The sequence below is a fragment of the Triticum aestivum genome, chromosome 4B, assembly GCF_018294505.1.
Source record: "Triticum aestivum cultivar Chinese Spring chromosome 4B, IWGSC CS RefSeq v2.1, whole genome shotgun sequence".
In the NCBI taxonomy this organism is placed as follows: Eukaryota; Viridiplantae; Streptophyta; class Magnoliopsida; order Poales; family Poaceae; genus Triticum; species Triticum aestivum.
In genome coordinates this window covers 104,205,452-104,266,667 of record NC_057804.1, presented here as the reverse complement: position 1 = coordinate 104,266,667, position 61,216 = coordinate 104,205,452, and the positions used below count along the sequence as shown (strand labels likewise).

The window sequence follows — 61,216 nt, the reverse complement described above, 5'->3', positions numbered from 1 at the left end:
CCACAAGCATACAAGAACAATTCAAGGAAAATAGCACTAGGTAAACGTCTTCCCAAATCCACAAGGGAGATGAGGTCTTCATGATCCTATGATGGGGATCCTTCCCTAGAGGGGGCCTTGAATCCACTAGGGGATCTCTCCAAGAGGAGGCCTTGATCTCCAAGAGGAGGCCTTGATCTCCAAGAGGAGCTTCTCCAAGAGGAGTCCTAGATCTCCAAGAGGAGGAAGATGAGCAAAGCTCTCTCTTTGTCTATCTAATACTTTGCTCCCCTCACAAATGAGCTAGATGAGGAGTAATTATAGGCTAGGGACGAATTGGGAGTAAAACAAGGGTACATGGGTAATTTTCCCCGGGAAACGCGTAGGCACGGTGGAGGGTCCGGGCACCCCGGGGTCACTGGGAGGAGTCGACCGGGCGCCCGGGGGTAAGGGTCCGGGCACCCGGGGTGCGCCATGGAGAGGGGGACCGGGCACCCGGGGTATACAGGGAGGGCTGCGCCCTTGGCCGCCTTTGGTCCGGGCAACCAGGGCTTGACCACCCGGGCACTCAGGGTGGTCAGGGCCAGCGCCTGATCGGGGGCGGGCACCCGGGGCAAATCAGGCCAGGCACCTGGGGCATCCAGGCAGGGGGGTCGGCCGGCTGCCAAGGGACCGGGCACCCGAAGTGTCCAGGGGCCTCCGGTCTTCCTTGTCTGGTCCACTCCTTTCTTCTCCTTCTCCGAGAGACTTCGTGGGTGCTTGAACCTCCCTCCTTGCTTCTTCATGGTCGTCTCCTTGGTACCTAAGAGTGCATAACATCTTCATTTGAGGTAGGACCCAATCTGCATGTGAATCCGAACGAAACTCGAAGAGGAAAGAGTTAACCTCGGTTTCGATGGCACGTGTGCGTGCTCTTGTCATTGGTCCTCTTTGTGCTTGTGGTGGTGACGGGATGTCCATGGGGATCATCGAAGGATGCTCCGCATTACTGGGCCACTGTCATCTTCAAGAGTAACTTTTATACATGCTCTTAATCTATTTCAGGTTTTGTTCACCGCAAAATGCAGTATACAGCCATTGACATTTAGAGCATTGGGCGCAATATTTTCTGAGGCACTGATAGGAAAATCCTTTGTTTCCTTGTAAAATGTCCATTTGTTAGACTTAATGATGTCTTATAAGCACACATGAGGTCCATGCTACTTTCTGGTCATTGACATCCTGGTCCGTAGGCGGTGGCCGCTCCTGTTTTTCCTAGGAGGACCACTGGATCGATGGTCGTTCTATCGCCGACATTGCCTTGCTCATCCATGCCATGGTCTCCAAGCATCACTGCAAATCCTTTGGCGTCCACAACGGCCTCCACCGGCGTGCCTGGATCTCTGAGGGGCTGTTTGGATCGACGCCCTCATGCGCCAAGCCAAAAAATTGGTCGTTGACCCAGCCTGGGCACTCCTTTGGATGGATGCCAAATTATTGGCGCGCCCACGCCTACACAGCAGCCCCAGTTCAATTCTGAGCCAAAGTATTGGCAAGGCGTGGGTGGCGGATTCGAGCCAACGTTTGGCATGGCGAGCAATGGCTCAATCCAAACAGCCCCTGAAATCCAGGGCACCCTGGCCACCACCCAATACTTTATTCTTTGGCGCCGCCTTCACTTGGCTATCCTCAACGATGAGCCTAACATCTTGAGATAGCGTTGGACTGACAATAGCCGTACACCGCCAAATCATGCTACCAGGCCCTCTTCACGTGCACGGTCACCGATCACCATTGGCGTCTAAATTGGAAACTGTGGGAGGACGGCCTGCTTATCGAATTCTTCCTCTGGCTTTCCCTGCTCGGCAGACATTGGACAGAAGATCACCTCGCTCTGCATGCCCTCCCACGTGACAACATATGCCCTCTATGCGACCAGGAGCCTAAGACAATGCAACACCTTTTCGTTGGATGCTCTTTCTCTCGGCAAGTTTGACACGAAGTGCTTGCTTCTTGTCGCCTTACTGTCAATCCCCTGAGGTGCGGCGATGACTTTACGACATGGCTCACCTCTAAGAGCAACTCCAACAGACGCGCGGTAGCGCGGCGCGCTAAAAAAGTTTTGCAGCATTGAAATAGTGTTTTTGGCGCGGGAGCTACCAGACGCACAAAAACACAACGCCCAACCCCAACAGCCCCACATGCAGCAGCACGCGCACACAAGCCGGCACCCTAAATTTGCTGCCCTGCAGCCCGTGTGCGCTATTTTACAACTTCGGCTGGAGCGCTAATTTTGGTCGCACGCGCTATATAGGCGTATTTTCCTAACACGCAGCTTATGTAGCCCGTGTGTTGGAGATGCTCTAACATCTCCACCTCGACCGGCTGCTTTTGCCAGGTTATTATTGCCTCCCTCGCCATTCTCACCGTCTGGACAATCTGGACAACAGAACGGCTATGTCTTCAACAAGGCGTGACCCTCTGTCGCGCACACGGTGCACGCCATTCAAGACGACGCTGGGCACACGCCGGTGGCAAAGGTTTAGCAATCCTTGTCCCGGAGGCGTAGGCCATCGTGTATTGGGGTAGCGCAGCCCCTAGAGTCCTTGCGCACCGGCAACTCGCTCAGGCCAGCCAAGATGCTTGCAAGTTGCTTCTGTACCCTGTACCATGTATTCTACACTCCTGTCAACAAAAAGATACGCTAAGATTTTTCGTATTCGCGGATTTTTTTTTTTTTGGCAGTTTACAGTAGGTAGACAGACCCTCTTCGATCAGTACATGCATATATACAAACAATCAGTGGCGGAGTTATATGTCGCCGCTGCACACAATCACAGCACACCGCATCACATCATTTTGATCTATTTTCTACAAGTTCTTCACTAAACGCCCACAGCCTCTTGGCCAGCTCTGCATCTCTTGCGACGGACGTCGGCGTCGCCTCGTTGCAACCAGCGAAGTATTTGCCGGACACACCCTTGGTATCAGGATGCAAAGCCACATAACAGGTAGTTGCAGCTCCCTGAACAACAAATTAGTCTTGTCAGGCGAAAATCTTGTTATCATTTTAGCTTTCATAGAAAAATGTCTTCTTGGGAGACATTGATGCTGATGGCCATGTATTTTGGAATGAGAGATATGCTTGATCTTCTTGTAAGAGATTGACACTGACGGCCATGTTTCGATTACCTGGGGTATATCCTTCACAAAAGGCTTGACCAGCGAGAAAATCGAGGCCAGCACACCTGCAGAACATTCAGTTTAAGGCTTGGGGTACTGCTTAAGTGTATTGGGCAGAACAGTTTCCTTCGGAATCAATGTGTTATGTTTTCAGTGATATTACTGTTTGTCGTGATGTAGCGAACGATGTTGGTTCCGATGATTCCAGGGTGCAGCGAATTTGCAGTCAGATCACATCCTTCTTCCTGGATTTCCACCAAACAACCTTTAGTCCTTTAAGGCCTGGCACAATGTGTATTACCTTACTGTGCATCATGTTGTTTCATCAGCTCAGAACAAAATAACAACATTATTTTGCAAGTGCATCCGCTTAGAGCCTTAGACTACTCGAAATCATTGTCAGGTTTCAGCTGATGCTTTGTTCTAGGCTAAACTCATGATGAATAATAGGGACGTAACGTGTAAGAGATCTCAGACCTGGAAACGCCTGGATAGCTCATTTGCATGGAGAATATTTGCTAATTTGGAGTGTGCGTATGCACTAAATGCATTGTACCTGTACATTTTTCAATACGTTAGAAGGAACTTCAGCTAGATCTTATGTTGAATTCAGGCAAACAAAATCAGTAAAGAATAGCATATTGCTGACTTGGACTCGTTGTTCAGCTTGTTCAGATCAAAGCCTTTGCCATCACTCCTTCTATGAGCTGTTGAAGCTAGGTTTACGATCCTGCCCTGCATACCGGTCTCCTTGGCAGTTGATTTCATCTTGTCAAGTAGAAGATTTGTCAGCAAGAAATGGCCTGCTCGCAAGGTGAAAAATTCAAAAGGTGTTTGAATATGCCTGAACTACTGAACATCTCATATCAACGCAGCATCAGCAATAGCAGATATTCTGATGTTTACATGAATGACTGTTGATGGGTGACAGTGTACGATCAAAGGCATCTATCACGACGGTCTTGACACTAGTGACGAACTTGTACAACTCTTATTTATAACATAAGGGAATGTAACTGCACAATACATACCAAGATGATTCGTTGTGAATTGTAGCTCAATGCCATCTTTGGATAGCTGGAAAGGGCAGGCCATTATCCCTGCATTGTTTCTTCAGAGAAGGCCAGAATAAATAACCCAGTCAGCGTGTTTACTAGTACCAACCAAACTTTGTGCCTCTTTTGAATATTTGATGATGCCTAATTACAATGACATACATGAGGGCGTTCAGATGCTTATGGGAGGAGTTGAAGGAGCCCGCGAAGCTGCGAACAGAGTCGAGGGAGCTCAGATCCATCTCCATGACATGTAGCTTTGAGCTCGGGACCTCTTCAGCGAGGCTCTCTTTCACCTTCATCCCACTCTCGAGCGTCCTTGCTGGTATGATCACGTTTGCTCCCCTCAGTGCAAGAACTCTGGCCGTCTCCTTGCCAATGCCATTTGTTGCTCCTGCATATGACAATCAATAGTGCAGAATCATCAGTCTGCCTCATGTATTGTACTGTACTCTGAATGAGCATAAATGTGCTTGAAATTGTCTTTTAATCATGATAACTGAACAATTCCCTTATTTTTTACTCGCGTTGCAGAGATTGTACATTCATCAAAAATAATAGTACAAGTAGCTCCAATAATTACAGATTCCAAATGCAAATAATCCCATTAATGATATTTTGCGCTTTTTAATCACCAATTTGTTAATTAATCAGCACACTGTCAGCAAGCGATGAGACTCGGCATCCAGCCACTACTAGCAGTAGCACACAAGGGACAAGCAGAGTCGTAAAAAATGCTGCAGCAGAAGCACGTACCTGTGACGATGGCTGTGAGATGGCTGGCGTCGATGCCGGCGGCGATGTCCTCAGCGGTGGACGCGGATCCGAAGCCCGAGAGCCCACGCCGCCCCCACGGCCAGCCCCAGATCCCCATCGCCGTTGCTGCCGCCGCCAGCCACCACCTCCGCTAGGCGGTATGTTTCGACACTAAGCTACGTTGGCCTCTCCTCTCCAGCAGCAGATTAGAAGGATTGCGGCGGAGGATCGTCGACCGTGCTATATTTTCCTGCAATCTGAGCAGGCTAATTTCGCACGAATCTTGATGTGGTACTATACACTCTGATTATTTATATTTGTTTATTTTGCGAAAAGAACGTGGATCGGCAGTACTCTGCACCGGCGCACCGGCGGAACGTTTCGGCCGGTCCAACCAGAGCCACTCGATCTGGACATGCGTAACCGTCAGATCTGCCCCACATCTCCTATCATCATCCTCCCCCATGGGAAAAAAGAGGAGACACAAAAAGCAAACGCCACCGCCGCTCGCGGGATCCCGCACTCTTGCATGCGCTTCTCTTGCTTGGACCGCCGCTGCCCCTGCTCGTCGCCGGCGCTCGCAGCCTCGCCGCCGCCGGCGAACCAAAACACCACCCGCCTTCATCGCCGACACCGAAGTGAAAAATGCCGGTTCCAGCAAAATCAAAATACGATGGTAGCAAAATTTTAGGATGGTTCCAGCAAAAACAAAGGATGGTAGCAAAAACTCTTGATGTTTCCATGAATTCCATGAAGACTCTGGTAGTAGCAAAAACTCCGGTGGTAGCAAATGGCATCTTCGGTAGTAGCAAAAATCCGAGACGGTTGTAGCAAAAAAAAAACTATCGCTGCCGTTGAGCAACACCGCCGTGGGTGGATGTAGCAGAAAATGTCTTCAGTTCCAGCAAAATCAAAATATGGTTGTAGCAAAAAAGACTGGAAAAACAGAAGATGTATGTAGCAAAAATCGACAAACACCGGTAGTAACAAAAAATCAAAACGGTTGTAGCAAAATGGTTCATCGGTTGCAGCGAAAATCACCTGGTAGCAAAAATTTGGGCGGGGGGTGGTAGCAAAAAGCATGGGCCAGTTCCAGCAAAAACAAAACATGGTTGTAGCAGAAAAATAAGCAAGTTCCAACAAAAAATGAAGCTGGTTCCAGCACCCGACAAAGCCGGTAGTAGCATCGGAGATCGCTGGTTCCAGCACTTGCCGCAAATGGGGTTGCAGCTTGCTGTCGCGCTGGTTCCAGCATCGATGCAGCCGGTGGTAGCACCAGGACTCGCTGGTTTCAGCACCAGATGCAGACCGTTGCAGCTTGGGTCGAAGCTGCCGATCGACGCTAGAGAAGTCCGTCGCAGCTCGGCCACCAGAGGTCCAGCACCCCCCGCTGCCCGTCGCAGCACGGCGCTCGGGGTCCCGCAGCTAGCACGACTTCAGGTGGAAGGAGGGGAGAGGTGGGGAGCGCCCATGGCGAAGGAGGCGGAAGGAGAGGGAGAGGTAGGCAACGTCAATGGGGAGGGGAGGTGGAAGAAGGAGAGGGAGGCAGGAGCAGCGGCGTGGGCAGGACAGGAAGAAAAGGGATAAGAAAGCAGGGCGGTGTGCGGCCAGCAGACGCGCTGAAGAGGATAAGGGAGCAGGGCGGTGTGCGGGGCCCTCGTGGGGATGACGTGTCCCTTCCTGCGTTAGCGCTACGCGCGGTGTGAGCGAGTCGACCGGCCGAAGTTTGGGCCGGTGCGCCGGGTACAAACGTTTCCCATAACCAAATGCCTCAAAAAGAAAACAAAGAAGCTCCCTCAAAAAAGAATATTACTCTTTATAGTGATCTAAAACATCTTATCTTTTTTTTGCGGGTGAAAAAACATCTTATCTTTGTTTACAGAGTGAGTACATCAAACTTCCTAAGGATCGGCCATTTTCATCATTCCAAAGGGGTCGATGGCACGCTGCCGTACATCACTCCATTGTAGTCGACATCTTGTCGCTGTTGATCACAGACAAGAAGTCATGAAGGACACGGGACTCCCTCACTGTTGCAAGAGTTGCAGATCCAAGAGCCAAGACTCCATTGTTTCTCGCATGCATCATGTCAGCGCCAGAGGTCACACCAACATGACGGAGGCAGGGCTGCGGGATAAAAGGAAGTCGTGTGAAGACTTCCCGACTGCCATTGACAAGGTAAAGCCGGCTCCGGTAAAGGAGCGGCAACAACAGCGCGCCGGTGGCTCGTTCGGTGCTCTCGGCGGCTCGTTTGATGGTCTCAAAAACTCTGTGTAATTTTTATAATGTTTAAGATGTTTTGTACTTTCGATAAACTTTTATAATAGATATTATACTTTTCGCGAAAAAGGAAGTTGTTTCACAAGCCAAGAAACCTGCAGATCATAACCTCACCACCCAGAATGATCAGTAAGGAAATACACCGTCGAGCCATCGATTTCGCCGTCGATGGCTCCATCAAAATGGAGAGACTTGAAGGAACTTATTCGTTGGACCGGCTTCATCGTCGCCATCATCAACGCATTGTTAGAGGATACTTTACTTAGTGTCGCCGCCACCACCATCAAAAGGGTAAAAAATAACATTTATCAGAAACTTACCTAAAATTCGTAAGTTGGAAAAACTATGACTCCATGCGGTATATCAGGGCCTTCGCACATTCTCACACTGGGGGAGCCAGTGGATGAGGATGGGGCGTCTACCTACTTGAAAAGAGAAGGCGATGGTGCGGTGCACCGAGAGATCAACTTTCCTTGGGTTTGAAGAGAAACAGTTGAAATGAATACAAAGAAAAGGTACAAGATCTTGTATGGTTGTGTCTTCTGGTGTTTTTTATAATAAAGTATCTTGTGTGGCTATGTGAATATCATTAGGTACCCGGCTGTAGTTTCTTCTATGTTTTTTATTTTTATTTTACCCACAATTTTTTTTTCAAAATGAAAAACAAAAAATGAAAAGCAAAAAGAAATGGTTCTAATCGAATATAAATTTGCTTTTATTTTCAAAATGAAGAACATAAGAACCAACCTGTGGTTGGATGGTTAGAGGGACAGTGGTATCCCCAGTTCACCGGAGTTCAAATCCTAGTGCTCGCATTATTCTTGAATTTATTTCAGAATTTTTGGCGATGCGATTTAAGTGGGAGGAGACGTCCCGTCGACGAGGAGACGCCTATGATGACTTCATAAATCTCAAGATGATATGTCGGCTCAGTCTCTCGAAGGTGCTCATAGGGTGTGTGCGCGTGCGTTCACATGGATGAATGTATGCGCATATATATGAACGCTTACGTCTGTACTGTGTTAAAAAAATGAAAAACATAAAACGAAAGCAAAAAAGAAATATTTCTATTCTAATAGAAAGCACAAGAGCGTGCATAAAACGTACAAGAAACAGTTGAAAGAAATACAAAGAAAATGTACAAGATCCTGTATGGTTGTGCCTTCCGGTGTTTTTTTATAAGAAAGCATCTTGTGTTGGTCTGTGAATATCATTAGGTACCTGGCCATAGTTTTTCTATGTTTTTTATTTTTATTCTACCCATAAAACTTTTCTTTCCTTTCAAAATGAAGAACAAAAAATGTAAAACAAAAAAAATAGTTCTAATTTAATATAAATTTGCTTTCATTCTCGAAATGAAGAACATAAGAATCAACATGTGGTTGGATGGTTAGAGGGACAATGGTATCCCCAGCCACCAGGGTTCAAAACCTAGTGCTCGCATTATTTTTGGAATTATTTCAGAATTTACGGCGACGTGATTTAAGTGGGAGGGACGTTTCTTTCGAAGGTCCTCATAGGGATATGGTGTGCGCGTATGCATTCATATAGGTGAGTGTATACGCGTATGTATGAGCGCTTGCGTCTGTACTGTGTTAAAAAATGAAGAACATAAAATGAAAACAAAAAACTGTGTTAAAAAAGAAATGAAGAACATAAAATGAAAACAAAAAAGATTATTCTATTCTAGTAATCGAAAGCATAAAAAAAACGAAGCACGCCCGGTGGGACTCGAACCCACAATCGCTTGATTAGAAGTCAAACGCCTTATCCATTAGGCCACGGGCGCTGCTGTGATGTACTTTCCATTCGTACCTATTTGTTACTTGCTTATCACGCGGCTCGTCCAGGTCCATGGTTCTTGTGTGGCGAACTGGCGATGCTGGTGTCCCCCCCTCCCCCAGTGTGCTGTATGCCTGTATCTACCATCTGTTCCTTGGACCTGTCCATGTTCTTTTTCCGTTTTAACTAGTGATGATGGTTCTTTCTGCCTGCCTGTCACGTACTGCGTATTTGCTTGGTCGGCCGAGTGTGCTTGATGTAGCAACATGGTATCGGATGTTCAAAGTTCTGATAACCAAGCAGAAACTATGTGCTGACTCGAGTGCCCTTTTAGGTAAATACTACTAGAGCTGTACGCATATATGCGCATGTATTAGCTACACAAGGACTCAAGGTTTGATACCAGGCCTACAAAACCACAAGGATAAACCTTGATACCAAATTATTTTACGTGTTTCAAAAATATTGCAAGATCAGCAGTATATACTCTCATTTGCAGAAGCAAACACTGTACAAGGCAGGAACCAAAACTGCTGTGAATCCAGCAAATGAAAGCCTTTTAGATAACTTCTATTGGCCGTTGCCATTGAGAGTTTAAGCAGCTGTGGGAGGCTACACATACAGTTATCACGAATTCCTGAGAATTACAGTAGCGGCACGTTCACATAACAGGGGCTTGGCTTCTAAATGTGCTTCAAGGTTTACGACAATAGCTGGACAGCTGCGATTTTCGGGATCTTTTCTCGGAGCTTCTGAGTGAGGGCCACTCGGACAGTCATCACGCCAGCAGCTGGGCCTGTGAGCCTGACCTTCACGATAGGTTCCTCGATTGAAACAAACTCAAGCTCACCACCCCCTGTGCCAGAAAGGTATGGCCTGATCTCGTCAAGAACCTGATTGTCAGTGAAAGCAAGTCAGCAGCTGGTCACTCCAAACAATCCTGCCTATACATAAGTTTAGTGAAACAGGAAATTCAGATAAAGATACTTTATGAAGGGAGCCTATACTGTTCATAGCAAAAAGGAAAATGGCATAGGTTAGAATATTTCACTGCTTCAGCCTGCGAGGCACAACTATTTGGATCAATAGAAGTTACGTAGAAGGTTAAAAAAATAGACAAGAGATATGCTTGATATACAGAACATTTTCACAACAATTTGAAGCATTAACAACCTAATTAGCACATCATAATATTGATGAGGAACTCACATATGAATACTTCCTCCTAATTTTGTAAATCATAATAAAACACGTGCAGTCAAACATTCGATGATCAATGTGTCAAATCGTCATGGCCACCCAAATGAAAAATTTAACGCCCTTTATATAATAATCCCTCTGTCCCATAATATACGACGTTATTACATCCAATATGTGAGTATATTGGATGTAATAACTTACTTATATTATTATGGAACGGAGGGAGTAGGACTCGGTGATTGTCAAAGTAATACCATGAGACCATCCCAATGTCCAAAAGGACTAAAATTTAAAGATTGAGGGATAAAAATATACCATGCGTCAAAACTAGAGTTATTAAGGCACATTTACATGATTCAAAACTACTTTTGGAAAAAAAAACTAAGCCTGAAACTAGATAAAGTTGTCAATCAAATCAACCTAAAACATGATTTTTTTTTATCTCTGTTCTTCAAAATGCTACAAGCACCAAGTAATCAGTAAATTTACTTAAATAACATAAAATTCGGTTACCTTTTCTATGTTCTCTTCATTCAATTCAAGACCAGTCTCCTCATCAGCAATAGGTTCAACTGCAACAATCTCTGGTATTTTCTCCATCAAACGTCGCTCAATACCCATCTTCATTGTTGTTACTGAAGCTGGGCATGATCCACATGCTCCTTGCAGCTTCAATCGCACCACATTTCCATCAATCTCATGCAACACGACATTACCTCCATCGGCCATAAGGTAAGGTCGCACTTCATCCAACACCAACTCAACATTTTCAGCAGTCAATGGCAGCTCGACCGCTGGATCTGGGTTGGCAATAGCCTGAACCACTGCCAGAGAAGGATACACCATTAGTTCCACATTATGACACCATAATCCCTTGCAATTACAGTAATACAAGCAAGCCATATACAAGTATGCTTCAGTACCTAATCCAATACTACCTCTGTAGCAAAATATAAGACGTTTTCGCAGTTCAACAAAGCTAGGATCTGCTCCGGCTTGGTACCAAATCAAGAATGGTTAACCTTGTTTTAAATGAATCGCTGATCTTGCTTTAAATTGATATGAAACGTTTATAAGCTAGATCATCGCACTCTAAAGGCCATACGGTAACAAGCTATTCTGTTAGGGGTTAAATGCGAGTTGCACTATCATTCACTTCAACTGATGCATAATTACTAGAGGGTTTGAACTACCAGGACGAAACACGAGTAGTACATACAACAAATAATACGGAGGGTTTGCATCTACCAAGTCATTGACCTGTTGCACTATGTGAACACCTGCTAGAATCAAAGGGTCGGCTTGCACGAGCTAGTCCTAGCTAGAGAACACAGCAAACAATCCAAAATGGAGGAAGAATGGCCCGACTTCACAATAGAAAGATGGGATTCATAGCAGCACAAGTTGGGGCCAAATTCTTGTTTGAGAGTTGTCCAGATTTACACCATCAAAACTCCACGGTACGTCCCTCAATGATTATTCTCTTTTTATGATCGAGGCATCTCTTTACCAATCCGAAATCGTAGACAAGGGAAGACAACAGGAGCTAGGTAGAACCCGGTCATGAATGAACAAACCAACAAATCGACTCACCTTGCCGCCGCCGCCGGCGAGCGGGGGTAGCAACCAGCCTCGGGGCAGAGGAGGTCCGGACACCCGTCCGACAAGGCAACGCAATCCCCACCTGCGCGCCAAATCAAGAACCCGTCAGCTCGACAGAGCCAGGAAAACGCCTACGAGGGAAAGGGCAAAGACAAGCGCAAACCCTAGCCTTGAAGGGGGTCGCGGAGGAGGAGGTGGACGGGGAAGGGGTCGGCACCCACGGCGCCGCCGCCGCCGCCGTCGCCGTCTGCATCTCCTCTAGTAGAGCAGCAAAGGGGGATTCGTGCTCTTACGTGCGCGAGGCGGTTGTTGGCTGGACTACGGGGGGAGCCGGAACGGAGAAGCCAAAGCTGCGTTTGTGGTTCGGTGAAGACCCGTGTGCTCTGCCTGTTCTTCTCTCTCGAAAGTTTCCTTCTTACAACCCCTCAGGAAAAGAAGGTTTCCTTTACCAAAGCTTATAAATTTGATTGATTTATTTCTTCCTTTTCTACGCGCGGAGGAAGAGGGCACTCCTTCTATTTCATAATATTGTGTGTATAGATTTTTCTAAAAAGTACGTAAAATCTTGCATTTTTTGACCAAGTGTATAGAAAAAACTATTTATATCTACAATTTCGAAAATATAAAATATGAAGCTACAAATTATGATGAATCTAATGATATTCATTTGGCTTTATATATGTAAATATTTTTCTCCACAAAATTGATCAAAGTTTATAAGGTTTGACTTCTAAAAAAATCTATATGCACTACATTATGAAACTAAGGGAGTATCAGTTATAGGAAATATTGTTTTTTAGAAAAGGGGTGATAATGTAAAATTTGGTGCCTATGGTTGGATTGCCTTGGCTGGTTTGCTGCTACAAAGCCAAAGCTGCGGTGGCAGGGTCCTGGTGGTGTACGATGGAAGGCAACAGGTGGTTCATTCGATGATCTTCTGCGGCGTCAGCCATGTCTAGTTCTCCCTTGTGGTTCTTTTTTAGAGTTGGAGCTGCGTTGTCTGGCCGTAGGTGGCTGAGTTCTGGCACGGTCATGCATCTCCACACGGCCTCTACGGTGTGGGTTGGGTCGACGATCGCCTGCGGAGAAGTCGGAAATCATTTGCTCAAAGTTTAGGGATGGCGATGACGCCTTTAGAGGAGGAGTGATGATGATGACGCCTACGTGATGTCTTGACGAGGCTCCCGTTGGAGTGGTGTGCGTGGGTATCTTATGTGTTCCGCTGGTTGTGATGATTTTCGTTTGGTTCTTCATAATTAACTGGCAATCTAATTTTTGATTGGTTTTTCCTAATTAACCGGGTAATTTTTTTCTTCTCAATGAATGCAGGAATCCGACCATTTTCTTAAAAAAAAATGGTGTCCTAATGATTTTAGGTGAAGAGATAAAGATTTGTGGGTACCAGACAAATTTGTGCTCTAAAACTGGTGCCTAAAAATTTAGAATTCTTCATATAGAAACATATAGTAGCATGTTCAGTGTAGTTAATCCAAAATAAACAATATCAAACTCATGTCAAATTAATCTAAAACAAAATAAAACACGTCATTAAACATTTTTGACAGAATATATTTTATTAACTCAAAATAAAGCACCAAGTGTATATAAACATAACAAGCACACATCCGGACTTTGCATAGATAGAATGCACAAAACCAACACCAACGCACGCACACAACTAAAGCGTGGGCAAATAGCAAAGTCGTGAAAAAAAGCTATGACGTAGTGAAAGATTGAAGCGATCAAAAGAATGATTGAAAAACTACAACAATGATCATATCCGCATCAACCATCTCTTGACACCACATGGACAACGAGGTTTTTCAATAGTAACACCTTCAGAAAGGGAGCGACAGTCAAGTGTCTTTATCATCGGATACAACCACCAAAGATTACATTCTAAGTTTTCACCCTGAAGAATAAGTTTGAGTGATGCCTTCAACATGGTCACGACACGAATCCTTCGATCTTGCCTTTATTAAGACTTTCTGCCCTAAGCGCTTCGATAAATTTGTTTTTGCGCCATCAGTGGGTGCCTCTGGTGGCATCATTGTCATTTGGAATAGTGCTGTGTTCACGGGCACGTCTTGGTTTGTGGATTCTTTTGCCATTGGGATTTCTTTTGTGGCCACGCAGTCGAGTGACTCGTGGAATCTGGTCAATGTCTATGGCCCCTGCTCTGGTCAGCGTAGAGTGGATTTTACAAACTGGCTTTTTGATTTGAATATCCCTGATGATGAAAACTGGCTAATTCTTGGCGACTTCAACTTTATTCGATCCACGAATAACAGAAACAAACCTGGGGGTGACGCTGCGGACATGTTGTTATTTAACGAGCTCATCCGTGCACAATCGCTCATGGAATTACCTGTGAAAGGCCGAGCATTTACCTGGAGTAATATGCAGGATGATCCTCTGCTCGAACAGTTGGATTGGTTCTTCTCGTCGTCTTGTTGGACCACCTCATATCCAAACACAATGGTCCTGCCTCTGGGGAAACCAGTGTCCGATCACATTCCGTGCGTGGTCACAATTGAATCAAGTATCCCCGGATCCAAGCTTTTTCGGTTTGAGAATTTCTGGACTAATCATGATGGGTTCATGGAAGTTGTTGCTAGCTCATGGTCTAAAACATGTCACGCACCCAATGCCGCGGCGCGAATATGCAAAAAACTAAAAAACTTGAGATATAATCTCAAGCGATGGAGCAAGGGTGTCTCGAAACTTAAAGTTCTGATTCAAAACAGTAATGAGACTCTGGCCATCATGGACACCCTTGAGGACAAATGACCTTTATATGTCCAGGAGTCAAACTTCAGGGAGATATTGAAAATCCACTTACAGGCCCTGCTCAAATACCAGAATGAGTACTGGCGAAAGAGATGTACTATCAGGTATTTTCGCTTTGCTGACGAAAATACTAAGCTCTTTCAGTCATTGGCCACAGAGAGGTATAGGCACAATGCTATTGCCATGCTTAGAGTTGGGGAGGTCGAAATTCATGATCATGTTGGCAAGGAGGGGGTCCTGTTCAATACATACAAGGATCGTTTGGGTTCTTCTAAACCTACCAGCATGAAATTTGATCTCTCTAGGATCATCCACAGGATTGATGGGCTGGACCAACTGAGTGCGCCCTTCTCTACTGATGAAATAGATGCTGTTGTTAAGGAAATGCCGAATGACAGAGCCCCCGGCCCGGATGGTTTTAATGGTTGCTTTCTTAAGAAGTGCTGGCGAATCATCAAGTCAGATTTCTATGACCTTTGTCATGCTTTCCATGCTAGGGGACTGGACATCACTAGCATTAGTGAGGGCTATATCACCCTGATTCCAAAAATATCCTCTCCGGAAACGGCTAATGATTTCAGACCAATTACCTTACTAAACTGTTATCTGAAAATCATTACAAAGATCTTGGCGAACCGGCTGCAGAAAGTCATTTTAAAAATCATACACAAGAACCAATATGGATTTATCAAAGGTAGGACCATCCAGGATTGTCTGCGTGGTCGTACGAATATATTCATCAATGCCACTCGTCTGGGAGAGAGATTATATTGCATAAGCTTGATTTTACCAAGGCCTTTGATACGACTGAACATGCCCCCATGCTGGAAATTATGAAACACATGGGTTTTGATGATAGGTGCTTAGGCTGGATGGAAACGATCTTTGGCTCGGGAGTTTCGTCAGTTCTCTTAAATGGTGTTCCTGGCAGGAAATTCAAATGCAAGTGTGGCGTGAGACAGGGTGACCCTCTCTCACCAATGATCTTTGTCCTTGCGGCTGATCTACTCCAAGCTGCGATCAATGACGCGTACACTCAGGGTTTGCTGGAGCTTCCCATTCCTCGTGAAAATGCGGGTGACTTCCCGGTGGTGCAATACGCTGACGACACAATCCTGGTTATGCAAGCTTGTCCTACACAGGCCGCCCGCATGAAACTTATTTTGGAGGATTATGCGGCCTCGGTGGGACTCAAGATCAACTTCCATAAATCGACCCTCATACCCATTAATGTCGATCACCAGCGTGCTAGTGGGTTGGCAGGGGTGTTTGGCTGCTCTGTTGGCACCCTGCCGTTCACTTACCTTGGTCTCCCCATGGGGACGACTAGGCCAAGTGTTCTCGATCTCATGCCATTGGTACACTCGGTTGAGAGGAAAACATCCATTGCCCTATCGCTGATGTCGTCAGGGGCCAAATTGACGCTGGTCAATTCGGTGATCACCTCCATGCTGATCTATGCAATGTGCACGATCAAGCTGCACCCTAAAGTGGTTGAGCACCTTGACAAACTGCGCCGCTACTGCCTCTGGGCAAAAAATTCTGACGATGGGATCAAATCCAACTCCCTTGCTGCCTGGGAGCTTGTCTGTCGACCCAAACAGTGTGGTGGCCTCGGTGTTATTGATATCAAAATACAAAATGCCGCGCTTCTCCTAAAGTACTTGTTCAAGTTCTACAATCGTGAGGATGTGCCCTGGGTTCAGCTAGTCTGGGAGGCGTACTACCCGAACAAGGTGCCACACGCCACTGAGCCAATGGGTTCCTTCTGGTGGAAAGACGTAATGCAGCTCAGTGGAACCTTCCGTGGGGTCGCCAAGGTCAACCCCGGGGATGGATGCAGCTCTTTGTTTTGGAAAGATGTCTGGTTTAGTGACACTGGCTCCGCACTGATGGACACGCATCCGCGAGCCTTCTCTTATGCTCTGAATGAGGATGAATCCGTTGCTATGGTTCTCAGGACCACTGATCCAGCCACGATCTTCAGTCTGCCTCTTTCGGTCCAGGCTAGGGAGGAGATAAGAGAGATACACCAAGGGTCCTCGCATGTCAGTCTGGAAAATGGCTCGCCCGATGTTTGGGTCTGTGACCTTGGACGTTATTCGTCAAAGAAGTACTACAACCACTGTTTCAAGCAGGTGAAAGCTGATGAGGCCTTTGGATGGCTATGGAAAGCCAAATGCCCGATCAAGTTTAAGATGTTTGGGTGGCTGCTTATGGTCGATCGTTTGAACACCAGGAACATGCTGAAGCGGCGGCACTTTGCTGTCGCCGGGGGCAACTACACTTGCATGCTCTGCCAAAACCCGCCAGAGGAAACCGTGGAACATCTCTTCTTTGAGTGCCCTTTTGCCAAACAATGCTGGAGTAAGGTTGGTCTGACCTGGCCAGGAGGAACCAATAGGCTAGCCATCTTGCATGGTGGGAGAGAGAGCTGGCGTCGGCCGCTTTTCATGGATATCTTCCTGCTTGCTACTTGGAGCCTGTGGATGGAAAGAAACAACCAACATTTCAGGGGGATCCCGCGCTCGTTCGTGGCATGGTTAGCTAGGTTCAAACATCTGTTGGGTTTGGTGATCCATAACTGTCCTGAGAAAGTTCACCCTTTTCTCTCCGACTTCATTGTAAATTTGGACCGCTAGTTTTTGCTTCTGCAACCCTTACGGTCGGGGGGCCTAAAACCCATTGTAACACACTTGTAACTGTTATGTTGTGAGTAATACAAAGTCAGTGGGAGCCTCTCCCACTGTCACTAATTCTTCAAAAAAAAACATGGTCACGACACAAAAACACCGCCATTATTAGGTATAACCAACTCAGGTTAGACCTAGGATTTTCACCCCCGAAGCTCGAGCCTGAGTACTCAAGAAGCACCACCAAATTGAAGTCAATCATGAGTTGTCCCTACCACTTTGCCATGATCTCAACTGCTACATGCTCTGGGCTAGAAATCCTACCATCACCGCAACACCGCAATACCCTCAGCGTCAAGTCACCGTCCATGGATTGCATCGCACCGTCGGAGGAAAACTTTCAAGAGTGAAATCCATCAAAACCCACATTGTTTGGCTGCATCCCACAACCTCGCCAGTATGAGCCACCGGCCAGCGTCAACAAGATAGACATGACCTAGATGTTCGCCGATCTATTCATATGCGACCACCATCGAGGAAGGGATGGACAATCAACTTTTAGCATAAGAATCACCTTCCAACAACTTTTACATGCACTTCCATTTTTAGTTTTTTATTAAAAAATACAAAAAAAATTATCTACCGTTATCTCTTTTAATTGTCTTGTGCAACTAGTAAGATAGACACCATTGTTAGAATTGTTGGGAACACAAATGAAGTTTTGTTCGTGTTGCAGACGTTGCCACTATTACAGGGTTCACATGCCTCAAAGGATTGATACCTCGATTTCTTACCGAGGGAAAGCTTACTACATACTACAAACTCCTGCACTTGGGAGCCCAACACTACAGTTGATAACAAATCATCATCATAACACCCCTCCCCCCCCCACACACATGCAATGTGATAAGTTTTTTCTGAACACCTTTGCCATGTGTTTTTATCCTCTAACTTGCATAATCTGAATAAAAACTAATCCATACTAATGTTGTTTTCAGCAAAATTTGCAATAGTGTTATTTTCTGTGCATAAAAGGTGCCCAGAAAATATTTAAAAAATACAGAAAATTCTTTCGGGAGAAAACAACCATGGAGGTAGAAGGGGGTGCCAGGGGCACATGCGGGCCCATGCCACCACCCCCTGGATGCATGTGGATGGCGTGTGGGGGGCCCATAGGCACCACCTCCCAACACGCTTTTTGGCCTATATTTATCACCCATCCTGAAAGCCCTATGCGGAATTTATCGGATTGTTTTGCAACATGGAGCCGCCACCACCTCTGTTCATCTTCCAAGGGGCTGTCTGGAGGCTGATCTGGCCTTCGGAGATGGAATTCTTTGTTGTCGTCATCGCCAATCACTTCTCCATCATCACCCTCATGATCTTTCCACTCATGTTTAAGTAATTTCTTTGTAGGCACATGGGGTCAATGAAAATTGGATGAGGTCACTTACTTAACAGTTGTTGGATTTTGTTAGGGTTTGATGCCTAGTACCATGTATGTTCCGAGAGTGATGTTGTTGTGACTTTGATATACTAGCTTAAGAAATGGGACACTTTAGAATCATTCTACAATCTGATTACGAGCAGGTAATCACTGCTATATGTGAAGGTGGATTTTCGACAACAAGTTCTTCAATATTTCATGATTGTTCGATGAGAGCAAGTGTTTTTGATGAAGTGGTCTTTGAGCATTGCCCAAAGTAAGCTAACAAGGTTACTCATGAGGTAGCTAGATCAACGTCTTTTCTTTCTAAATCATGTACTTGTCATGGGGAACCACTAGCTTCCTCCTAAGGCCCTGTTTGGTTACATCATTGGGGAGGATCAGAGGGGATTTTGATTTGTAGGAGATTTATTCCCCCTCAATCCTTCTAATCACTTTCAAATCCTTGTCAACTGAACATGCCCTAATGCCTTCTTACGAACGATGTAACCTTGATGATTAATGAATAAAGTGTGACAAATGGCTTCCCGTAAAAAGTGAACAAGTGCTTATGCTCTCGTTCGTAATAAAAGAAAGAAAAACATCATCCATACAAAACGTAAACTCGGGCATAAATATCAGCAACATAGATATGCTAGCTAAATACAATCGAAAGGCACAAACAAACACACCAGCTGGTATTTGGGGGATGGCTAAGTGCTCTGGCGACCGCGGGGCGATGCGCCTGGCGTGGCCTCTCCTGCATCGTATCTGCCTTCCCCGCCCCTGCCCCTCGCCGCCTATGGCCTCGCCGGCATCTCCCCGACCCCCGCCCCTCGTTGGCATCTCCCCGGCCCCGCCCCTCCCCCGTACCCTTTGGCCCCTGCTCGGGTCGTCTGGGCAGACATGGCGGAGGCCGACGACCTCGCTGCGGGCCGGCCGATAGTCTGCCGCGACCGCGTGCCCCCTCCCGCTTCGAAGCGCCAGCCGCAGCCCCGTGGTGCTGGCGGCCTTACTCCCAGGGGTGGGAGTCGGTTGCCCGCGAGCGTTCTCGGCACCTTCGCCGGCTGCCGAGTTTGCCTCGGTTAGCCGCGGAGCAAGGCGACGCCTTGAGGGCTGGGGGTGCTCGTCACCGCCAACGCCCTGCTGGTTGGGGGGTCGCTGGCCAGGCCGAGCTCGGTCCCGCCCACTCGTCATGGAGGCTTCCCGGCGCCCACGCTCCGACGTGATTGTCTGCCTCGCCGCCGTCACTCCGGTGATCTCCCGCCGATCGCCCTTCTGACCCTTCATCGCGTTCTTTGGATCTTCCAGACTCTGCTGCTCCCCCGCCCCTAGCCGATCTCGGCCGTGGAGTTCCCCTCGCCGGCCGACGACCGCGCAGTCACCGCCGCCGGCTGCTGGGGTAACACTAACTGGGTGCGCGACTCCCTCCTCTGGGCTGGGGCCCCCCATCCTAGTCCGGGCCGACTACTAGGCCTACCCCCTCCGCCTTTGTTAGTTACAGGCCCTTCTAGGCTTTGTGTGATTGATGGGCCAGGACGGCCCGAGGTTGGCGACAGCCCAGTTGAGGCCCAGCGGCCTCGCCCGGCAGTGCGTGGGAGGATTTGGCTACCGCGAGGGTTTCCCCTCCAGCCGCCATCCCTCCCCGCTTCCCTGTCTGCTCGTCTCGATCTCGCTCCCCTGCTCCCTACACCTCACGTTGCTACTCCCCCTCCTCCCTTGCCCCCCCCCCGTCGTCGCCTTCCATGCCGCACGAGTGGGGCGACGGCGTCGGCCGCCCCAAATGCTCATTGGACGACCGCCAGGCCCCTGCCCGCGCCTCCCTGGAGGGCCATCGCCGGAAGGCCAACCTACATCGCCAACTGTCCTCCCAGGATGCTCGTCGCTCCCCCCTCCCCGCGACGACCGTCGCTCGCCGGCCCGCGACACTCGCTGCTCCCCTGCTTGGGAGGACCGCCGGGACCGGCCTCGCTCCCCCGGTGCGGACTCCTGGCGCTCAAACCGTCGTTGGTCCCCCTCCCCTGCTCGTCGTCGGGCCCGTTCTCTGTCCCGTCCCCGCCCCCAAGCTCCGGCGCCCGACGCCGCCCCTCCACGCCGGTACCAACCGCCTCAGAACCAGCCCAGCTTGCCGTCGGGCAATGGCGGCAACGGGGCGCGGGGGCGTCAAGGTTCCAAGAAGAAGAAGAAGAGAGGCCCCGCCCGCCCCCCAATGCCTCGGCCCCAACTCCCACGGCTTCGGCTGCGTCAGCCTCCTGTGCTCCCTGCGATCCACCTCCGTGCTTCAACTGTGGGATTGCGGGCCACTACCAAGTCAAGTGCCCCAACCCCCCGATGTGCTACCTATGCAAGGACTCGGGCCACCCTGCGGCCTTGTGCCCGGATCGGTCGGTGTCGAAGGAGCTCATGATGTACGGCCACGCCATCCAGGGTCTTGGCTTCTTCCACATCGAGGTGGAGGACATCCCCTCCCCATCGCTCCTAGCGATCGTCACCATTGTGGGGGAGGGTGTCGCGTCCCCGGAGATGATCAAGGCTGAGCTCAACCATCTATGCCGGTGCGTCTGGGACTGGCAAGTGACTCCGACCGTGGACAACTCCTTCACCATGATCTTTTCGGATGCCATCGGCATGGGCTACTTCACCCGCAGCGACAACATCACCCTAGCCCTCAACAAGCTCGTCGTCAACATCTCTGAGCCTCAAGTGGACCCAAGGTGGTGGCCGTCCTAGACACGACTTGGATCCTCATAGCGGGGCTCCCCGACATTGCCCGCTCTGAGAGGGTGATTCATAGTATGTCCAAGATCCTCGGCAAGGTGGTGGTGGTGGATGAGCTCTTCCTCCGCAAAGAGGAGGAGGTCCGGGTCAAGGTCAAATGCCTAGACTCCTCCAAGCTTTGCGCCACCACCCGGGTCTTCTTCAACGACTAGGGATTCGACCTCAAGATCTACCCCGAGCCTCCCAACCACGTCGGTTGCCCCCGATACTCTAATGATGGACACATTGGTGGGGGTGGCTCGGACAGGCGTGACGACTCCCACTACTGCCGCCCGCGTCCCTCCCGCCATGGGGACCCGGACGACGATGACGAGCGCTTGGGACACAGCCGTTCCCCCTCTCGGGAGCCTTCCGACCCTCCTTTGAGCCGTAGGGATACAGGCGCCGGACGGTCACACGCGCTGGCCTCCTCTGACGGGATGGTGCCCACCGCGTGGCCGGCTGCCTCCCCCGCCTCCTCTACCGAGATGAGCGACATATTCAGCGTCGGTCTCCTTGTCCTCCCAATATCTTCGCTGCGCTCCCCCTATTCCATCCTTGCGCCCGACGCTTCTCCATCGATCCCGGATGAACATCCCCCGATGATGGCGTCTCCCCAGATGGCCGATCCCCCCATGGCACCCCTTGCCGAGGCCACCTCGGGGCTGCTCGCCGCTGCCCTCCCCCACCCCTCCAGACCCCGCTCCTGTGGTGACGCTGGAGGGCAGCTCGCTGGCCCTGAACCGGCCCTCCCTCGCTCTATCAAGGTCCTCCACCCCGCTGGAGACTTCTGCGCCCACTTCACCGACTCTGCTGCACCTAGGGGCCACCAACGATGTGGTCACCCCCATCGCCTCCCACCTGCCTCGGATGGTGTCGTACGCCCGACGGACCGGGCCTCCTCGACACCGGTCATTTCCTCCCGCCGCAGTGCTCGTCTCGACGCGGACCGCCCGTCCGGATTTTCGGTGTCGTCCATCACTGAGCGCGCTGAGCTCCGGGCGGCGCGCTGGAACCTCGAGCCAGGTGCGACCGACATTCCCTCCAACTCTTCCAGTTGCTCGTTTTCTGCACTTGAGGCTGTTCTGCTCGACCACCTTGCCAAGGTGGCCGCCGACTCGTCCATCGTTTTTAGGGGGAGTTAGGCCCCCCTTAGAGCAGATTGAGGCGATTCGGGCCCACAAGACCCTAGACGGGAAGCTTGCGGAGACCTAGGCCCGACTCCTGCGTACGCCGGCACCCCAGCCACCTGAAGTGGTGCCGATCGAGGAAATCCGTGGCCGCACTCGCTCCCGCACTACTGCCCTTAGGGCCCGTAGCGCCTCCACCGTCTTGGGGTCAAGCAGCCCCCAATGGCGCCTTGATGCGAACCCTTTTCTGGAACATCTGCAGCTTCAGCCAAGACGGCCGATGTCGCCAGTTAGTCGAGTACATGCGAGACGAACACATTGATATTGTAGCCATCCAAGAAACCATGCGGACAGACTTCTCCCTCAAAGAGCTTGAACGTTTGAGCTCTCACTTGTTTGCCTAGCACTGGCTCCCTTCTAGTGGGAGCGCCGACCATTCGGGTGGCATCCTTTTAGGCGTAAAGGATGACACCTTTGAGGTGGGCGGAATGGACAGGGGTGAGTTCTTCGTTAGTATGGAAGTGTTTGAGCGCGCGCTCAACTTCAAGTGGGAGATTGTGATTGTCTATGGTCCTGCCTATCACTGTCGCTCGACGAACTTCCTTGACGAGCTTCGGCGAAAGGTCACGGCAGCCCAGCTGCCTATAGTGGTCAGCGGGGACTTCAATCTCTTGTGATCCCCTATGATAAGAATAACGCCCTAGTGAACCTCCCCCACATGCAGATGTTTAACGACTATATTGCGGATCTGGGGCTCCAGGAGTTGGAACCGACTGATGCCAGATTTACCTGGACCAATGGACAAGCTGACCCGACACGATCCTGTTGGGTAACGTAGCATGCAATTTCAAAAATATTCCATCGATCACGCAAGATCTATCTAGGAGATGCATAGCAACGAGAGGGGGAGAGTGTGTCCACGTACCCTCGTAGACCGAAAGCGAAAGCGTTAGGTTAACGCGGTTGATGTAGTCGAACGTCTTCACGATCCAACCGATCCAAGTACCGAACGTACGGCACCTCTGTGTTCAGCACGAGTTCAGCTCGATGACGTCCCTTGAACTCTTGATCCAGTAGAGGGTCGAGGGAGAGTTCCATCAGCACGACAGTGTTGGTGATGTGATCCGCACAGGACTTCGCCTAAGAACTATGATGCTACGACCGGAGGAGTAAACTGTGGAGGGGGCACCACACACAGCTAAGAGAACAATTGATGTGCCTTTGGGGTGCCCCCTGCCCACATATATAAAGGAGGGGGATAGAGAGGCCGGCGGCCAGGAGGGTCGTGCCATGGGGGGAGTCCTACTTGGACTCCTAGTCCAAGTATTTGCCCCCCTTTCCTTTTCTCCACCGGAGGGAATAGGAAGGAGAGGGAGAGGGAAAGGGAAGGGGGCGCCGCCCCCTCCTCCTTGTCCTATTCGGACTCCCTAGGAGGGGGCACGCGGCCACCCCCGCGGGCTTCCCTCTCTCTCCCGTAGGCCCATGTTGGCCCAAAACTTCCCCGGGGGGTTCCGGTAACCCCTCGGTACTCCGGAAAAATATCCGAATCACTCAGAACCATTCTGATGTCCGAATATAACCTTCCAATATATGAATATTTACCTCTCGACCTTGTAGAGACTTCTCGTCATGTCCGTGATCTCATCTGGGACTCTGAACAAACTTCGGTCACCAAAACACATAACTCATAATACAAATCATCATCGAACGTTAAGCATGCGGACCCTACAGGTTCGAGAACTATGTAGACATGATTGAGACACATCTCCGATGAATAACCAATAGCGGAACCTAGATGCTCATATTGGCTCCTACATATTCTACGAAGATCTTTATCGGTTATACCGCACAACAACATATGTTGTTCCCTTTGTCATTGGTATGTTACTTGCCCGAGATTCGAACGTCGGTATCAGCATACCTAGTTCAACATCATTACCGGCAAGTTTCTTTACTTGTTCCGTAATGCGTCATCCGTAACTAACTCATTAGTCACATTGCTTGCAAGGCTTATAGTGATGAGCATTATCGAGAGGGTCCAGAGATACCTCTCTGATACACGGAGTGACAAATCCTATTCTCGATCTATGCCAACCTAACAAAAACCTTCGGAGAAACCTGTAGAGCATCTTTATAATCACCCAGTTATGTTGTGACATTTGATAGCACACAAGGTGTTCCTCCGGTATTCGGGAGTTGCATAATCTCATAGTCATAGGAACATGTATAAGTCATGAAGAAAGCAATAGCAATAAAACTTAACGATCACGCTAAGCTAATGGATGGGTCTTGTCCATCACATCATTCTCTAATGATGTGATCTCGTTAATCAAATGACAACACATGTCTATGGTCAGGAAACATAACCATCTTTGATTAACGAGCTAGTAAAGTAGAGGCATACTAGGGACACTTTGTTTTGTCTATGTATTCACACATGTACTAAGTTTCTGGTTAATACAATTCTAGCATGAATAGTAAACATTTATCATGATATAAGGAAATATAAATAACAACTTTATTATTGCCTCTAGGGCATATTTCCTTCAGATCCGTCCTAGATCGCGTCCTAGTTTCTCCGGAGTGGGAGCTCCGCTGCCCCCTCGCCTCACTTAGAGCGATTACCCGCATTGGGTCGGATCACGTCCCCCTATTGCTCTCCACGTTTGAGGAACGCCCGGCCACACCCCCTAGGTTTTGATTTGAGCTATTATGGCTAAACTGTCCCGGCAGCTCATGGAGGGTTGGGGGGGCAACCTTGGCCAGGACCTTAGGGAGCGAAAATCCGCTCTGCTTACATCCATTCAAGCACTAGACGCCCGGGCAGACTCCTGCGGCCTCTCCTCCAATGAACGTATGTTGCGCTATGATCTCGAAGACCAGCTTTCGGTCATATACATTGACGAGGAGGCTTATTGGCGCCAATGTGGCACCCAACAGTGGGTGCCTCGTGGAGACGCCAACACCACCTACTTCCAGGCTATTGCCAACGGTAGGCTGATACGTCTCCAACGTATCTATAATTTTTTATTGTTCCATGCTGTTATATTATCATTCTTGGATGTTTTACAATCATTTTATAGTCATTTTATATCATTTTTTGGTACTAACCTATTGACATAGTGCCCAGTGCCAGTTGCTGTTTTCTGCATGTTTTTTACATCGCAGGAAATCAATATCAAATAGAGTCCAAACGCAACGAAACTCCTGGAGAAATTTCTTTGGGCCAGAAGAAAGCCAATGGGCCAAGGAAGCACCCGAGGGGCTGCTTGAGGGGAGCACCACCCACCAGGGTGCGCCAGGAGGCCCAGGCGTGCCCTGGTGGGCTGTGCCCACCTCGGGTGCCCCCGAACCGCCTATTTGCTCTATAGATACCACAATATCCCAGAAACCCTAGGGGAGTCGACAAAATATTGATCCAGCCATCGCAGAGTCCAGAACCACCAGATCCAATCTAGACACCGTCATGGAGGGGTTCACCACTTCCATTGGTGCCTCTCCTATGATGCATGAGTAGTTCTTTGTAGACCTACGGGTCCGTAGTTAGTAGCTAGATGGCTTCCTCTCTCTCTTGATTATCAATACAATGGTCTCTTGGAGATCCATATGATGTAAGTCTTTTGGTGGTGTGTTTGTTGGGATTCGATGAAATCTGAGTTTATGATCAAATCTATGTTTTTATCCATGAAAGTTATTTGAGTCTTCTTTGATCTCTTATATGCACGATTGCTTATAGCCTTGTATTTCTTCTCCGATATTTGGGTTTTGTTTGGCCAACTTGATCTATTTATCTTGCAACGGGAAGAGGTGCTTTGTAGTGGGTTCGATCTTACGGGGCTTGATCCCAGTGACAGAAGAGGAACCGACATGTATGTACCGTTGCTACTAAGGATAACAAGATGAGATCTATATCCGCCGCAATAGCTAAACGGATCTCGTCTACATCATGTCATTGTTCTTATTGCATTACTCCATTTTCTCATGAACTTAATACACTAGATGCATGGTGGATAGCGGTCGATGTGTGGAGTAATAGTAGTAGATGCAGACAGGAGTCGGTCTACTAATCTTGGACGTGATGCCTATATAATGATCATTGCCTGGATATCGTCATAATTATTTGAAGTTCTATCAATTGCCCAACAGTAATTGTTTTCCCACCGTTTGCTATTTTTCTCGAGAGAAGCCACTAGTGAAACCTACGACCCCTGGGTCTCTTTTCATCATATTTGCCTTTGCGATCTATTTTCTCTTACATTTATTTTCAGATCTATTAAACCAAAATTACAAAAATACTTGCTGCAATTTATTTGTTCCGTGATCTATTTATCCTATCTACCACTTTTTACCTCACGTTTTTACCTATCTTGAGGCGCCGTACCCGGAAGGGATTGACAACCCCTTTAACACGTCGGGTTGTGAGTATTTGTTATTTGTGTGCAGGTGCTGTTTACGTGGTGTGAGGAGGTTCTCCTACTGGTTCGATAACCTTGGTCTCATCACTGAGGGAAATACCTACCGTCGTTATATTGCATCATCCCTTCCTCTTTGGGGAAATACCGACGTAGTTCTAGCAGACATCGTAGGCGCCGTCGCAACTCCATCCACTACCTTTGGGATGGCGACACCATCCTTCTCCGACCCGCTGAGATCCACGCTCACGTGATGGCTTCTATAAATCCCTTTTCCCCCTCCCATAGGGGTGGCGCCTCTCTGGCCATAGATACCTGGGTGGGTGATGACCCACAAGTGTAGGGGATCTATCGTAGTCCTTTCGATAAGTAAGAGTGTCGAACCCAACGAGGAGCAGAAGAAAATGATAAGCGGTTTTCAGTAAGGTTTTCTCTGCAAGCACTGAAATTGTAGGTAATAGATAGTTTTGTGATAAGATAAATAGTAACGAGCAAAAAGTAAATAAAGTAAATAAAGTGCAGCAAGGTGGCCCAATCCTTTATGTAGCAAAGGATAAGCCTGGACAAATTCTAATAATGAAGAAGGAGCTCCCGAGGACACATTGAGAATTATCGTCAAGCTAGTTTTCATCACGTTCATAAGATTCGTGTTCGGTATTTTGATAATTTGATATGTGGGTGGACAAGTACTTGGGTACTGCCCTAACTTGGACAAGCATCCCACTTATGATTAACCCCTATTGCAAGCATCTGCAACTACAAAAAGGAGTATTAAGGTAAACCTAACCACAACATTAAACATATGCGTCCATATCAACCCCTAACGAAGCAACACATAAACTAGGTTTAAGCTTCTGTCACTCTAGCAACCCATCATCTACTTATTGCTTCCCCATGCCTTCCTCTAGGCCCAAATAATGGTGAAGTGTCATGTAGTCGACGTTCACATAACACCACTAGAGGAAAGACAACATACATCTCATCAAAATATCGAATGAATACCAAATTCACAGGACTACTAATAGCAAGACTTCACCCATGTCCTCAGGAACAAACGTAACTACTCACAAAGTATATTCATGTTCATAATCAGAGGAGTAATAATATGCATAAAGGATCTGAACATATGATCTTCCACCAAGTAAACCAATTAGCATCAACTACAAGGAGTAATCAACACTACTAGCAACCCACAGGTACCAATTTGTGGTTTTGATACAAGATTGGATACAAGAGATGAACTAGGGTTTTGAGAGGAGATGGTGCTGGTGAAGATGTTGATGGAGATTGACCCCCTCCCGATGAGAGGATCGTTGGTGATGACGTTGGTGATGACTTCCCCCAGTGTCCTCGGCAGAACAACTCCGCCAGAGCCCTAGATTGATTCTGCCAAGGTTCCGCATCATGGCGATGGAGTTTCGTCCCGTAAGCTTGCCCATGATTTTTTCCAGGGTAAAAGTGATGATATAGCAGAAGATGGACGCTGGAGGCCCACCAGGGGGCCCAGGAGATAGGGGGTCGTGCCCTATAGGGGGGGGGCGCCCCCCTGTCTCCTGGACAGGGTGTGGGCCCCCTATCCTATTTCTTTCGCTCATAAATTCTTATTAAATCCAAAAGGTTGTTTCGTGGAGTTTCAGGACTTTCTGAGTTGTGCAGAATAGGTTTCCAACATTTGCTCCTTTTCCAGCCAGAATTCCAGCTGCCGGCATCCCCCCTCTTCATGGTAAACCTTGTAAAATAAGAGAGAATAGCCATAAGTATTGAGATATAATGTGTAATAACAACCCATAATGCAATAAATATTGATATAAAAGCATGATGCAAAATGGACGTATCAACTCCCCCAAGCTTAGACCTCGCTTGTCCTCAAGCGGAAACCGAAATCGAAAAATGTGTCCACATGTTTAGAGATAGAGGTGTCGATAAAAATAAAATATGGACATGAGGGCATCATGATCATTCTAATAATAACAACATAAATAGATTTTGTCATATGATTTCCTATGCTCAAGTAACAAGCAATTCACAATGTCAAGTATGGTTCAAAAACTTCATTGGGAACTAACAAACTATAATCTAAGTCATTGAAACAATTGCAATTTATCGTAACATCAGAAAGAGTCAATAATAGAGCTTTTTAGCAAGCTCACATACTCAACTATCTCGTAGTCTCTTATAATTGATAACACTCACGCAATACTTGTGGTTATAGAGTTTCAGCCGGACACTGAGAAAGATAGGGGCTTATTGTGTTGCCTCCCAACGTATTCACCTTTAGGTGATGTCAACAATAATAGCCCATGCTAACTTACATCCAATTGGATATATGCATCATAATCTTTCAAACATGAGGAGCTTGCCAAAGGATAAAATAAAAAGGGAAAGGTGAGGATCACCTTGACTCAAGCATAAATTAAAAACATAAAGTAAAAGATAGGCCCTTCGCAGAGGGAAGCAGAGGTTGTCATGCGCGTTTAGGGTTGATGCACGAAATCTTAATGCAAAAGAACGTCAGTTTATATTGCCCCTTGTATGTGGACCTTTATTATGCAGTCCGTCCCTTTTATTACTTCCACAACAAGTTCGTACAAAGCTTATTTTCTCCGCACTAATAAGTCATACATATTTAGAGAGAAATTTTTATTGCTTGCACCGACGACAACTTACTTGAAGGATCTTACTCAATCCATAGGTAGGTATGGTGGACTCTCATGGCAAAACTGGGTTTAAGGATGTTTGGAAGCACAAGTAGTATCTCTACTTGGCGCAAGAATTTTAGCTAGCATGAGGGGGAAAGGCAAGCTCAACATGTTTGGAAGGTCAATGACAATATACTTTAACTGAAATGTCAGAAAACATAAACCATTACGTTGTCTTCCTTGTCCAACGTCAACTCTTTTAGCATGTCATACTTAATGAGTGCTCCCAATTATAAAAGGTGTCCAAGATAATGTATTTATATGTGAACCCCTCTTTCCTTATCACTTCCTATTAATTGCAACGATGACCAAGACTACTTTCATCAACTCTCAACAACTTTTTATGCCTCATACTTTCTATATGTGAAGTTATCACTATCCATAAGATCAATATGAACTCTTTTGTTCTTTCTACTTTCTCAAGATCATAGCAACAAAGCAAAGCCCTTGACTCAACACTAATCTTTATTATAGATAGCACACTGACTCGATTACATAAAGAGATCACAATGAAAAACTCAAAACTACTTGATATCAAAACTTCAAACTACTAGATCAAGATACTACTAAAAGGATCGAACTGAATAAAGCGGTAAAGATAGGAGTGTGATGGTGATACGATACCGGGGCACCTCCCCCAAGCTTGGTAGTTGCCAAGGGGAGTGCCCATACTCATGAGATTATTTCCCCTTCTTCACGGTTGGTGTTATGATCTTCTTGGCGATGATGCCCTTCAGAATACGGTTCTCCTCCTCGAGCTTATTGACTTGTTGTTTGAGGTCCATAATTTCTTTACGGAGCTTGCCCGTAACGGCCAAAGCTCCTTTAACCCAAGGATGCTGCATAGCTTCTGGAGAACACATAAAACTCTTTTTCATATTTTCATAAGAAAGAAATCTAGAGTTGGAAGTGATGACTGAAGCAGGGACAGCCAGGCTAGGTAGTTCCCCCATAGTGAATTCCGCTTGGAGACGAGAGGTAACTTCTTGATCTTCCTCCATGGCATCTATCCTCTTCAAATCAGCCTCCATCTTATCCTCCGTTGATAGTCCAAAGTGATAGGCATCGCTATTTGCTCCTGGACCTGGCGTTGGGTGAGACACCCGACTCTCCCCAACTGACTCCTGAGAAGACATCTTGCTTTATTTTGCAACAGGAACAACTCGAAACGAAAACAGAGGATATTTGCGTGATACGGTGGTCAAAACCTTCGGGGGTATATATAACGAATTTTTACCGACCAAAATACGTAACATACAAGAAAACGCAGTCCGGGAGGCACACGAGGTGCCCACAAGACAGGGGGGCGCGCCCTACAGGGGGGCGCCCTCCACTCTCGTGGGGGCCTCGTGTCCCTTTCGGACTACTTCTTTCTTCCTAAAATTCTTAAATAATCCAAAACTGATAAAAATTGCCATTAGAGTTGTTTTGGAGTCGGTTTACTTACCGTACCATGTACCTATGCCTTTTCGGAGTCTGGAACGTTCTGGAAACTGTCCCTTATGTATTCCTCGGGGGTTATGGTTTCAATAATATTAGTTTCAACATTGATAGGATTACCTGAAATATAATGTTTAATTCTTTGACCGTTTACCACCCTCGGGTTTGTGCCTTCGAAGTTGTTGATTTTTATAGCACCAGAACGATAAACCTCCTCGATAACGTAGGGACCTTCCCATTTTGAGAGAAGTTTTCCTGCAAAAAACCTTAAACGAGAGTTGAACAATAACACATAATCTCCTACGTTAAACTCACACTTTTGTATCCTCTTATCATGCCAGTGTTTGACTTTTTCTTTGAAAAGCTTGGCGTTCTCATAAGCTTGGGTTCTCCATTCATCAAGTGAGCTAATATCAAATAACCTTTTCTCACTGGCAAGTTTGAAGTCATAATTGAGCTCTTTGATAGCCCAATATGCCCTATGTTCGAGTTCAAGAGGTAAATGACAAGCTTTTCCATAAACCATCTTATATGGAGACATACCCATAGGATTTTTGTATGCAGTTCGATAGGCCCATAATGCATCATCAAGTTTTTTGGACCTATTCTTCCTAGATCTATTCACAGTCTTTTGCAAAATTAATTTGAGATCCCTATTGCTCAACTCTACTTGACCACTGGACTGTGGATGATAAGGAGATGCTATTCTATTATTGACATCATACTTAGCGAGCATCTTACGGAAAGCACCATGAATAAAATGTGAACCACCATCAATCATAAGATATCTCGGGACTCCAAACCTTGGAAAAATAACTTCTTTAAGCATTTTAATAGAAGTGTTATGATCAGCACTACTAGTTGGAATAGCTTCTACCCACTTAGTAACGCAATCAACATCAACTAAAATATGTGTATAACCATTGGAGGCAGGAAAAGGTCCCATATAATCAAAGCCCCAAACATCAAACGGTTCAATAACAAGAGAATAATTCATAGGCATTTCTTGACGTCTACTAATGTTACCTATTCTTTGACATTCATCACAATATAAGACAAACTTACGAGCATATTTGAAGAGAGTAGGCCAATAAAAACTAGATTGTAGTACCTTGTGTGCAGTTCTATCTCCAGCGTGGTGTCCTCCATAGGATTCAGAGTGACACTTGCGTAGGATCTGTTCCTGTTCATGCTCAGGCACACAACGTCTAATAACACCATCTACTCCTTCTTTATAAAGATGTGGGTCATCCCAGAAATAGTGTCTTAAATCATAAAAGAACTTTTTCTTTTGCTGGTATGTGAAACTAGGCGGTATATATTTAGCAACAATGTAATTAGCATAGTCAGCATACCAAGGAGCAGTATGAGAAGCATTGACGACCGCTAATTGTTCATCAGGAAAGCTATCATTAATAGGCAGTGGGTCATCAAGAACATTCTCTAACCTAGACAAGTTGTCTGTAATGGGGTTCTCAGCTCCCTTTCTATCAATAATATGCAAGTCAAATTCTTGGAGCAAGAGAACCCATCTAATGAGTCTAGGCTTAGCATCTTTCTTTTCTATAAGATATTTAATAGCAGCATGATCAGTGTGAATAGTAACTTTAGAATCAACAATATAAGGTCTAAACTTATCACATGCAAACACAACTGCTAAGAACTCTTTTTTCAGTAGTAGCATAATTTCTCTGGGCAGTATCAAGAGTCTTACTAGCATACCGGATAACATTCAATTTCTTATCGACTCTTTGCCCTAAAACAGCACCTACAGCATAATCACTAGCAACACACATAATTTCAAAAGGTAATTAAATTCCAATCAGGTGGCTGAACAATAGGTGCAGTGATCAAAGCTTTCTTAAGTGTTTCAAATGCTTCTACACAATCATAATCAAAGACAAAAGGAATATCTTTTTGCAATAAATTAGTCAGAGGCCTAGAGATTTTAGAAAAGTCCTTAATGAACCTCCTATAAAAGCCGACATGACCAAGGAAACTTCTTATACCTTTTATGTCCTTGGGACATGGCATCTTTTCAATAGCATCAACTTTGGCTTTATCAACTTCAATACCTCTCTCGGAGATCTTGTGCCCCAAGACAATGCCTTCATTAACCATAAAGTGACACTTTTCCCAATTCAGGATGAGACTAGTGTCTTTGCATCTCTGCAAAACTCGATCAAGGTTGCTCAAACAATCATCAAAAGAGGATCCATAGACGGAGAAATCATCCATGAATACCTCACAAATCTTTTAACAAAAATCAGAAAATATAGCCATCATGCATCTTTGAAAGGTAGCAGGTGCATTACATAAACCAAAAGGCATACGTCTATAAGCAAAAGTACCAAAAGGGCAAGTAAAAGTAGTTTTAGATTGATCCTTCGCTGACACAGGTATTTGAGAGAAGCCAGAATAACCATCTAGAAAGCAAAAATGTGTGTGTTTGGATAGCCTTTCTAGCATTTGATCAATAAAAGGTAAAGGGTAATGATCTTTCTTAGTAGCTTTATTTAACTTACGAAAATCAATTACCATCCTATAACCTGTAATAATTCTTTGCGGGATCAGTTCATCTTTATCGTTAGGAACAACGGTAATACCTACCTTTTTAGGGACACAATGGACAGGGCTTACCCATTCACTATCGGCAACGGGATAAATAATACCTGCCTCAAGGAGCTTTAGAATCTCCTTTCTTACCACTTCCTTCATTTTGGGATTTAATCGTCTTTGAGGATCTCTAACTGGCTTGGCATCTTTCTCTACTAAAATTTTGTGTTGACATAATGTGGGACTAATGCCCTTAAGATCATCCAGAGTATATCCAATAGCGGCTCGGTGCTTCTTCATAGTTTTCAATAATCTTTCTTCTTCTTTCTCTGTAAGGTTAGCACTAATAATAACAAGATATATTTCTTTTTCATCAAGATAAGCATACTTAAGATTATCAGGTAATGGTTTGAGTTCAAACACGGGATCACCCTTGGGTGGAGGGGGATCCCCAAGAATTTCAACGGGAAGATTATGTTTCAGCATAGGTTCCTGTTTAAGGAACACTTCATCTATTTCTTCCCTTTCCTTCATAAACATATCGTTTTCATGGTCTAGCAAATATTGTTCTAACGGGTCAGTTGGAGGAACAACAATGGAAGCAAGACCAATAATTTCATCCTTACTAGATGGTTCCCTTTCACGAGGTTGTCTACTAAACTTGGCAAAATTAAACTCATGAGACATACCATCTATGCCAACAGTGACAATATTCCTTTCACAATTAATCTTAGCACTAGCTGTATTCAAGAAGGGTCTACCAAAAATAATGGGACAAAATCATCTTGTGGGGAAGCAAGAACAAGAAAATCGGCAGGGTATTTAACCTTCCCACACAAAACTTCAAAATCTCTAACAATCCCAATAGGTTTGATGGTATCCCTATTAGCAAGCTTAATAGTAACATCAATGTCTTCTAATTCAACGGGCAATGTCGTGCATAATTTCTTTGTAAAGATCATAAGGTATCGCACTAGCACTAGAACCCATATCACATAAGCCATGATAACAATGATCTCCTATTTTAACAGAAATAGCAGGCATGCCTACAATAAGTCTACGTGTCTTAGTATCAGGTCTAGCAATATTAGCAGTCTCACCCAAGAAAGAAATAGCATGCCCATCTAAATCCTCATCCAAGAGATCTTTAACCATAGCAATACTAGGTTCAACATTAATTTGCTCAGGAGGTGTATAGGTCCTAGTATTACTCTTACGAATAACAGTCGAAGCTTTAGCGTGATCTTTTATCCTAACAGGAAAAGGAGGGTTTTCAACATAAGCAGTAGGAACAATAGGATCACTATATGTAATAGTATTTTCTTCGACTGTAATAGGTGCAACTACTTTCACTTCAACAAGAGGATTATATTTAAACCACTTCTCTTTAGGGAGATCAATGTGAGTAGCAAAAGATTCACAAAAAGTAGCTACTATCTCAGAGTCAAGTCCATACTTAGAGCTAAATCCACGGAAAGCATCAGTATCCATAAAAGATTTAACACAATCGAACTTAGGTGTCATACCTGACTCCTTACCATCGTCGGAACCCCAATCTTCAGAGTTGCGTTTAATTCTTTCCAATAAGTCCCATTTGAAATCAATAGTCTTCAGCATATAAGAACCAGCACAGGAAGTATCGAGCAGGTTGCGATTATCGAGAGAGAGAGCCGAGCATAAAAATTCTGAATAATCATTTCTCGAGAGAGCTCATGATTGGGGCATGAATACAACATTGACTTAAGCCTCCCCCAAGCTTGAGCGATGCTTTCTCCTTCGCGAGGCCAGAAATTATATATGTAATTACGGTCATGATGAACAAGATGCATAGGATAAAACTTCTGGTGAAATTCCAACTTCAATCGCTTATAATTCCAAGATCTCGTATCATCACATAGCCTATACCATGTCATTGCATCTCCCTTCAAAGATAAAGGGAAGACCTTCCTTTTGACAACATCATCGGGAATACCTGCAAGCTTAAATAATCCACAAACTTCATCCACAAAGAGAAGGTGTAAATCGGGATGCAATGTTCCGTCTCCTGCAAAAGGATTAGCTAAAAGTTTTTCTATCATACCCGAAGGAATCTCAAAGTGAATATTTTCATAAAGTTCAGTAGGTTGAGGAGCATCTCTTTGCTCTTTTGGTTGGGGTGAAGATACCCCAAACAAGCCCCTCAAAGGATTAGTTTCCATAGTGACAAGTAACAGAAAATTTCAGCACACTATATAAATGTTTCCTTACCAAGTTCCAGTCACCAAAAGAGCTACACTCCCCGGCAACGGCGCCAGAAAAGAGTCTTGATGACCCACAAGTGTAGGGGGTCTATCGTAGTCCTTTCTATAAGTAAGAGTGTCGAACCCAACGAGGAGCAGAAGGAAATGATAAGCGGTTTTCAGTAAGGTTTTCTCTGCAAGCATTGAAATTGTAGGTAATAGATAGTTTTGTGATAAGATAAATAGTAACGAGCAAAAAGTAAATAAAGTAAATAAAGTGCAGCAAGGTGGTCCAATCCTTTATGTAGCAAAGGATAAGCCTGGACAAATTCTAATAATGAAGAAGGAGCTCTCGAGGACACATTGGGAATTATCGTCAAGCTAGTTTTCATCACGTTCATAAGATTCGCGTTCGGTACTTTGATAATTTGATATGTGGGTGGACCGGTACTTGGGTACTGACCTAACTTGGACAAGCACCCCACTTATGATTAACCCCTATTGCAAGCATCCGCAACTACAAAAAGGAGTATTAAGGTAAACCTAACCACAGCATTAAACATATGGGTCCATATCAACCCCTAACGAAGCAACGCATAAACTAGGGTTTAAGCTTCTGTCACTCTAGCAACCCATCATCTACTTATTACTTCCCCATGCCTTCCCCTAGGCCCAAATAATGGTGAAGTGTCATGTAGTCGACGTTCACATAACACCACTAGAGGAAAGACAACATACATCTCATCAAAATATCGAACGAATACCAAATTCACAGGACTACTAATAGCAAGACTTCACCCATGTCCTCAGGAACAAACATAACTACTCACAAAGCATATTCATGTTCATAATCAGAGGAGTAATAATATGCATAAAGGATCTGAACATATGATCTTGCACCAAGTAAACCAATTAGCATCAACTACAAGGAGTAATCAACACAACTAGCAACCCACATGTACCAATTTGTGGTTTTATACAAGATTGGATACAAGAGATGAACTAGGGTTTTGAGAGGAGATGGTGCTGGTGAAGATGTTGATGGATATTGACCCCCTCCCGATGAGAGGATCGTTGGTGATGACGTTGGTGATGATTTCCCCCTCCCGGAGGGAAGTGTCCTCGGCAGAACAGCTCCGCTAGAGCCCTAGATTTATTCCGCCAAGGTTTCGCCTCATGGCGGCGGAGTTTCGTCCCGTAAGCTTGCCCACGATTTTTTCCAGGGTAAAAGTGATGATATAGCAGAAGATGGACGCCGGAGGCCCACCAGGGGGCCCAGGAGATAGGGGGCCGCACCCTATAGGGGGGGTGTCCCCTGTCTCCTGGACAGGGTGTGGACCCCTGGCCTATTTCTTTCGCTCATAAATTCTTATTAAATTCAAAAAGTTGTTTCGTGGAGTTTCAGGACTTTTTGAGTTGTGCAGAATAGGTTTCCAACGTTTGCTCCTTTTCCAGCCAGAATTCCAGCTGCCGGCATCCCCCCTCTTCATGGTAAACCTTGTAAAATAAGAGATAATAGCCATAAGTATTGAGATATAATGTGTAATAACAGCTCATAATGCAATAAATATTGATATAAAAGTATGATGCAAAATGGACGTATCAGTGGGCTGTCAGCTGGTTTCGGCTGCGTCCAATGAGGCCCTTATGCCCCCCTTCGGGGAGGAAGAGGTCCACGCCACGATTAAGGGCATGAACCCTTCCTCCGCTCCGGGTCCAGATGGCCTGTCGGTGAAATTCTTCTGATCCTTCTGGCATGCTATCAAGCCCAAGGTTGTGGCGCTCTTCAACGAGTTCTATGTGGGATCCATGGACCTAGGTCGCCTCAACTATGGGATTATCACTCTAATCCCTAGGTCCCGGGTGCCTAGGATATCCGCCAGTTCCGTCCTATCACGGTGATTACTGTGATATTTCGGATTCTTGCGAAAGGGTACGCCAATAGGGTGACCCTGCTCGCTAACTCCATAACCCACCCCAACCAATCCGCCTTCATCCAAGGCTGGTTCATCCTCGATGGGGGGTTGGTGTTCCACGAGGTCCTGCATGAAGTCCACACAAAGCGCCAGTGTGCGGTTTTCCTGAAGCTGGACTTCCATAAAGCTTATTACACGGTTTGGTGGTCATTCCTTCGTGAAGTCCTCCTCCGCAAGGGCTTCGACTATCGGTGGGTCACCCGCGTCATGCAACTTGTTTCGTGCGGTTAGACCGCAATAAACATCAATGACAAGATTGGACCCTACTTTCCCACCCTGTGTGGGGTGCGCCAGGGCGACCCCCTTCTCCCCGTTTCTCTTCAACATGGTGGTTGATTCCCTGGCAGCTATCCTCGATAAGGCCAAGGCTGCTGGCCATATCCGTGGGGTGGTACCCCATCTGGTGGGAGGGGAGGGGTCTCCCTCCTTCAGTACGCGGATGACACCATCATCATGATCGAGGGTTCGGAGTCTAACATCGCCAACCTTAATTTCCTCCTCCTCTGCTTCCAGCAGATGTCGGGCCTCACGGTCAACTTCGATAAGAGCGAGGTGATGATCCTTGGCTACTCCAAGGAGGAGTGCCAAGGGATGGCCGATCGTCTTAACTGTAGATTGGGCTCCTTCCCCACCACTTATTTGGGGATTCCCATCAGCGATACCAGGCTCACGGTGGCGGACCTACGGCTGGCCGTAACCCACCTGCAGCACCGGGTAGAACCTTGGAGGGGCAGGTGGCTATCCAAGGCCGCCCAGGTGATTCTCATCAACTCCTCCCTCTCCAGCCTCCTCTGGTTCCTGATGAACTTCTATAGCTTACATGAGACTTTGCATCAGGAGATTGCCAAATACCAGTCCAAATTCTTCTGGGTGGGAGAGGGGGACAAGCAGAAATACCACATGGTTAGCTGGCCAGACATCTGCAAACCCAAAGACCAGGGAGGTCTTGGGATCATGGCTTCTAGGCGCATGAATATTGCTCTCCTGACATGCTGGTTGTGGCGGATTGCCAATGGTGAGGGCGGCCTGTGGTTGGACATCATTCGCGCCAAATACCTTCGGGGCCAGCCCCTTACCTTCTGCCAGCGCTCGGGAGGATCCCAGTTCTGGCAAGCCTTGGTCCAACTCATGCCAGTCCTCCGCATCGGCACGTCCATTTTTGTGGGATCTGGTGCATCGACTCTGTTTTGGTTCGACCGTTGGGTTGGCGACCTACCTCTTGCCGCCCGCTTCCCTGAGCTTTTCGCCATCACGGCCGACCCTCGGGTTTCTGTGGAGGTGGCCCTTATTGACTTAGGGCGCCTCATGTTCCGTTGACCTTTTGGCCCCCTTGAGGTCGCCGCTTGGGATGCTCTTCTTCAGGTCATTGCCCTTCAGCCTCTCAACGTGGACAACGCTGAGGACTCCCTCTCGTGGCCACTAGAGACTTCAGGCCGCTTCTCGACCAAGTCCCTCTATCAAGCGATTGCCCCATCTACGGCTCTAGAGCCGTTTAGTTTGATATGGGATATCCGCCTCCCATTGAAGATCGGGGTCTTTCTCTGGCAGTGGATTCATAGTCACTTGCCCTCTGGTGTTGAGGTGCGCAAGCGCAACGGCCCTGGCGACGGCCTGTGCCCCCTCTGTGGCGTAGCTGAAGATGCTACCACATCTTCTTCTCTTGCGTGACCGCCCAGTTCCTTTGGTCCTGCTTCCGCGACGTGGTTGGCGGAACTTGGTGCAACACCAACTTCCGCAACTTGCTGGCGGAGATTCAGGCCTCTGCCTCCCATCACCACCACATTAGGTGGCTATGTGTTGGGTTGCTAGCCTGGACGCTCTGGACCGTGCACAATAGGCTTGTCATCCAGCGTTCTCCTCTTCATCGTGCGACTGATGCCATTTTAAAATGTGTGGTTTCTTGCAGCTATGGCAGCCGCTTAGCCGCATCCAGGATCGGAACGCCATCAACACTCTCATCTCCGACCTTCGAGAGATGGCCTTCCGTGTGACGCCTCCGCTTCCGTCGCCTCCTCCAGAGCCAGATTAGGCTCCGGTGCGCCGGTGTGCCGACCTCTTTTTTCTTTCCTTCTTTGGGCTTGTTGAGCTGTTCCCTCAGCATTAACCTTGGTACCTTGTGTCGTGCTTGTGTGTGTGTGTGTGTGTTGGACCTCCACGCCTTGGCCGTGTTGTGGCTGAACTCGTTTGCTTGTGTGTGGCTTGGGCGGTTTACTTTATATATAAAGTGGGGCGAAAGCCTCTTTTGGTAATACAATCGAAAATGCTTAGTTTTTTCAATAATTTTATTGACTCAAAATGAATCATCAAGGGGACAAACATAATGAGCATACAGCTCGCCTCGATACATACAACCAACATCATCAAGGGGACACAAAGAATCACATCAGTAAAGAGCAAAGTCATACAAGACCAAAACTCTGCCTAGGCGGAAGAAAAAGAAAAAGAAAACTCCAAAGCGCCACCAACGCGCACACACAAAGAATCACGCTGACAAAGAGCAAAGTCATATAAGACCGAAACTCTGCCTAGGTGGAGGAAAAAGAAACTCTAAAGCGATCAAAAGTCAAAACAGCGACCAACAAACTACAAAGAAAACAAGAAATTCAGTAGCAACGCCTCCAGGAAGCGAACTACGCCCAAGAGCCGCCATCACCGGATGACAGGATCCAACCATTAAAAGTAAAATCCTGGGTTTTTTCCCTGAAGATAAAGTACAAGCAATGCCTTCAGCAAGGTAATTATGCGGAAAAAACTGTCATTGCCAAAAACGATCCATTATGTGTAGTTGTGAATTCTGATGATTTAGTGCAATGTTATAAGTCAATACAAAGATGATAGTATCATCTTGAAGTGTAGGCGTCCTATTGACACAAGATTACTTTGCACAGAGTGGCCATGAGCCATGAGGAGCAATCACTAGACAGTCACACACTTATATACTGTGTAATCCGCAGGTCCTTTTCTGCAGGTACTACAAAGCTTCGGCAGGGATGGGCACTGTTTTTCAAGTTCAGCAGAGTTTTAGCTGCACATATTTATCCCGGCGAAGAACAGGGCTAACCTCAGTAACTAAGGGTGTTGAATATCTTGCTCGATGTGAGAGATCTCCTCGTCGTCATCAACAGTGACCACAGTCAGCGCCTCGTCCAGGGAGGACGCCGACACAGTCCTCGACAGCGTGCACACCGTGTTAGTCTCGTGGTCAGTCTCGTAGATGGTCGTGTCGAGGGAGCAGACCGACCTCGACGTGAGTGTCCCGTTCCGCATGAAGAGCGGGTTGTGCCTCCTGTCTTTGATCCTCTTGCACCAGCTGTGGAGGGAGTCCCTCACGCTCTCGGAGACCAGTGACTTCTTGAACTTGGAACCCATCTGCAAATTTCAGCAAAGAAACAAGATAATAAGTGAAAAGGAGACCAGCCGCGACATATTACCTTCTTACCTTGTCTACTAAGTACAAACTGCATAAAGAGGATATACTAAAAAAAGCTTCATAATCAATGAAGGAAAAAAATGGCCTACCGAGAAAAGTAAAGGATCAATTAGATTCTCATCTCCTATTTGTTTGAGCCATTCATTATAGTGGTGGTGCCGGGAAGGCAGCTTAGCACTCTAGTCCTTTTGAGTAAGGAATTGTAAAGGAAAAATTAGCTAGCTCAGCAGGTTTGGACCCGGGTGAATCAGTTCAGTGAAGGAAGGGAGCCTAAACTTAAGGCTTTTCCAAGCCTTGCCGATAGGCGCCTCATGGCTCGCTCAGTTCGCTCGCGGAGTTCTTAGATCAGTAGATCTGGATAGAGTCTCGCTCATAAAGGAAGAGTAGCGCGCTAGCGCGGCTCGCTTCGCTTTTCGACGCGGAGCTCGCTGCTGTCTTTTTAAAGAAGAATAGTGCTCTTTATAAATAAGAGTAAGCGTGGAGAGCTTTTTGCGGGGAAACAGTAAATAATTCTGGTGAAATAAGTGAAGAGTTCACTAAGTGGCTCTCTTGGTTCAAATTAGGTTTTATCATTCAAGAAATACCTGGGAGATAATCACGTTAAGAGGCAGTGTACTGTAGCTGCACCAAACTTGAACAAGCAGCCTGCAGTGCTCAAGGGAAGAAAAACAGCTGTATGAGTCCAAAGTCCGGGCAAATGCACTTCTTGAAGTGTTTAATTCATATGATGGCGGGATTTTCCACTAGTCTACTACCAAAAATCTAACTTAATGCAGTTCATGCATATAATTATATCTCCACAATACAGTTTCTGTAAATACATGTGATTCTTAAAGTAAATTGTCATAGACACACTGATGTAAATAATTGATATGTTGCAGGTTTCTCAAAATAACATGTCAAATGAACATATTGAGATGCCAACATCACTCGTAACTCACAACGTATTCATGGTACGCAACTTACCCAGAAGCCAAGCGAATAACAACCATGTACTGGTTCTTCATGAAGCAAGAATTTGCACTCAGTTCCCACTGCACAAGATGCATGCAAAGTAGTAAACAACCAAAAAGAAGCTATAAATATATCCATTATATCCATTGGATTTGTCATATATAAAGTGACGAGTCATGATAGGTGATGCTGGCCTAGAAAGTTTTGCAACCACCATGCATTTAGCACTAATAGCTTAAGCCATGCCACAGAATAAAAAAGATGTCATGAACCAGCATTTCTTTGCATCTCCTACACTAAAGCATGTTAATCCAACACAACATATAACTAATCACATATTAAGGTGATCCTCACCAGAGACCATAAGAATGTCGCCATCTCAAAGGCATTCTGGAAGCAAGGGTAGATGTTAGGATGTTGAAGATGTTCAAAGCATCACAACACAACATCATCTACATAGTAAGAGAGTCAGAGACATTACCTGGAACGAGATGAACTGTATAAGCCACCACAGAACCCGAGGTTTTCCAAACCAGAAGAGATCATCCCGCAGTTTCAGTTGTGTTCCAACATTTGTGGCTGTTGCCTCAACAACCTCCAGTGCCAACTGAGCGACAACATGCTGCAGCTCAGTGCCCACAAGCAGGACGATCTTTGAACATTTTGAAGATGCGTAATTAGGCCAGGACATAAATACCATTTTCAGATAAGAAAGGGAAAAACAATTAACTGCGACTAGCGCGTTGGTTCAGAAATATGGGTGATACTTTTTTCTTTGAGTTGGGGTGATACTTACAATGACAGGGGCAAATGATAGCCAGAAATATATATTAAGACCTGCAATTAGTGAAACGTGGCAAACCTAATGAGGACTAAAAATGGACAACCAGATCTCTATGTTTGTGTGAGAAAGTAATAAGGAGGTAATACCATGAACATTGACAAAGATGCATATTATTGCATAAGCCCAAAGTGGCCAACTGTACAGCAAATGGAATGTTAGCACACACAAGAGAGAGCATAATATATTTATAAATCCTATGCAAACCACAAGCAAGTAGGAGTATCATGTTATAATCAAAATCCAATAAGGATAAATGCTAGGATTTCTTCATCAGATAAGTTTGTTCGATCTTGATGTGTAACCGCTTATATCATCAAAGAAAAACAAATAATCTCATTGTCAGGACTCAGGATTAAGCAGTGCATGTTCTGTTTTACCTGATACCAACACTTCCATTGTAATCATCTTCCATGCTCCGTACCATGTATTTGTGGAAGTCGTACGAATGCGGCAACTTATGATACTGATATAAAGAAAATTGATAAGCAATAAAAATGCATTGAAGAAATGACTTATCACCAAGATTCTAGTAGACGAGATCAAATAGAGCGATGAAGAGCACTTACTGTGATAAAGCCCAACCTTAATGCCATGTAATCTGATTTTTTAATAGAACCCTTAAATTGGCGCAGAAAGCACAACTGCAACATTTGGTTACTAGAGCATATTAGAAATGTCAAAAAAAAATATTTCCGATCACAAAAGACATCAAGTAAGGTATGTGCCGCAAAGCTTTTGCGTGTTGAGAAAATCGACAAGTCGTCACAGAGAGCAGGAGTACTTGGGTACATATGGTATATTGTCTATTTAAATAGCTGCAATAGATGCAATTCATGTGCACTTGTAGTCCAATAATATTATTGGAGTTTGTTCAATATATATAAGTAAATATGAAAAAGTCTAAATTAACTGGCAAATAAAACATGAAAGTTATAACCATTAAGTCATTACTAACTAAGAGACTCACAAGGAAAATATGCAATAAGAATCAGTGCAACCACAACGCTGTTCTTGAAGCAATGCAGCGAACTTACCATCCAAAGAAGTATTTTACTTTTGCTCCATGGGTGAGATGCATGATGAAAAACAAAGGTAGATTGCCTTCGCATAACCTTTCTCCTAGCTGAGAGGGAAAAACTTCTCAGGTAGAACAAAACATCATTATTAAGCGAATGTATGACTAGTACTACTATATGACCTAACGAGCATCCAATTTCACTTGACCTTACGTTGCAACTGCTCCCTTGAGAGTGTAGATGCTTGAGTTTCCCACTTCCTCCAGCTATATATCTGTAACAATCACCAAAAGAAACACATTAGACACTTAGAGACCGTGTTGCTAGATCAGATACTCAGATCAATAACAAATAAGGAAGACAAACCTTAATCATCGACAGAACCACTGTCACGAAACTGTAAAGCACATGAGTAAAACCAAGAATAAACAGAAAGCGATGCAGCTGCTCAAGACCCTCATATGAAACAAAAGGTTCGTGACCCTGCAAGCAGAGAAAGCGACAACAAGATGATTTATCTCATATGAAACAAAAGGTTTGATGGGAGCTAGTTGATTCTGACATTTACCTCATCGCAAACATGCATCGACTGGCCGCCAACTAGGATTCTAGCAATGTGGGTATCGTTAGCGGAGTCCCCATGTTGGTCCAGATCGGCGAAATCCTCCTCTGTGCACATATAGAATTTGCTGGTGAAGAGTGTCGATGGCACGCAGATCTCCGATATCCACCTGGCCGTCTGGCTCAGCAGCAGCGATATCACGCCGAGCAGCATCAGTTCTGCAAGTAAGACATAGTTCCCTCTTTGAGGCAAAAATCCAAACACCTTCCAAGCAAGAACAATAGTGGCAAAAGAGAAGTCCCTTTGTACCAAAAATAATGGAGAGCACTCTAAGATAAAAGAACAAAAACTGAGATTTGACACTACTGAAAGATAAAAGAATGGTGGATACCATCCCAAAACAGATACACACAGACCAATAGAAGACCTTGACACTTATAAGTAAAAGTGATGAAACTACAAATCGTGACGACCTTGGAGGTAACATGGTCATTTGTAAACCACGCTAAATGTAATGGCAGTCCTAAATAAACAGTAAAAACAGCGTTAAGATTAACGGCTTAAAAATAGTCAAACTCAGGGAGGCGGCAATTTCCAGAGTTTCTATCGTGGGGTGCCACCTTCGCGGATCTTCTCGAGTGCGGCGAGCATGGCCTTCCGCTTCGTCTTCCGCAGCCACTGCGCATCAACCAATGAGAAGATCAGCTACGCGGTAGCTTCCACCAGCTAAGCAGGCTGCCGGACGAAGGTTACCTTGGCGAGGCGTGAGAGCGAGCGCTCGATGAGGAAGCATGCGGCGACCATGAGCGTGGTGACCGTGGCCACGGACCACGTCGGCGTCTCCGCCAGCGACCTCCCCTCCTCCGCCATCCGCCTCCACCACTCTTCCTTCTGTTCGCCTGCCGCGATGTGCAGCTAGCTCCGACGCCTCCACCGCATTGACAAGGGGGAGGCGGCGGCACCGGAAGAGGGAGTAGTTAATGCGGATCGAGGGAGGAGGAGGTGGGCGCGGTCGGCGCCGGATCGGAGGAAGCAGCACGTGAAGGGCCGAACCCAGAATCTGGAAATGGAGCTGCTAAGTTTGACTTCAAGAATACATGAAACTGGAATGGCCGAACTCGGTAAAAACTGCCCAACCTTTTGCTCGGATTGGCATTAAACTGAATGAGCTGCCTCTGCTCAGTTCAGTACGAGCTGGATTGGGTAGGAGCAGGTACTGATTGAAGAATTGCTTTCGGGTTTAACGAATTTGGGGGGTTAGCTAGAGCTAATAGCTGGTGGTGAGTGAATGAGCAAGGTACTACTACAGTACAGGACTGAAGGGTGGTCAAGCAGTGGCACATGGGCAGCACGCTGATATGTTGTTTGTCTTAATGGCTTCTAGAAGATTAGCAATATTGTTGATACAACGAAGTTGGGGAGATGAGGCAGCTCAAACGCGGATCACCAAATCGACCGAAAATATTTAGACATGATGCTTTCGTCTAAAATGAACATTCGAAATTCGAGAAATTGGTATCGTACTAAGGGAAGGTGTCATGTCTGACATTCTGGACCCACTCAAAATCGAGCTGAAGCCCGCACATCCTCACAATTCTACTGCTTCTCCTACGCGAAAGCCCACCCTCCTGTTGGCTTTATCCAAGTTCACCGTCATTTCGACGTCCATCGCTGTGATGGTCGAAGGAGCCAAAGACAATGTTCGTCGCCCCGCAGGACTCGAAAGAGGCGGAGGTAGCCCGCAAGGTCGCGTCCACACAACGCCAAGGCCCACATGTCATGGCGAAGGTAGTGTCTGTTCGCGGCTTTAACTAGTCACCCAAAGCGCACCACTAGGCCAGTGTCGCCCGGTCAATCACAGCCTTGACCCGTCCAGCTGAAGCCGCCCTACTACTAGGTCGCCCAACACCTCCATACGCCCGGCGCGCAGCAATCATCACAGCAGTCCACAGCCGCTTTCACCTTCAAGCATCGAGTGTCGTTCACCGTCGACCTTAGCAACTACTATTTCTTCACGAAGTAGCCGACACTTGATTGGTCGTTGATCCCCGCTATATAGTTCTCCTCTTTTGGTGCCTGGTTATTGCTTGCATAAATGCCTCAACCAAGCGAAACGTCGGCAAATGATGAGGCATGATGAACACTATCCACGACAGAGGCATATATAAAGACAGACAAGTGGATGACTCCTAGCCGGACACCCAGCTGGCAGACACCTAGCAGGTGCACACCAAGAAGCCATACTTTGAGAGAATCGCCTACTCGAACAAGGAGGATGAGTTAATCTGTGAGGCATAGTTGACCACTAGTGTGGATCCATTTCATGGCACGGAGCAAAAGGCCACGCCGTTTTGGCAAAGTGTGCACGATTGATTTCATGAGCAAAAGTGATACGATCCTTACCGTGGGAAGTGATCCATGATTCAATACAAAGCCGCTAGCCCATTGATGGTACGCCATTCAAGAGGATGTAAACAAGTTTTGCAGCTCGTACAAACAAGTGGAAAACCGATGGCCAAGTGGTGCCTCACTCCTTGAGCTCGTAAGTTTTGTAGCTTGTTGATCTATGTGTTGGTCATTTGATTGATTTTATCAATGTTGCAACTTGTTGACCATTTCATTGTCTTCATTTACTAGTCCGCACGCGTGTGCACATTGTACCACAAGACGGAGAAGAAACACTTTATATTTATGCATTATTCGGTGAAGTTGAGTGGGCAAATCAAGTGGTGGCTCATCTTCATTGCCAATTCCCTCAATACCTCCATGTTCAATGAAGATAAAGTTGATGATCCAACAAAGGTAGGGCTTGCTCTAACCATCCATGTGCCTACGAACCAGGGAAGCAAGTAAGAGGTGGAGAAGGAGAAGCGAGAAGGGGTGTCGAAGAGGCACGTGCCAAGCGCTATGAGGTCAAGAAGGAAAAGAAGGCGAAGAGGTTTATCATGTTCATGGACATGCAAAATAAGAAGCTCAAGCTCGAGAAGAAGAAGCTTAATATTAAGGGTACTTTTGAGGAGATCAAGATGTTGTCGTGAAGGCGGTGAATTTGTATTCCGATAAAGCGAAGCATGTGCAAGAGTATTGTGCTACCATATCAAAGCGCTTTGCGCAATTGGTGAAAACGAGGCTACTTTGGCACATACAACCGGACCAGAAGCTTTTGGGATCAATGGTAGTAGAACTTGCTGAACTTCCGATGCTTTTGGTTGTGATTGCATATGTTTACAACTATTTAAATATATGATTAAATTTCTATTGATCTAGATACCATGTCAAAGGGAGGAGACCGGGCAAGGGGTGGACATATGGTGCCTACAGTTAAATGCGCATGCTTGCTGTCCACGGATACGTCTGAACGTGTTCACGGTCATTTGGTGATGTCCATTCGATGATCCGCATTGGAGTTTTCCTAAGTACTTCTTTCGACCTGGTTTACCATTTCCTCATATTTTATGCTAAATTCTAATTACAAAATTTCACTAATAAAATTTGAAGTAATATATTTAAGGAAATATGCCCTAGAGGCAATAATAAAGTTGTTATTTATATTTCCTTATATCATGATAAATGTTTATTATTCATGCTAGAATTGTATTAACCAGAAACTTAGTACATGTGTGAATACATAGACAAAACAAAGTGTCCCTAGTATGCCTCTACTTAACTAGCTCGTTAATCAAGGATGGTTATGTTTCCTAACCATAGACATGTCTTGTCATTTGATGAACGGGATCACATCATTAGAGAATGATGTGATGAACAAGACCCATCTATTAGCTTAGCATAATGATCGTTAAGTTTTATTGCTATTGCTTTCTTCATGACTTATACATGTTCCTCCGACTATGAGATTATGCAACTCCCGAATACCGGAGGAACACCTTGTGTGCTATCAAACATCACAATGTAACTTGGTGATTATAAAGATGCTCTACAGGTGTCTCTGAAGGTGTTTGTTGGGTTGGCATAGATTAAGATTAGGATTTGTCACTCCGTGTATCGAAGAGGTATCTCTGGGCCCTCTCGGTAATGCTCATCACTATAAGCCTTGCAAGTAATGTGACTAATGAGTTAGTTAATATGGAATAATGCATTACGGAACGAGTAAAGAGACTTGCCAGTAACGAGATTGAACTAGGTATGAAGATACCGACGATCGAATCTCGGGCAAGTAACATACTGATGACAAAGGGAACAACATATGTTGTTGTGTGTTTTGACCAATAAAGATCTTCGTCGAATATGTAGGAGCCAATATGAGCATCCATGTTCCGCTATTGGTTATTGATCAGAGATTGTCTCGATCATGTCTACATAGTTCTCGAACCCGTAGGGTCCGCATGCTTAGCGTTCGATGACGATTTGTATTATGAGTTATGTGTTTTGGTGACCAAATTTGTTCGGAGTCCCGGATGAGATCATGAACATGACGAGGTGTCTCGAAATGGCCGAGAGGTGAAGATTGATATATTGGAAGTTTACATTCGGAAAGTATCAGATAAGTTTCGGAGTACCGGGAGGTTACCAGAACCCCCCGAGGGACTATTGGGCCTTCATGGGCCCTAGTGGATAGAGGAGGTCGGCGGCTAGGTGGAGGCGCGCGCCCCCAAGCCCAAACCAAATTCGACTAGGGGTGGGGTGCGGCCCCCCTTTCCTTCTTCTCCTCCACCTCTTTCCCCTTCCCCCTTCTTCGGAAAGGAAGGGGGAATCCTACTAGGACTGGGAGTCCTAGTAGGATTCCCCACACTTGGTGCATGCGCCCCTTGGCCGTCCGCCTCCTCCCCTCCTCCTTTATATACGGGGGCAAGGGGGCACCCCAAAGACACAACATTGTCTTAGCCGTGTGTGGTGCCCCCCTCCACCGTTTACTCCTTTGATAGTATCATCGTAGTACTTAGGCGAAGCTCTGCGCGGATCACATCATCAACACCGTCATAACACCGTCGTGCTGACGAAACTCTCCCTTGACCCTCTGCTAGATCAAGAGTTCGAGCGACGTCATCGAGCTGAACATGTGCTGAACTCGGAGGTGTCGACGTTCGGTGCTAGATCGTGAAGACGTTCGACTACATCAACCGCGTTAACATAACGCTTCCGCTTTCGGTCTACGAGGATAGATGGACACACTCTCCCCCTCTCGTTGCTATGCATCTCCTAGATAGATCTTGCGTGATCTTGGGAGGAAAGTAGTTTATCATAGAAATTAGTTCCAGTGATTCCTACACCAATTAGTGAGGAAGCTAATGATGATGATCATGAAACTTCAGATCAAGTTACTACCGATCCTCATAGGTCAACCAGAGTACGGTCCACACCAGAGTGGTATGGTAATCCTATTCTGGAAGTCATGTTACTAGACCATGATGAACCTATGAACTGTGAGGAAGCGATGATGAGCCCAGATTCCGCAAAATGTGTAAGTGCATCTAGTGCCACCCCTAGTTGGTTTTGGAGTATTGACGACAAACCTGGTTGAGGGACTAATGTGCTTGTGAGAATTGCAGGATAACACAGGTAGTAGTCCCTCATTGATTCGTTTTACCTACCAGAGATGACCCCTAAAAATGTGTGAAGACATTGAAGACAATGGTGGTATGTGAAGCTATTCACGTCGAAGACTATGACATGAGAAGACATCGCATGAAGACTATGGAGCACGAAGACTTAGTTGTTTCGTTGTTTCCTTTTCTTCTTTGTTGAGTCATAGGAACCACCGCACTGTTAAGTGGGTCCAAGTGAACAAAGTCAGAGTGACTGAAGTGATGCTCAACCAAATCCTATGTCTTCGAAGACAATGAGAGTAAATCTTATCCAGAGTCGGATGAGTCAACTTTACTTGTAGCCCAAGTCAAGCTGCCGCATGTGTTTGAAATTTGACCGTTGGGACATGTGTCAGTTCCTTAGTGACCCAGGGTCATTTCGGACAAATCAGGCCGGGTTGCCCAGTGGCTATAAATAGCCCACCCCCTACACCATAAATTGGTGGCTGCTCAGAGTTAGTGCACGGCTTTTGTCGTTTGAGAGCAACCCACCTCCGAAGCATTTGAGAGAGAATCCTTGCAAGGACAAAGCCCAAACCACCCAGAGCCCAAAGAGTGTTTGGCATCACTGAAGTCTTTTTGTCCACGTGATCTGAAGACTTGTTACACTTGAGGACTGTGAATCCTCCAGCCGGTTAGGCGTCGCGTTCTGAGCATCCAAGAGTCATTGTGGATTGCCGGTGAACGAAGTCTGTGAAGGTTTGGAAGTCTACCTTGAAGACTTACCAGAGTGATTGGGTGGGGACTAGGTGTCCTTAGCTCAAGGGGAATAAGGTGAAGACGCGGTCTTCTAAGTTGAATCTCAGCCTCCCTAACTAGACGTACAGTTGTCATAGCAACTGGAACTGGTCGAACAAATCTCTGTCCTCTCCATGCTACTGGTTCTATCTCTCACTTCCATTTACTTACAATTTGTCTTCGTGAAGTCATTGCCTGCTTGCATGATCTGTTTGACTTCACTGTGTGACTACTTGTTCTGATTGGCTTCATACTCTCTTCCATCCTGATTCTTACTACCTAGCTACTGATAGTCTTCGTGCTTTCACTTCATTGAATATTTGACTATGCCTTGCCTAGTGTAGTCTACCTTCCGCTGCATACGAGTAGTGTCAGTTCTATTGTTTATCTTTGAAACTCCCATGTTTTGAAGACTTCCATAAAAATCGCCTATTCACCCCCCTCTAGTCGATAACTAGCTCTTTCAATTGGTATCAGAGCAAGGTACTCCCTTGTTCTATGTGATTCGGTTTAACCACCTGGAGTTTTAGCTATGTCGACTACAGGGATAATCAAAGTCTCCGTTGCATGCCCCATCTTCGATGGCACTGAATACCCCTACTGGAAGAATAATATGTGCATGCATCTTGAAGCCATTAATGTTGATCTGTGGTATGCCATCAAGAACGGTGTTCCCAAGACCGGTGAAGGTGTCACCCCTGCTGATGTCAAGAAGTTCGTTCAACTGGACTCTACTGCCAAGAACATCATCTGTGGTCATCTAACCAAAGGACAATATGACCATGTGAGTGCCCTGGAAACATCGAAGCTAGTCTGGGACTAGCTCTCCAAGGTCAATGAAGGCGTCTCAACTCAGTGAGATCAAAGGATCAGTGTTCTCCACAACCTCTTCAATCACTTCAAGAGACACGACAATGAGAACGTTTAGCTCACATTTGATCACCTCATTGATATCACAAATAAGCTCCAAGCACTCGGTGCCACTGAGATCACGAAGCATGAAATAGTCAAGACACTACTGAGATCACTTGATAGCTCATTTGACACCTTAGCCCTGATGATTCAAGAACGCCCTGACTTCAAGACTCTCGATCCGTCTGACATACTTGAGAGGCTCAACACACATGAGTTTCAGCTATCTGAGAAACGAGATATCTATGGCCCCAACTATGGCCGAACTCGCGCTTTGAAGGCAAAGGCTGTTTCCTCATCTAAAGAAGAATCTGACTGCAGTTCTGGTGATCCTGAAGACATTGGAAAGGAGCTTGCTATGCTTGTGAAGAAGTTCCAGAAATTCACCAAGAAGAAAGGCTTCAGAAAGTCTTCACGATCCATCTCAAGAAATGATGAAGCTTCCACCCATGACCACAAGAAGAGAATCTGCCACAAGTGCAAGAAACCTGGTCACTACATCTCTGAGTGTCCACAGTGGGAAAATGAGAAGAAGAAGAAGAAGAAGAGCAAAGAATATGATTCTGATGACAAGAAGAAGAAGAAATCCTCAAAGTCTTCTTCCAAGTCTTCATCACACAAGAAGAGCTCATCTGGCAAGGCTCGTGCTTTTGTTCGCAAGGAGATGGATTCATAGGAGGAGTCTGCTTCTGAGGAGGCGGAGGTGGAGTCTGAGGAGGAGTCCGACTCTGGTGTTGCGAGTCTGGCTCTAGCTACAGCCTACGTTGCCAAGTCCATCTTCAACACTGAAGACAATGGCTTCATCACCAACACTGATGATAATGACAAGGACGACTTGGCTCCCACCTACTGCTTCATGGCACGTGGTGCCAAGGTAAAATCACGCGATGCCTACTTTCAAACATCAAGTGAAGATGACTCTGATGGTGAATCCAAACCTAGCTACAAAACACTTGCTAAAATTGCAACTGAACAACAGAAAGCTATGGAACATATTCAAAACTGTTAGACAAAAGCGATGACCTGTTGGACGCGGAAATGACCCGATCTCAGTCCTTAATTAAAGATATCAAAAATCTTCATGTTAAGTACGAAGAACTTGAAAGTCGTCATGAAACACCCGCAACACCTCATGAAAAGCTTTCCTATGATTATCTTCAAAGGAAGCAAGATCTTGAGAAATTGAGAGCAATTCATGAAGATCTTCAAAAAGAGAACGAGTCACTTCGCGCTTAACAGATCAGTCCCGCTCAGGAAGGATTTGAACCACCATGTCTAAAATGCATTGAGCGTGATAACGCTCCCTCTGTTGCTGAATGTTCTACTGCTACTCCTGTTGCAATATCTTCAACTGCCAATGTGGTAACTAACCCCTCTTCTGAGGATACCACTACTATTGCTGATGAGAATGCTAGGTTGAAGACACTGCTTGAGACAGGGATGTACAAAAGTCTCAAAGGGCATCAGACATTATGTGATGTCCTCAAAAAGCAGATTCTGAACCGAAACCCTAGGAAAGAGGGTGTTGGGTTCGAGAGGAAAATGAATGTTAATGCGTCTTACTGGAAGCCTGAGCAGTACCCCAAAACCACATGGGCTACTGCAAAGGAACATTCAGTAGATCCATCCACCTTGTTTGGTTTCACTTGTGCTAACCCTATTATCATTGATGAATCCTTTGATGCAAACTATAAACTGTTTAAGAATCAGAATGGCGAAGTGTTTGCCAGGTATATTTGTACTAACTGCGGGAATGGGCAACCTATGAAGAAGATATGGGTACCCAAAAGCTATCTTGAGAATCTTCCAGTGAATGTCATCATGACACCACCTAGGAAGAAGACAAACCCCATACCAAAGGCTTCATATGGTCCAAAAGCTTCATACAGACCGAGGACTCATCTGAGTCACCCTAACGTCAATGTTTTGCAGGGAAATCATACCCATACCCATGAATATGAGCGTGTTTCCTCAAATCGCTATGTTCATAGAACAAAGAACTTTTCTGCTTATTCCTATGAGTATTATTCACCTCCTGCAAGGCTATTTACTAGGGCTCTAAAGACGAAGTTCTCAGATGCTGCACTTAGACTCATTGCTTCTAAGCCACCCCTGAAAATGTGGGTGGTTAAGAAAACTTAACTCTCTTTTGCAGGGAAAGGTCTCCAGCCAAAAATCAAAGGTGTCCAATGCTAATGCTGGGGACCTTAAACATCTTGTGGGGCGCAAGATAAAATGCCCAAATGGTCTTACTATGTATTTTGTCCCGGGATTCCTTGACACTCATCCTATCTATCCTAACCAAGATCTGAATTTCCATGTTCCACTTGTTCTTCAAATGTTTATGCTTCACAACTCACTTGGTGAAGCCTATCCCCCAAACTACACTGTGGGCTATGACACCTCGTACTTCAGAATGGATTATGGACAGTGGATGCACTAACCACATGACTGGCGATCGAAGTCTACTGATGGATCCAATGCTACGTCCATTAGACAAGAGTCACATCACATTTGCTGATACTGGTAAAAGCAAGGTATTGGGTCTAGGCAGAGTTGCAATATCAAGGGATCAACACATGGATAAAGTGATGCTTGTTGAATCCCTTGGTTTCAACTTAATGTCTGTCTCAATGCTTTGTGACTTAAACATGATTGTGCTATTTGGAAAATATTGTTGCCTTGTTCTGATGGAATCTGACAAGTCTCTAGTGTTTGAAGGGTATCAGAAAGATGATCTGTATATGGTAGATCTCTCAGCAGGACCACAAATGGCCGTATGTCTTCTAGCAAAAGCTTTAGAGTGCTCGCTCTAGCATCGAAGGCTAGGGCATGCTGGCGTGAGGATCTTGCACACTCTCGCGAAGAAGAAGCATGTCGTGGGCATCGAAGGCGTCAAGTTCAAGAAGGATCATCTGTGTGGTGCCTGCGAAGCTGGAAAGATGACTAGGGCCAAGCATCCCTCGAAGACAATCATGACTACATCTCAACCCTTCGAGCTGCTACACATGGACTTATTTGGCCCTACTCACTACTCTACTCTCACTACCACCGCTTGCCTCTATGGCTTTGTCATTGTTGATGATTACTCTAGATATACTTGGGTGCATATAATCCTCTACAAGAATGAAGTGCAGGATGTCTTCAGACGCTTTGCAAATCATGACATGACGAACTATGGCGTCAAGATCAAGCATATCAGAAGTGACAACGGCACTGAGTTCAAGAACACCGGCCTCGATATTTATCTGGATACTATGGGCATCACTCATGAGTTCTCTGCTCCGTACACACCTCGGCATAATGGCATCATGGGGCGCAAGAACAGAACCCTTATTGAGATGGCTCGAACGATGCTTGATGAGTACAAGACTCCACAGAAGTTCTGGCCTGTAGCCATTGATACTGCATGCGACATCATCAATCGTGTTTATCTTCACAAGCTCCTGAAGAAAACATCCTATGAACTCCTAACCGGTAAGAAGCCAAATGTAAGCTACTTCAGAGTATTTGGTGCTAGGTCCTGGATCAAGGATCCACATCACACTTCAAAATTTGCACTAAAAGCACATGAGGGTTTTATGCTTGGTTATGGAAAGGATTCGCACTCCTACAGACTCTTCAACCTCTTTCCCTATAAAGTGGTTGAAACTGTGGATGTGCGGTTCGATGAGACTAACGACTCGCAAAGAGAGCACCTGCCAAATGTGCTAGGGGCCAGTTCTTTTAGGCGATTCTCCCAGAATCGCCCCCCTCCCCAGCTTCTCTCAGAATCGTCACTTCATATTTTTTTTACAATCCTAGCTAATTAGACCTTAACTAGATAGGATTGTAAAAAATATATATAGTGGGGATTCTGGGAGAAGCTAGGGAGGGGGGCGATTCTCGAAGAATCGCCTAAAAGAACTGGCCCTAGATGAAGTACCTCCTAGTGAATCAATCAAGCAAATTGGAATTGGAGAGATCATACCTTCTGAGGCTCAGACTGAAGAAGAACTTATCATTTCTGCACCTAATCAACCTGAAGACAATGCTCAGCCTGAAGACAATCCCCCAAATGATGACATTGATCAGTAGGAGCAAAATTTTCGTCTTGTTCATCCTCGTGTTGCAAATGAAGTACATATGAGAAGATAATAGACAACATCAATGCACCTGGTCCACTCACTTGTTCAAGAGCTACTCAAAGAGCAACATAGCTAACAAATTTCTATGGGCATTTTGCATTTGTCTCAATCTCTGAACCCAAGAAAGTTGCTGAAGCCTTCATGGAACCTGAATGGATTCAAGCCATGCAAGAAGAGCTTCAACAGTTCGAGCTGAACAATGTGTGGGAATTGGTCAAGTGTCCTGATCCTCGTAAGCACAATATCATTGGCACCAAATGGATATATCGCAACAAGCAAGATGAGCATGGTCAAGTTGTCAGAAACAAGGCTCGTCTCATTGCTCAAGGATACACTCAAGTGGAAGGGATTGACTTCGACGAAACTTTTGCTCCGGTGGCTAGGCTTGAAGCCATTCGCATACTGCTAGCCTATGCAAATCATCACAACATCCTTCTGTATCAAATGGATGTGAAGAGTGCCTTTCTCAATGGGAAGATTGAAGAAGAAGTATATGTTGCACAACCTCCTGGCTTTGAAGATCCAAATCATCCTGATATGATATACAAGCTCAACAAGGTATTGTATGGCCTCAAACATGCCCCTCGTTCTTGGTATGACACACTCAAAGACTTCCTGAAGAGCAAAGGCTTCAAACCTGGTTCACTAGATCCAACACTCTTCACAAAGACATATGATGGTGAACTATTTGTGTGTCAAATCTATGTGGATGACATTATCTTCGGCTGCACTAACAAGAAATACAGTGATGAGTTTGGTCACATGATGCAAGAGCAATATCAGATGTGCATGATGGGCGAGCTGAAGTTCTTCCTGGGTCTCCAAATCCGTCAGCAATGCAACGGCATCTTCATATCTCAAGAAAAATACCTCAAAGATTGCTTGAAAAAGTTTGGAATGCAAGACTGCAAAGGATACATGACGCCAATGCCAACCAAAAGTCATCTGGGTCCCGATGGCAATGGTAAAGAGTTCGATCAAAAGGTATACCGCTCCATGATTGGTTCTTTACTTTATTTATGTGCATCTAGGCCAGATATAATGCTTAGTGTTTGCATGTGTGCCCGATTCCAAGTGGCACAAAAGGAATCACATCACTTAGCCGTGAAGCGAATTCTTCGATATTTGGCTTACACCCCAGCACTAGGATTATGGTATCCGAAGGGCTCAGAGTTTGATCTAGTTGGATTCTCGGATGCTGATTATGCTGGTGATAGGGTTGATCGCAAGTCCACATCAAGCACATGTTACTTTCTGGGACGACCTCTTATCTGTTGGTCTTCAAAGAAGCAGAACTGTGTATCTCTCTCGACTGCTGAATCTGAATACATTGCTGCTGGATCTTGCTGTGCTTAGCTTCTCTGGATGAAGCAAACTCTCAAGGACTATGGTATCCACTTGAAGAATGTGCCACTCTACTGCGATAATGAAAGCGCCATCAAGATTGCCGACAACTCAGTTCAGCACTCGAAGACAAATCACATTGAAATTCGTCATCACTTTCTCAGAGATCATGTCATGAAGGAAGATATTGATATCATTCACGTCAACACTAAATAACAATTGGCTGATATCTTCACAAAGCCCTTGGATGAGAAAAGGTTTTGCAAGATGCGGTGTGAGCTGAATATCTTGGAATCCTCAAATGTCCTGTGATTGGACACACATCCTAACACTTATGCATTTTGATGACTTAGATGTGCAACACACGAAGTAATGTATATCTTCAATCAATGAAGACATACACTCTAAGTGTGAATACATTAATGCGAAATTTGACTTCCGAGCGCCATGATAATTGTGTGTCGTGTCTGGGTCTAATACTTCCTATACGGTGGGTGTCGGGGATATACCCCGCGGTGTAAACCGGCCGGAAGTTAACCCGGCCGGACTTGGCGGTTTATTTGAGACCGCACTGACACTTGGCGGTTCACCGGCGACCCGTTTGGACCTGGCGGTTCACGACTCATTGGTAATCTGGCAGGCGGGTGCGAGGAGCGACAAGACCTGGTGGCCCAACAGGCGGTTCATGAAGGCCGGTTCATACTATGGTGGGCCGGTTTAAGAGGAAAGGCATAAGGAATATTTGTCTTACAAGGAGTTAAGACCTGGACTTGTATCCGGTTTGTATTAGAGATAGACTAGTCCTAATCCTAATAGGACTCCACATGTAACCCGCCCCTTCAACATATATAAGGAGGGGCAGGGCTCCCCAAAGAGGGAGAAGCGACAAGCAAGAAACAATCTTAGGGCTAGACACAAAGAGGAGAGCCGGTTTACGGCGACTCCCTCATGATGATAATGAGACCTAGCCTCAAACATCATGTAGGGTTTTTACCAGATGATGTTTCCCGGGGCCCGAAGCTGTCTAAATCCCTGTCTTGTGTTGCGTCTCTTGATTCCGCTCAACCCCTCTCAAGCTACCACATAGATGCGTTGGCCTCGCGACTAAGTCCTGACACTAAGGACATCTGCCGTGACAAATCCACGACAGTTGGCGCCCACCATGGGGCTCGCGCACGGTGGTGTTGAGTTCTTGGAAGGATCTTTTTTCAGGTTCGAGAAGCTTGCAAGGAAAAATTGACATCCGTTATAAGTTCATTAGTCAAGATTGACAAAGTGTTCTGCGGCGACGAATATGAGATTGAGAGTGTTTTAGGGTTACATGCTGAACGGCCGCTTCACGCGTCGTGATAATCCGCCGAGTCCGAAACAGAGACAGAATTTTTTATGGGCCACGGGCTGTTGAGATCGGCCGCTAGTACTGCCGTTCCACACCACACGATCTGCGGAGACGATATCTTGTTACTATCAATACAAGCAGGACCGAGTTCCCGAGAAGAAAATTACATCTACTATGGCCGCTATCTACGTGGGAAGGACAACCAAAGAAAGGTCAAACCGGCCAAAAGGGGTGCTAGTATTCATTATTTTGGAAAAAGCTACTAGTGCATACAGGGATTCTGAGAGCCACATGCCGTGCAAGGTCACACTTAGCAAAAAGAACAAGGACGGGGTGATGGATTCTGCCGCCTCGGTTTCTATCCGCCTTTCATCACAAACCATCGCCGGGTCGTCTCTATGTTGCTGCTCCTCCATCGTCTGCGCCCGCCCGAGCCGCCCCGGATCGGTTACAAGTCGCCGCCTCCAGCGCCCATCTGCCAAAAACGCGCTAAGCCATCCATGGTTGACTCGGTCTGTGATTGACGTGAGAATCGAGTCAAATTGCAACTATCAACATATCAAGTCATGAGTCAATTCTGCTGCATACTTACGCATCAGCATCAAACTCCACGTGAAAACCCAGCAAATCAGTAGACAAGGAGCCCATGACCTGGGAAGACACGGACGGGGATAGTCAAAGCATCAAGCTGACGACAACCAAGACAAGCACGGGAACGGGGAATCGACTTGGACTCTGCCGCCTTGCCGTTCTACCTTCGTCCGAGAGCCGCCCTGTCAGGCGGATTCAGTTCCGCCGTGTCAGATCAAGTTTTCCATCGAAATCGACAAAAGATTTCCGCTTTCCGATCCGCCGAGTTCCATGAATTGCTGCGACTGGATCACAGGCTCAAGTCCCAAGGCTGCTTAGTGCTGTTAGTATATGTGGATACAAAGATAAATCAAGTGGAGGTCAAAAACTAGTACTGGTCCGTGTATATCCTTGAAGATCTACAGAGTCATTGAAACAGTTTCTCTCCGATCAAAAAATCACCAAGACTACGCACTGGGGTCAGATAAGTCAATGCACTGCAATTTTGGTTTGGCAAGGATACAAGGTCAAACCAATTACGACCCGGACTCTGCCGCCGCAACCGCACTTCCCATCGCTGGCCTGATTCTGCTCGAACCTGGACAGGGACCGCATCCAGGACCTCTGTTCTACTCCGCACGAGCGCGTGAGCCGCCCCAGCTGCTGCTCGCACTCCTGCCGGCTCGCGCCGCCTATGCTGGCTCGCCGGCCACCAGTTTCCTGCCATGGCCAAATTGTTGGCACGGACTCGTCGACTTGCCGCCTCTGCTGCCGCATCAAGCCGCCGCGCCACCTTTCCCAGCACGGCCGCACCGCCCGAATCCGCCGATGTTGTGGCCAACAGAGTGCGCTTCGCCGGCTTGCCGCCTCGCTGTCCGAACATGCCTCGAGCCGCCACCGCCGAGCCACCCGCACCCGAGCTCCTCTTCCTCATCACCGGGCTGCGCCTGAGCCATCGCGGCCTTGGCCTACCTTTGTTTTAACTCGAGCCGCCAGCTGCCTCGCCATGGCTTCGCCACTGTGTTAATCCACCATCGGGACCTTCAAACCGCCGTCTCGATGCCTCTTCAAATTACAACAGTGCCAAGCTGACCCGGTGTTGCAGCCTCCCAACATGGCTTCGGCGAATCGTCATCACCGCCAAGTCACCTGATTCACGAGTATACACTTGTCTTGGTCGGCGCTTTGACTGCTTTCTCCAAGGTCCGATCAATTCTTTGGCAAAAAGGCAAAACACCATGGTGCATTATCAAGGACCGGCATCTGCGTTCATCCGATAAAATACCAGGTGCTATTTACCCTATCTATTTTTAAGTACATATTCAATCATCCAAATACTGCTCCGCCCTGCTATATTTTTTGTATGCAGGACAATTATTCACTGCAAACATGGTTTATACCACTGGTACAGAGCAAGCACTAGCAACTTTTGCACCCGGCGTTTGTCCGTGCCACATTACACGGTGAATGGACGCGTGCAAGACGCCGCCCTTATAGCCCGGTTTACATCAGCTTGCCGGGACCGTGCCTGCGATTAACTTGCCCGTCCGTGCCGGTTTATGACACCGGTGCCGATTTTCCCTGTTCGAACCGGTTTACAATGTCGCGGCCGACTCTTCTATCCGAGTCGCCTCTGATGTTGCGGTCGTCTTTGTCGTCCGTCTCTCGCGGCCTGGTCTACATCAACATACCAGGCCGCACCTGTCTGCATGAGCAAGTCACAGCTTGGGTAGCCCGGTTTTCTTTCAAAATGGAGGCAAATTATCATATACTATCAACCGCCGTCTACACTGGATGTCTCAATGGGCAGGCGCACAAGTCGCTGCCACTACAGTTTGGTTAACTTCAAATCGCCAGTTGGAAGGAACCATTGGCCGAGTTGCTGACATGGCTCATACGTGATTATTTATAACCCGCCGCAGTCATCACAACCTTCTGTGGATTCACATCGTGTTATCAACACTAATGATATACAAGTTATGC

At 46.3% G+C, this 61,216-nt stretch overlaps 3 protein-coding genes and 1 non-coding gene across 5 annotated transcripts; all 4 read right to left on the bottom strand.

The window, feature by feature from the left end:
- Positions 1–2,658: 2,658 nt before the first annotated feature.
- On the bottom strand, positions 2,659–5,202 carry LOC123094564 (short-chain dehydrogenase TIC 32, chloroplastic). The gene is made up of 8 exons (XM_044516539.1): positions 4,953–5,202; positions 4,359–4,590; positions 4,173–4,252; positions 3,791–3,944; positions 3,619–3,697; positions 3,305–3,386; positions 3,151–3,206; positions 2,659–2,983 (listed from the first exon to the last, which is right to left on the bottom strand). Exons 1-8 carry the CDS (start codon positions 5,068–5,070, stop codon positions 2,813–2,815), a joined length of 972 nt encoding a protein of 323 aa, XP_044372474.1. The 5' UTR covers positions 5,071–5,202; the 3' UTR covers positions 2,659–2,812.
- Positions 5,203–8,948: 3,746 nt separating this feature from the next.
- Positions 8,949–9,021, bottom strand: TRNAR-UCU (transfer RNA arginine (anticodon UCU)). The gene has a single exon. It is a non-coding gene; the product is annotated as a tRNA-Arg (tRNA).
- A 456-nt stretch (positions 9,022–9,477) lies between these two features.
- On the bottom strand, positions 9,478–12,260 carry LOC123091299 (nifU-like protein 2, chloroplastic). 2 transcript variants are annotated; one of them, XM_044512775.1, is made up of 4 exons: positions 11,980–12,260; positions 11,808–11,898; positions 10,728–11,038; positions 9,478–9,907 (listed from the first exon to the last, which is right to left on the bottom strand). In XM_044512775.1, exons 1-4 carry the CDS (start codon positions 12,067–12,069, stop codon positions 9,716–9,718), a joined length of 684 nt encoding a protein of 227 aa, XP_044368710.1. In that variant the 5' UTR covers positions 12,070–12,260; the 3' UTR covers positions 9,478–9,715. The 2 variants fall into 2 exon arrangements, with proteins under 2 accessions (XP_044368710.1, XP_044368711.1); XM_044512776.1 differs by having other exon boundaries at positions 11,986–12,253.
- A 28,352-nt stretch (positions 12,261–40,612) lies between these two features.
- Positions 40,613–46,021, bottom strand: LOC100682499 (MLO-like protein 4). Its single transcript, XM_044512774.1, has 16 exons — positions 45,798–46,021; positions 45,414–45,720; positions 45,281–45,338; positions 44,667–44,878; positions 44,465–44,581; positions 44,312–44,372; positions 44,117–44,205; positions 43,649–43,723; positions 43,460–43,545; positions 43,169–43,218; positions 43,035–43,075; positions 42,720–42,890; positions 42,593–42,628; positions 42,251–42,318; positions 41,869–41,929; positions 40,613–41,223 (listed from the first exon to the last, which is right to left on the bottom strand). Exons 2-16 carry the CDS (start codon positions 45,528–45,530, stop codon positions 40,924–40,926), a joined length of 1,542 nt encoding a protein of 513 aa, XP_044368709.1. The 5' UTR covers positions 45,531–45,720; positions 45,798–46,021; the 3' UTR covers positions 40,613–40,923.
- Positions 46,022–61,216: the final 15,195 nt, after the last annotated feature.

Excerpts from the sequence above, each read along its gene's own strand:
- LOC100682499 (XM_044512774.1), bottom strand. The coding sequence starts at position 45,530 with ATGGCGGAGGAGGGGAGGTCGCTGGCGGAGACGCCGACGTGGTCCGTG. Across the intron at positions 44,879-45,280 it reads ACTCGAGAAGATCCGCGAAG|AACTGATGCTGCTCGGCGTG; the intron begins GTGGCACCCCAC and ends TCTTACTTGCAG. Across the intron at positions 42,891-43,034 it reads TATCATTTGCCCCTGTCATT|ATCGTCCTGCTTGTGGGCAC; the intron begins GTAAGTATCACC and ends AAATGTTCAAAG.
- LOC123094564 (XM_044516539.1), bottom strand. The coding sequence starts at position 5,070 with ATGGGGATCTGGGGCTGGCCGTGGGGGCGGCGTGGGCTCTCGGGCTTC. Across the intron at positions 3,387-3,618 it reads AGCTATCCAGGCGTTTCCAG|GAAGAAGGATGTGATCTGAC; the intron begins GTCTGAGATCTC and ends GTGGAAATCCAG. Across the intron at positions 3,207-3,304 it reads TCGCTACATCACGACAAACA|GTGTGCTGGCCTCGATTTTC; the intron begins GTAATATCACTG and ends AATGTTCTGCAG.
- LOC123091299 (XM_044512775.1), bottom strand. The coding sequence starts at position 12,069 with ATGCAGACGGCGACGGCGGCGGCGGCGGCGCCGTGGGTGCCGACCCCT. Across the intron at positions 11,899-11,979 it reads CGACCCCCTTCAAGGCTAGG|GTGGGGATTGCGTTGCCTTG; the intron begins GTTTGCGCTTGT and ends TTTGGCGCGCAG. Across the intron at positions 11,039-11,807 it reads TCGCCGGCGGCGGCGGCAAG|TGGTTCAGGCTATTGCCAAC; the intron begins GTGAGTCGATTT and ends CTTCTCTGGCAG.